Source organism: Cryptomeria japonica, chromosome 10, assembly GCF_030272615.1.
Source record: "Cryptomeria japonica chromosome 10, Sugi_1.0, whole genome shotgun sequence".
NCBI lineage: Eukaryota > Viridiplantae > Streptophyta > Pinopsida > Cupressales > Cupressaceae > Cryptomeria > Cryptomeria japonica.
Window position 1 is genome coordinate 128976206 of NC_081414.1, and position 72089 is coordinate 129048294.

The window sequence follows — 72089 nt, forward strand, 5'->3', positions numbered from 1 at the left end:
GTCTGGTAGTTGATCTCACGTGCTTGCATCATTATGGGCCAACCGGTTTGATAATTGACATGATAGTGATGTGGTTTGGCATTGTGGTCATATAAGATCATGTCATAAGTTGTGATGGATATCATGGAGCTGAAAAATCATATGTAGATCATGTATGCTAGTTCTACCGGTACAAGGTGTAGATAGGAGCCCTAGTTTAGAACCTTACAGGCAAGGAAGACCTGTGATCCATGGTTCAGGGGGAGTTCACAACTTTACATCCCTTGAGTTTTGAACCATATGTTGGTCAAAGAGGGAGAGAACATACATTTGGTATTAGATAAATACACAAGTGGAATTCACTTACACGCTTTTTAACAATTGGTATCAGACTGGTATATACAATTGGTGTCAGTTGGTGTCTAAGCCCTCTAACTCAAGTATTGTTGGATAAGAGGATGCAGTGTATAATGGTCAAAGGGGGAGAAGCAACCGGTAGACAATTCTGTCAGTACCCTTTGCCATTGTTGTCAAAGGGGGACAAAAATTATGTAGTATACCGTATACTACATGTGTTGACATCAATGCCAAAGGGGGAGATTGTCGACATTGTGTTGTCATTGATGTCAACTGGTATAGCATGTTAAGAGATATAAGGAAGGTGGTTGAAGACACACACTGAATGAACAAAGTGAAGAATAGTGATTCCTTAGGTGTGTGGAACCAGAGATGTGCACCAGACCAACATGAGTAAACAAGATGTGCTACCGAGACAAAAGAGGAAGAGTAAGTTGTGATGAGTTTGTAACTTTGACAAACCGGTTGAGATGATGTCTGGGCTAATGAAGAAGAAGGAAAGGTTCGACATTGCAGACATAGAGTGCAACCAGAATGCAGATGGAGATTGGTGTTGCCACAGATAGATACAATTGAAGATTGATGGCATGGTATCATCAAGGATGTTACCTGTTATGGGACTTTTTCCCGTGAAAGAATTCTTAATAAAAGAATATATAAATCAAAGCAATTAAAAAATATTATTATAATGAAAGGGTGTGATTTTTGTTAAACAACCTTGTGAAATTATATAAACATATGAATTAATAGAGAAGGTACATATGGGAGAAGAAGAGAAGAGAAGGAAAAATTAAAGGAAGCACAAGAGAGGGGATAGTTAAGGTCTGGTGGGTGGGCTGTGGGCATTGGAGAAGGGGCATACAATGTGTGTCCAACCCGGAGTACAACGTACATCCGGGAGTGTCCTGGCCAGGGCTGTGTTTATTTAATGTCGTGAAGGCATGTGGGGTTCTGTGTAAGAACCGTGTTTATTTCATGTTGTGAAGGCATGTGGGGTTCTGTGTAAGAACCGTGTCCTCCTGGAGTGCTCCCTTGCCTGGAAACTCTATACCTATAAATAATCCTCTGCGTGCAGGAAAGCGGCCTCTTCGTGATTTATAGATATGTATTAATCAATTTCATATTGTCATTGCCCTAATATTTCATTGCTGCAAATTATTATCTCAATGTTTTATTATTGATTATTGATGTATATACCTTTCTTTTAAATTATTTATCTTAAGTAAACTTAATATTTGATTTATTTAATCCGCTGCAAATACTAAATTAATCATAGGGGAAAAGTACCATTACATTACCGGTATGCAGACAAGAGTAATGTTAATCAGTAAACATATCTACCGGTATGCTAGAAGGTTTGCATTGGAGATTATTGAAGTATAGTCAACCGGTAAGGATGTTAACCGACAAGAGACCAAAGAGGGCAAAGGTGGAAAGCTCTCATCAGATGGAGATGTGCATGATGACTCACTCTGGATGTATGCTGAGGATTGGTATGCTTGGTGACCGGGAAGATATGTTCCCACTGACAGAACAAGAGACTGCACTTCATGAAGGTGAACTGGTCTGTGTATACCCGTAAGGTAAGATAGGCCGATAGTATAGAGGGAACACTAGTTGTGTGTTCATTCGATGACTAAGCTTGAACCGACATGATCAGATGAGTTGGATATCGACTGAGATGCCACATGGTCTCCGAGTGGCAAATGAACAATGCATCATCGAAGTTGTCGATGAGGTAGTTGTTGATTTGTCGACATTAATGTCGATTGCATAAATCACTGGTCGAGAGTAGAAGGATGCGGCTTGAGGCAGATCAAAATGTTGACGTTTGTGTTGCAACGATCAATGCAGGATGTCCTGGTGTAGATCATATTTGGAGTGGCAACTGAGAGATCATTTAATGTGACTGATAGAAGCAGGTCGATGATCGGTTTGCCATGTTTGCTAAATATAGGAAACGTGTATTGGAAGCAACAAGATTGGTGGTGATGGGTGATCTATTGCAGGTTGTCAATCTCGAACAAGGGATCCGATAAGATTTGATACAGATTGAGTCGGCGAAGAAAATCCTAGGGTGTGAAGTTTGAGTTTCCGTTTTGGCGGGAAAACCCGAGTATAAATATACAGGTTTAAGATCTAAGTGGTTGTTGTTGTGAAGGCCGATGAAGGAGGTTGGATGCTAGATGTCAGATGTAAGTGAAAAGTGCAGACAAAACAGTTTGAGTGTTTAAGCGCTAAACCTTGAAGCAACTGAGAGTGTTGAAGGGAGAAACCGATAAGAGGGTTTAACAAAGGGTTAAACTGGTGTGGCCAAAGTAATCGATAAGCTACTAAAGATTGTATCAGACAAGTGAATTGGTAGTGTTAAGATTGTAATAAGAAAACAAAGAGTGAAGCAGTGCAGAGTAAGTGTCTGAGGAGATCCGACAAGGTAGAGCAGAGGCAAAGTAGTAGAAAGAGATTCAACCGGTAAGGGTTGAGATAACTGGTGAAGCAGTTACAGTGTCTATCAGTTCACTTAACTAACAGTGTATGAACCGGTAAGGTTGGAGCAAAGAGGAAAGAAGAGCAAAGAACCAGTAGAGCAGAGGCAGAGGGAGGAAAATAGGTTCATTTGATAAAGCAAAGAACATAGCTGAGTTAAACCGAAAGATATAATTAAAGTGCAAAGGTTATAAAACTTATTTGTAACTGGGATATTACTTTTGTATTGTTTTCAGTCATTGTAATCTCTGAGTTGGAGCTCGATGTAGGGGTTGGTGATCCTTGGTTTGGTGCCCTAAACTTTGTATTCAGTGTTTATTGTGAGGTTGGATTGGAGAAGTAGACTCCAACAATATTTCTCACCGAGGTTTTTTCCACATTGTGTTTTTCTCGTACATTTGATGTTATGTGATGTGTATTTGTGTGTACTTGCATCTTGATGTCTTCTCCTATCTCATCGGTTTTTTACTTTGTGTTTGAATTGCTAACCATTACACACATTTAGGATTAAAAAGGGTTAAGTTTGGAAACCACTGATTCACCCCCCCTCTCAATGGCATCTTGTGTTCTACACTTTGATTGCCTGGAGATTGCCTAAAGGTGTCAGTAAGTATGATGGAAAGTTGCCTTTGAAATGTTTCTCTTGTAACAAGATAGGATATTTTTCTTCTAGATGCCCAAAGAGAATGGCTAAGTTTGATAAGAATGATAGGAATGATAGATATGACAAACATGATAAGTATGCCAAGTCTTACAGGCCTAACCGAAAGATTAGAAATCATAAGAACTGTTATTATGTTGTTGATGAAGGTATTACAAATGAAGAATCTAAAGGAGATGAAGTTGTATTCCTTTCCATTAAGGAAGATGGACCCGTACCTGTTGATTCCACTAGTTGTACTATTGAGGAGAAAGATTTAGCTACTAAGGTTGAAGAGAAATATGAATGGGTAATTGACAGTGGTTGTTCGCATCATATGATCGGTGATAAAAGAAAATTTGTGAGTATGGAAAGACATGATGGTGAAATAGTTAGATTTGGAGATGACAAAGCTTGTGTAATATGTGGGAGAGGTTCTATTTCTTTTGATGGTAAGCATAACACTGATGATACCTTGTATGTTGAAGGCTTGAAGCATAATCTTCTGAGTGTTGGACAAATGGTTGATAAGGGCTATGATCTACAATTCAAGGATGGTAAATGCAAGATCTTGAATGCCTCTGGTATAGAGATTGCACGTAGAACTAAGACTGAAGGTAACATTTTTCATTTCAACGAAGGTGAGAAAAGTTTTTTGATTTCGCAGATTGAAGAGTGTTGGTTGTGGCATAAGAGAATGTATCATGTATATTTTGATTCAATGATTAAGATCTGTTCTACACATGTTGTTAGAGATCTGCCTAAGATTGTTAGGCCCGTTAATCCGGTATGTAAGGAATGTTAGTTATTTAAGCAAACAATAATTTCTTTCAAAAGTAAACAATATACATATGATGGATTGCTAGATCTTGTGCATACTGACCTATGTGGACCTACAAATGTTAGAAGTGTGCAGGGTGATATATATATTTTATGCTGCTAATTGATGATTATTCTAGGATGATGTGGGTTGTCTTTTTGAAGGAGAAATCAAAAGCATTTGATAAATTCAAGATATTAAAAGCTAAGGTTGAGACTTAGTCTGGATTGAAGGTGAAGTGTCTGAGATCTGATAGAGGTGGAGAATTATGTTCTGGTGAGTTCAATTCATTTTGTGAGAAGCATGGGATTAGAAGACAATTATTCGCTCCTAGAACTCCTTAGCATAATGGAGTCGTTGAGAGAAAGAACATAACTGTTTTGGATGTTGCAAGGACTATGCTGATTGAAGGAAATGTTTCAAAGATTTACTGGAGAGAATCCATTAGCACTGTTGTTTATACATTCAATAGAGTTCACATCAAAGGTGATACCGGTATATGAGCTTTAGTTTGGTCATGTTCCTACTGTGAGATATTTCAGAATATTTGGTAGCAAATTTTATATCAAGAGAGATGAAGACATAGGAAAGTTTGATTCTAAAAGTGATGAAGGTATTCTCTTGGGATATTCAACAAAGATCAAGGCCTACCGGTGCTACAATAAAAGACTGAGAAAGATTGTAGAGAGTGCAAATGTGAAGGTGGATGAGAACCTTGGTAAAGAGACCAGAGCATGTAGTTATGATGATGGTCAACATATTGTTTTAACGCCTATTCAGCCTGTAGAGACTAAGAAGAATTATCTGGTAGAGACAGTTAATCTGAATGCTGATGGTGAAGAAGTGTAGGAACCTGATAATTAGAATAATCAAAAGATGTATGTAAGATTGAATCATTCTGAAAATCAGATTATTGGTGACACGAATAAGGGTGTGATGACTAGAAGAAGGTTAGTTGTTGAAGAAGTATGTTTAATTTCTAAAGTGAACCTAAAGATGTTGCCGAACCTTGTAAAGATGAAAATTAGATGAGAACTATGGAAGAACAACTAGATCAAATTGAAAAGAATAATACATGGGAACTTGTGCCTAGACCTAAGGATAAGAATGTTATTGGTACTAAATGGGTATTCAAAAACAAATTGAATGAAGCCGGTGAAGTTTTCAGAAATAAAGCTAGACTGGTCTGCAAAGGGTATTCAAAACAATAATGAATTGATTATGAGGAGAATTTCGCCCTGGATGCCAGACTTGAAGTTGTTAAACTGTTGCTTGCTTATGCTGCTTATAAAGATTTTAATGTATATCATATGGATGTCAAATCTACCTTTTTGAATGGTGACCTTGAGGAAGAAGTATACATTGAACAGTCTGATTGATTTTCTTTGTCGGATGATGGAGATATGGTATGTAAATTAAAGAAAGCTCTTCATGGATTGAAATAATCCCCCGGAGCCTGGTATGCTAGACTAGATAAATACTTGATGAAATTGGGATTTAGTAAAGGTATTGCTGACAATAATCTGTACTTTAAGATAGAAAATGATAACATCCTAATTATAGAAGTTTTTGTTGATGATATAATCTTTGGTGGTGATGATAACTTGAGCATGAAGTTTGCCGATGATATGCAGAAAAAAATTTGAGATGTCTATGATTGGTGAAATGAAATTTTTCTTAGGTTTGCATATTTCACAGACCGGAAAAGGTATATTCATATCTCAAACTAAGTATGTGAAGGAATTACTGAAGGAATTTGGGTTAGATGACTCCAAACCAGTTGGAACTCCTGTGGTGACTGGTTGTAAATTGTCTAAAAATGATGAATCTCCAAAAGCTAATCAAAGGTTATATAGATCTATGGTAGGTGGACTGCTATATCTTACACACAACAAACCAGATATTATGCATGTTGTGTGCATGGCTGCTAGATATAAAGCTGATCCAAAATAGAGTCATGTTACTGATGTGAAAAGGATATTCAGATATATGAAGGGAATTGTGGACTATGGATTATGGTATCCTAGGAATGATGATTTCATGCTTTGTGCCCATACTGATGCTGATTGGGTTGGTGATGTTGATGACCATAAGAGAACTATCGGTGAAGCATTCTTTTTGGGTAAGAAGTTGGTTTCATGGGCTAGAAAGAAACAATATTCAATGTCCTTATCTACCGCTAAAGCTTAGGACATTACTACTGCTAGTAATTGCACTTAGGTAGTTTGGATGAAGCAAATGTTGAAGGATATCAGGGTTATTTATAATGAGCCTACTGTTGTATACTGTGATAATTCTAGTGTTATTAACATGTCAAAGAATCTGGTACAACATTCAAATACTAAACACGTGTCAATCAAATATCATTACTTGAGAGAGAAAGTCAGTGAAGAGAAGGTGAAGTGGAGTATGTATCTACAAAGGAATAAATTGCTGATATTTTCACTAAACCTTTGTTTGCAGATACATTTGTCTACTTGAGAGACAAGTTAGGGGTATCCACCCCTCATGATGAGAACTAAATGCATTGAGTTGCATCAATCCGATGGATTTTAGAGCTTTATATTTCTATCCAGATTGGTGTGTCGGTGTTGTTCCTTTGCTAGAGTAGTCTGTTTTGGGGAGAGAGATTCATGTTTCTGTTTTGGAGAGTTTGGTTTTCTGTTTTGCAAGCTTTGGCATTGTTGTCAAAGGGGGAGAGAGATCATGTGAAAGGGAGAGATTGTTGGATATTGTTATTTTTGTTGCTAGGGTATGTTGTTGTCATTGATGTCAACATATTCCTATGTATTGTTCTGGTGATTGCTGATTGGGAGGATCTTATCATCCAGTTTGTAGTGTTGGTTTGCTGATCACTATTTTGCAGAGTTCAGTATATCCTCCAGTATATTTTGGTGTGACAGATCTGGTGCTATGATTTGGGGATATTGTTTGGGATGGTCTTGTGTATTTTTATTTTAGATGGTTCATGATTTGGTGCTCCGCAAGTTACCTTTCTTTGTGACAGTTGTTGATTAGTTGTGTTCTTGAGCTTTCAGATGTTGATCGATGAAGATTTGGTAAGTGGTGTTGGTGTTGTTGTTCCTGATGATTTTAACATGCTTGTCGGTGTTTCCTAATCATGTCCTATTTGTATTGGCAATCCACATTGATGGTTGTGTGAGTTTTTGGTGGTCTCTATCAACTAGTGATGGTTTGCATGTTATGCAGTATTTTTGGTGGTGTAGCGTGTTGCGGTTGATCTTGGCATGATTTCCGATGGATGTGATAGTTTGGGAATTTGATTTAGGACCATGCTATGCTATGTAAATCATTATATTGGTCAGGTGGTCGATCTTTGTATCGTGTGATGTAATTTTATAATTGAGGGTTGAGGGTTTAGCCGACCTTGTTATCAAGGTTGATGAATTGTATATATAGGTGATATAGTCATATGGTTTGGGTATCGATATATTGTGTTTGCATTATCAGAGAGGGTTTACGTGTGAACAAGTGATTTATCCTTTGGTGTTGGGTTTGAGGTGATATTGGTGTTGTAGGGCAGACATATGTGCTTAACCGAAACTGTAATCAGGCATTTGGAGATGCTATTTCTTCAGTTCACTTCTTCCGGATTGTAGTCCGAATCTTATTGTAAGTTAGTGAGAATTCCCTGAGGGTTGTAGCCTTTCGGGAAAATATTATTTGAGCAGTGAGTTCTAGGCAGTGTGCCTGAATACATGTGCATTCCCCATTGTAATAATTTCACATACTATTGTAGAGTATCATCTTACTGTGGGTAGGTTCCCACCGTGTTTTTTCCCTTAACCTGGGTTTCCGTGTCAAAATCTTGGTGTTGTGTGTTGTGGTTTAAATTTGCCTATCTGTCTTATTGTTGCTCTTTATTAGATCTATTTTTGGTGGTTAAGTTTGTTCTTCCGGTGAAGACTGATTCACCCCCCCTCTTAGTCTTCCCTCTTGGTTGCTACTAACAATGAACACCCTGTTGGAAAAATGGTCAGCGCTCCCTTCGATATTCATGACAAGGGACTAACCGCCTCTCGTACAATCCATATCTCTACAGTTTGTATTGGGCGTTGACAGATTGGTCTTTTGATGCAACGACAAATTGGGCCAACAAATGGTATCAGAGCATTGGGTCACGGGTTCGAATCCCCTCGAGTAACACTGAGTGGGAGATTGTTGGAAAAATGGTCAGCGCTCCCCTTGGGATTCGTGACAAGAGATTAACCACCTCTTGTGCGATTCATATCTCTACAGTTTGTATTGGGCGTTGACAGATCGATCTTTTGACGCAACGACAAACTGGGCCAACACACCCATTGATGGATTCCTTGATGAAGTATCCCTTTCTCCCGAAGCTTATGTTGATCCCTTTTGGAGAAGGACCATGACGCCTAGCCATGGTTCCACTCAATGGGACCTAAATTTGAATTGGGGTAGGGGTTATATCTCTATTGTGGGGATTTATCTCCATGGCTCCACATGACCATTGGAGGTTGGCCTAATCGATAATTTACCTAGACACCCCTATATAAAGACATTTTATCAACCTAATTTCACCTATTTATCTATCTATCTATCTATCTATCTATCTATCTATCTATCCAATCTAAGCACTCTTGCATCCGTGAAGCATTCATTATCGAGCATTTTCAGAGATTTTCAAGGCTACATATTCCTCATTCAATCACCATGAAGCAAAATTACAACATTCATATGCAAGCATGTATGTGTGATTAGGGTTCTGTCATGTTCATGCCATTTCATACAACACATGTGATTACATTCAAAGAACAAAGCACCATCATCAACAATTGTAGATCTGAGGTATATACATCTTTTTAGTCTTTATTTCAGTATTTGCATTTATTCATTCAAGGTTAATTCCTAAACTAGGGTTTGACTTAGGTAAACCCCTATTCCCAACCATTTTCCCCCTTTCACTATGTGCAGGAATAGGTACAAAGTTGTGTTTAAAAGGAATAACATGATTCACAAAGACAAACAGGTTCCCCTTTGGATGACGAAAAGTTAGGAGGATCAATGCAACCACCACTACAGTCTCGACAATTCATGCTAAATTTCGAGGAGCAGATCTGAATCATATTCCCTAGAGTAGATCTAGGTTTGTGGCTTCGTACGATGACCATAGCTCACAGTGTATGCCCGATCTCTTCAATATTCACCCATTTACCCTAATTTCATCATTTTCACAATTCAATTTAGAAAGAGGGAATAAAACCTTAACCCCAAGTGGAACCTAATCAGTATTTCAGAGCTCTCTTCTTAAGAGGGATTAAGCTTAGATTGATTAGGTCCCTCCCTCTCAATGTAATAGTTAATTAAGCAGGATTAGTGGTTTTATTACATCATATGGCAAAACCCTAATTTTCATAGGTATCACACTTATACATACACTAGGGGAAAGAAGAGGAAACATATGAACAAAAACTGAAACTAGAGGAGATGTGAAAAATAAAAAATATGCATTTTGGTCCATAACTCAAATTATTAAAAAAATGGGACATGGCAATGACACCTTGCACATGTAGTATTATTGTGCGGTTTGCTTTTTGCCACTTTTGTATCACAAAAAAGTTCAATATCTTTTATTTGTTAATGTCTTGAATGGAAACTTGGGACATTACTACGATAAAATATTGACAAATGACACACTTTTGTGCTAATTTTGGATTATTGCTCAATCCTTGTCTATATCACTTCTATCCCTATCTACGTACTTATCCCTATACTTTCATTAAATTTACTTGTCATTTATTCATCCTCATTCCCACATACTTCCATACACTTACCTCATATCTTGAGATTGCCAATTTCCACCCATGATTCATTTCAAAGTAGTGTGGGAATAAATTCAAAATTCAAATTCCAATTTTCTTGCTCCATTCTACCAGTTTTTATAAGTTGACATAACACATGCTTGTGTGACATGTTGTCATACCATGATATTAAAGACATTCAACATGCAATTAATTTCATATGGAGGAATATGTTAGATATAAGAATAAAAATAAAATCTAGAACACACTTCAAATTTCTAAAGGACAACTATATCTACATATAAGTCATTTACATGTTGTTGAATGATTTCTTTAATATTCTTCATTGTTGTTGATTTGGACCACTAAGGGTGTTGGCCTAGGAGAACATGGTCACCTAGTGAATCAACAATCTTGCCAATGGTGTCCCTAAATGCCACCTTGATATAATCAACAATTAGGAAAGCAAAGGTGAGTAGGTTTTTTGAAGGACTATATTTCACACCACATCCACATAATACAACTCAAATTTGCATGTCAAAATGAGTCTACATTTATCGAGATTGACCTCACATTATTTAGGATTGAACCACCCAAAATTTTGACGATTTCATAGACCATAACACATCCATTAGACCAAAGACTTTAATTTTCTACACAATTGTGGATAGATTCAACATTAACAATATTTCATCATCACTTCTAGAACTAAGTACCTAACTCTTGCATTTAACTCTAAATATTTATTGCACTTGTTGAATGTTTAGTGACCGTGTTTGTTTAATTAGCTTAAAATTATTTTCATTGTAGATATATTACATTTTTATGAAATTTGCTAGAGCTTCTAATTGGTGAATCAACATAGTATAATAAGGTAGTAAATTACCATTCAAACTCCGATACTATAGGAGTACAACCAACATTAATAATTATTTGATTAACTTTTCAATTAACTAGCTAATAAACATTCTTGATATATCAATAGTCTGTATAATTGATTCAACTTTTATTGTGCAACATAAAACCAACAACAAGATTAATCTCTTTAAACTTCTTAAAGATGCCTTCTTAATTCCTTTCAAAGACCTTCAATTACATAAATTTATATTAATATAAAATATATTTTACAAAACATAAATAAAATTCTTAGCTTGCTTTTCTAGATTTAATTGTGTAGATTTTTGATGCCCAAGATTTTGTATCAAATTCTATGATCCATCATCATGAAAAGAAAGCACGAGAAAAAGAAGTCACCATCTAAAGCATGGAGTTAAAATAGAATACTAATAGATTAATATTGATTTTTTTTCTTTTTTGATTGAAAAAAACATTATTTAGATATACTTAATAATTAACTTTTGGAACAATTTTTTTTTTAAAACATTAAAATCCATGGGATATGATCAAATATATTTGCATGTTTAAAAATCTAATATTTGATATTTGTTTTGTTGTTTATTAGAATGGGGACTGAGAGTTCAACAAATAAAAACTATTAAAAATAAAAAAATAAAAAAATAAAAAAAAAAATTGAAAAAATACTATTCAAACAGACTATTAACTATATATGTATATATAGAGTAACTTTCAGAAAGCAAACGATGATTTGGTTGCACCACCATTGCCCGTTTCCATTGACCTTTACCGACACGTGTAGGTAACCCTTCGCTTTGACAGCACCATTTCTCCGCTGCATTGTTGTTCTTCTTTTCTCGGTAAAGAGTGAGCTAGGAGGGGCTTAAGGAAGGATTTAAAATCCCTCCTATTATGTGGATCGGAGCTGTGGCTAACGAGTTTCGAACTCTCCTCCTCCTAATTGTTTTCTCACCTAAATGGTAGAACAAAATTTGCCGATTTGCATAGAATCATCCGGCGGTTTTGCCCGTCGAATTGATCGAAATCTCGACAATTTGACAGGAAATCTTGCAATACTGGACATCGGGAGATCCGAGTAAAGATAATTCATGGATGGCAATAAGGATGATGCGCTCAAGTGCCTGAAAATCGGCAAAGAGGCGCTGGCCGCTGGAGATTCACAGCGCGCTCGCAAGTTTCTGTCGAAAGCCTGTCGCCTTGATCCGTCTCTGGATGTCGACGAGCTTCTGTCAGCCTGCGACGGAGAAAATGGTAAGGAATCCTCTAACACAGAAACCCCAGTTTCTAACAATGAAAATATTCCACCAAGGCGTGAGAATTCTGGCGGAAACTCTAGCGGTGGAGGGTCTAGAGGGTATAACGAGGAGCAATTGGACATTGTTCGCCAAATTAAGAGGAATAGGGATTATTACGCCATTTTAGGGTTAGAAAAGGGTTGTTCTGTCGAGGAAGTCAGGAAGGCGTACAGAAAACTTTCGCTTAAGGTGCACCCAGACAAAAACAAGGCCCCTGGTTCCGAGGAGGCCTTCAAAGCCGTCTCCAAGGCGTTTCAGTGCTTAAGTGATGAAGAAATGCGCCGGAAATATGATGTGTCGGGCCCCGAGGAGGACTTCGAAATTGCGCATCAACATCAACACTTTGCCCGGAGACGCAGAACTCATCAGGGTTTTTATGACGAAGGGTTTGATCCTGATGAAATTTTCCGGCAATTCTTTTTTGGTGGGGCGAGTCCTCAGGCAGATTTTTTCACCCGCGCCCACGTTGCTAGAACGCGGGCGGCTGCCGCCGGTGGCCGGACGCAAGAGGGGGGTTTCAACTTGTTCACCCTCTTGCAGGTTTTGCCGATTTTGTTCCTGTTTTTGATCACTTATTTGCCGCATTCCGAGCCTCAGTATTCTCTGGAGAAGTCGTATCCTTATCAGATTCGGAAAATTACAAAAGAATTCGGTGTGCAGTACTTTGTTAAGTCTCCTGATTTCGAAAAGGAGTTTCCGCCTGATAGCACGGAACGGGCGAATCTTGAGTTTCAGGTTCTCAGGGACTATAAGGGGCTTCTTATCAGGTATTGTCAAGTGGAATTACAGAGGCGCCAATGGACGGGACAAAAGGAAACCCCATTCTGCGACAAGCTAAGGCAATTCGAAAGAGTTAGATGAATCTCTTCTCTGGTACATCAGCAATCTCAGATTTTGTTTTCACTTAATTTAGATTGATAATTTTTACATCATGTTATCGTCGGTAGGGATATGACATTTTTTAACTATGTATCTTCTTTGCCTTTGTAGGATGTTTGTGCTTTTATCTCGGTTATTTACTTATCATGTTTAGATGAATAATTGGAAGGGAAATCTAATCCCTTTCTGTATGGATATGAAATGGTCGTTTTGGCTGCACAAGTAGAGAAGCACTTGTCTATCTCTACTTTAGAAGTTGGGTTCTAAACTTTGCAATATAGATTTTTTATTGAAAAATTTATATTCTTTGCCTTTATAGAATGTTTCTGCTTTATCTTGGTTATTTACTTATACCATGTTTAGATGAATAACTGGAAGGGAAATCTAACCCTCTTCTGTATAGATATGAGATGGTCATTTTGGCTGCATATCTCTACTTTGAAAGTTGGGTTCTAAACTTTGCATTATAGATTTTTTATTGAAATGTATATATATATATTTCCTGCCAAGGTTGGCAAGGAGAATGATTGGAAATGAGATTTATGGTAATCAGTAGACGTTGGCTGCTGCTATCTGGTGAACATTTGTAAGTTATAACTAAAAGACAAACAAATACACGAGTTACAACAGAATGTTATTAGATTGTGGAAAACACGTCTATCTAAAGAATGAATTCTACAGGTTTTCATTCAAAATTTTAAATGAATTCTTTTTAAGTGGATTTTCCATTGTTGCTGCTATCATTAGTTCCTTTTGGTGGATAGTCTCATTCATGTGAGGCAATCTGAGAGCGATTTGAAAAGTTTCTTTCAACCAGGCATGTTATTTGGTTATAGATGTCTGATGCATGAGGGTTTGGCATCATTATTCCTTGGCAATGGTGTAGTTTTATTATTGAATCTTCATATATCTCTCTTGATCTGTATATTCTAAAAGCCTAGTCTTTAAATGATGAAATCCTTTGAGCTGAGTAGGTCATCTGGAAAGTTAATTAATAATCCACAATTGAGGAAGACTTAATAAAATATCTCAATATCGACATCTCCCTTTACTATTTTGTTGTTCCCCTTTTCTCTTTCGTTATCTGGTAGTGCAATCTTTTTTTCTTGTCAAAGTGTTAAGACCAACTAAGGGCCGTGCCACTGCAAATGGCTGAAGAACCTGGGATGTGCCTTTATCATTTTTCTGGAGATATCAAAATCCATGAACCTATTATGAGGCTTTGGTCACTCATCAGGTTTCTGTGCTTGGTTGCCAATGAATTTCAATTAACTATTGACTTGTTTTATCAACACATAGGAACAACTAACAAGGATGTTGGGAGGTGTTATAACATCACATCGTGCAAAATTGCTTGGGTGTTTTTGAGAGGTTTTTTTACATGATAAGTAGTTTACTGAAAACATTATCTTTCACTGACCCTGATATTCTTAACCTTCTCGCTGCTTTGAAATGTGGGATTTTAGTAGCCTCTTTAAGATTGGCTTAAAAATAAACTGTACCTGAAGAAGTTTATGAATCTTTGGGCTTGACAAATCTCTTTGGTATTTTCAAAATGTTCAGCTTGCATGATTTTGTTTGGTAACTTTGAAATAAATCATAGAGCAACTGATTAGCCATCTCATCCCATTTTGTAGTCAGTTTGCACATGGTCCTCTTGCCACTGTTTGCAGCAGGTGATGGTTAATTATTGGTAATAATCTTGCAGGATTTTTTGATGTTATCATTTTGAAGACTAGAAACAAATTCATAACAGAGAATCAAATATGCTCTTTCATAAATAATATGGAAACATGAGTATATACTTAATAGAAATAAAGATGTACCTATATTCCTCAAAAGTTTGAGTAGGTTGACAGTAAATAGCAGGTCTAATTGTTCTCTGTAAACCTATCAATATATGTAATTGCTTTTACATAAAAATCAAAATGGCTTAATATTACCTTGACAATAATAATGTACTTTTTCTTTTGAATTTCTGTCTGCAAAATAGCAAATCAGGCTTGGCAGAGATATGTTGTCTCTCCTGGGGTACAGCATAGCTTCGTTCCACATATGCTTTGTTCTTTTATCATGTAAAAAGCTGTTTGCTTCACCAGTTTCTTCTATTATAGCGACCTTTATTAATCTTCTTTATCTAAATTGTCAACTTTATAAATTTTTTAGTGTCAATATTGAAATTCTTCATATTATATATCTTTATCTTTTTCTTTAACTTCCATTTTTTCTTGGTGTTGCCAACTGATTTTTTATCTTGTGTGTCTCTACCTTTAATGGTGCAGTGAAGATATTCAAAGCCCTAAAAAGAAATCATTGTCCTCTTTTCTCCTGCTAACTAAGCACTCAATTTTTTCTTTCCCCTTAATTTTGAATTGTCTCTGTTTGTTTTGGTGCTATTTATTTTCTTTTCAATCTATGCTCTGTTCCAATTTGTTCTGGTATTTTAATTAGTTTCCAGGATTTGGGGGTTTGATTTTAGTGATGCCCAAATTTGCAATTTTTTTGTACATTGGGATTTGGATATTGAAATTTTTTAAACAAACTAAAGCAGGAGAAATTCTAAAGTGTAAATACATTGTGCTGGATTTTCAATGATTATCCTCCCCTTTTAGCTTTTCAGGGATTTTTAGCATTATTTTTTCTATTATTACACCAAATGGAGTAGGCTGTCCATTCCTGAAAAAATGGTATGTGTACTCCAAGTCCCCAATTCCTGGGGGCATTACTTGGACCCTTTGGATGCATCCCTTTGGAATGCTGATTCCTTCATCATTTTTATGGATTTTGGGAACCAATTGTTTGTCTTTTTGTTTGACATTATGATTAAACTTATTAGTTGAATTGAAATTCTACTTTGGCTTATACATCAATTCTTTTTTTTTTTTCAATTGGTGAATTTGGCTTTGGGGAGCCATACCCTTGTATACTAATTAGAGTAGCCGGATGCTCCTTTGACCTTCCCTGGGCATGTGTATCCCCAAATCCGAAACGGATATATATCCAATACAACCCTTATACATGTTGGATACTGTACCCACATGTGCTCAAAAAACTTTGATTTTCCAACTGTGCCAAATACTATTTGATTTGATTTTATTTAAATTTGACGCAAATCTTCCTAAATTTAATTGAAAAAAACTTCATTCATGCAATTAATTTTTTTTTTTTGGTATAAACAAAACCTTAGCCAAATGAGAAAGACAAATGAAATGTTTTTCTATTTGAGCGATCCATTTTTTTGGGTTATCTTTTAATGCAACTCTACTATTTTTGCATATTGTAAATTGTTAAATCAACTTATTATTTTTTATGTTGCAATTATGTGTCTATATTGCTTTTGAAGTAATGAAAATCTTGTCTAATAACTTAGAAAATTGTGTTAAATATATGTGGGTTTTTAACTTTTTTATGAATGTTGTATCTAGCCGTATCCATATTGGGGTCTTAAATAATGCATTTATCCATATCCAATACTGTATCTATATTTGTGTCCATGCAACTTTGATATTAATATCAAAATTCAAAAACCATTGTTTAGGCAGCTCCAAAGGAGGACCAATATATTAACATAGATGTTTATACCAATTGTAGAGCTTATAACAACAAACTTGTATTATAACATAGTATTTATTTGTCCTTTCTTAACTTTGTATGTGAGATGTAGTAGCTCCACCTTTCGCATCTTTGCCACCTTTGGAATTTGAGCTATTAGACATTAGAGCAAAGGATTAGTTGGCCACTTACAAAGAGGAAACACCTTATATCACCTTTAGAAATACGATGCTCATCATTTGGCTATGTGATAGCGAGCATTTTCATCTTCTTCCATTGTCTTGATGATGATGGGAGACACCCACGGGCCGAAAAAGGAGGTTTGATCAAAGGCTGTTTCTTGTTGTTAGGGTGAAAATCTAGCCCAAGCATAACAGCATCCACATAACTTTTAAAACTGCAATGCAACTAAGGTTTGATGATCAAATCGGCTACCACTTGATTGATCTCTTAGGATTCCCCAACATCTTGGAGAGCGACCAAAAACATGGAAGAAATATCTATGTCTACTTGATAATGATGGGACGTAGAGAGAAAGGTAGCCGCTAGCACCATCTTCATTGCATGTAGCACTGCCACTATTTTTGTTTTATAAACTTTTTTCAACATGAAATTTGACACCTTGCTCCTGAAGGCAATTTGATGCTTTTTTGCATTGATTGTCTTATTGATCCTGCTTGAAATGACTTAAGTTAATTTAGAATTTGTTTGACATTAATTCTTCCATTTGGTGGCCAAGGGTACATAATCATTATTGATCCATCCACCTTACACAAGCTCTAGCATATCATTTGCAATGAGGATCGAACCAAGTCTTGTAGCTCACCATATTATAATTGAATTCATTTAAGTTTGTTGAGAGAGGTAGGATGGAAGATTGTGGGCGATATCCATTCGCTTCTTGAAACACATGGCCAACTCTAATTTATTGTATCCATTGCCTCCCAACATTGAAATAAAAATTTGTGAAGTTTCCAATTAGGCATTTAATGTTTATGAAGAGCATTGATGGTGATTAATGAGTCCTGAGCAAGATAGCTTGAAATTACTCTTCATTGTTTGTTATATTTGTCAATTCTTTTGTCACCGCACCTACTAAAGTTCCTTCATGATTTCTTATAATGCTTTTAGCCCTTGATGGCCTTGAATTTCCTTTAGTTTATGTCATCCCTCATCCAGAGGGATCCACTATGCCCCTGCCCTTGTGTTAGAAGAAAGATGAACCTTGATCACCCCATAAACAGGGGGAACTATCGGTCCACTCCAATATTTGCTTGATTCACCATCCTTGTTTGTGAAAGAATTTTCCTTGAGAGATTGATTTTTGGCTGTGTCATTAACCACCTCCTCTATGGCATTCTCCATTTAAAAAAAAGGTGCCTTCCTTTTGTGATGTCCTCCTTTTCTGGCTGGGTCGTCAGCTCCAAAAATCAAATTAATAAATAAAATTTTAATAAATGTTATTAAATATTTTAAAATAAAGTTTTGGGCCAACTTTTCCAGCTTGTGGCGGTTGTGTCTTGGGCCGACAAGCATTTTATAAACATTAAAATATTTTGTTTTACCCTGGAGGCCGACTTGGATGGAATATTATTAGGCTAATTTTCTAAACATTGTTCAATTGTTGCATAGTTAGCAAGTGTTGCATAAAGTGGCCTGTTCCTTACTTGAGTTGACTTATTACACAGGAGCAGCACAACATTGGAGCTTATAAGAGGAGAAGAAGCACTAAACCGGATGACATTCTAAGGAGACATTGCACCAATCAGCGATCATAAGATCTGCGTGGAATTAGGGATAAATACCTAATATGGGTTAAGGAAACACATACTTCCTGTAGCAGCAGGATTGACCTTTCCTTTGCTATTGTCTCTTGATACAGCAAAGCAGAAGTATTGGGTGAATAAGGGAGACAATCATTGCTTAGTGTAAGATTGACCTCAACCTATGGAATCCAACCAGCTTGTGCGTGAGAATATCCAGTATTGTCTGAGATCATATATGCCAGTCCCAAAGTGCTCCAATTGACATTCAAAACAAGCCTGATCTAGTGTGAAGCGGCCATACCTTAGGGAGCAAATATGTAGGTTCCTTTAATGCTTATGAGTTTAAAATCTAAAGCATTCTCATTTTAGCTATTGTGTTTATTTGTATGGGATTCAATATTGTCCTTTTTGAGAAAAGATTGTAATATGAATATTATTCTATTGGAGATATGGAATGGCCTACATCTGAGTTGCTGTAATGAATTTGCTATTAACATTTTGAAAGACCTTGATTTGAGATATTTCAGTTTTAATTAAGGTGCAATTTGAGTTGGTATCTTTCAGTGGTATCAGAGCCACCTTCCTGCCAGCCTGTGGTTTGGTGATGCAAATCCATGAAAATAAGAAGTTATGAATCCAGTGACATTACTTTCAGCATTCCAAGCCAAATTGCTCGAAAGATGGGATACAAAATGTCTAAAGGAAGAACGATGATCTGCAGAACCTGGTAAGGAAGTTGCCATATGTCATGCAAAATATGAGTTTTAGGTCAGCTGTATGTCAAGATCTGTTCTTTGCTGACTATTTTGAGCTTAAAACGTAGGGACCAAGGAGTAGTAGTTTTGGAAAGCAACCCCCGCAAGGAAAGTTTCTGATTGGAACAAAGGGATTAGAAAAGGTACACATTTGAAGCCATCGAAATCTTTGAAGAATATTTAGGGCTGCCTGATCAAATTAGATCTGTATTCCTTTTTGATGATTATTTGAGATATCTAGATTGGATAAATCGAAGGGGAAGGGACCTTTATGATAGCATAAGACGAATAAGAAAAGAAGAGGAATATTCAACAACAACAAGGGTGGAACCTCAGGTGGTGAGGAGTTTAGAGGATAGGGAACAGGCCAGGCAAGAAGAGGTGATAGTAGAACAAAAAGAAGGATCAGAGGCTGACGATGACAAACTGGAGGATTCAATGACCGAGGTTGGTAATGCTTATGGAACATCAGTCCAAATTCTAGGTTGGTATATGAGAATGATTGGTCCATGCAATACAATGCAAAATATTAGCTGTGATGTTGTGATGATTGCTTTGTTTAAGATTGAGGCTTATAAAGAAGAGCTACAAATTTATCTAGAAAGTTCCATGATTATGCACTACATGGAGGTGGGCCAAAAAACTTTACATTCCCTTGTTCCAGGATTGATAAGTACAATGATGGAGTGTGGAAGAGAGATGTTTATCTCAGAGTAGCGTAGTTGAGTGGTGGAGTAGCGGTTCTGAGGTTGGTATGGGCCTGTCCCCATTTTCTAGCTGGGTCGGCCAGCTCCAAAAATCAAATTATTAATAAATAAAATTTTAATAAATGAAATTATTAAATATTTAAAATAAAGTTCTGGGCCAAAGACTTTTCAAGCTTGTGGCTGTTATGTCTTAGGCCAATTAGCAATTTATAAACATTATTAAATATTTTGTTTTATCCTAGAGGTTGACTTGGATGGAATGCTATGTTACCCCGAGTTTCCCGGACGGGGATGGGGGTACATGTTTCCAGGTCTGATTTTTTTTGCCAATTTTGGGGATGGCTACATAAAAAGAGGGAAAATTAAAATATACAGGGAAATTTAAAATATTCATATGAAAACATGGATAAAACATGCACATATACATTATAGAACCTTAACATATAAGAACTAACAGAGTTCTTATGGCAAATTTGTGTTAAATTGAGAGTCAAAGTCAAATTGCTTATAGAATTCATTATCAAAATTCACTGTCTATATGCTGAATTTATGGGGAGGTCCCCTAGGATTCCCGTCCCCAGGATGCCTGAAAAAAAAACTGGGGACATGTCCCCAGGTAACGTAGATGGAATGTTATTAGGTCGGTTGGCCGACATTGAAAGATTCATGAATTTAAAGGGATCATGGATGGAGTGAAAGGTATGGATGAATTTCAGTTATTCCTGCATTGAATGAATGCAAGAGAGCACAGACTCAACCCTGAGTTTCTCATCCCTTGTGGGACGTAGCCCCTGCCAGCATTATCATCAAGCCTTTCCTGTTCAATCATTGCATAGTTAGCAATTGTTGCATAAAGTGGTTTGACCCTTACTTGAGTCGACGAATTACACAGGAGCAGCACAACATCGGAGTTTATAAGAGGAGGAGGAGCACTAAACTGGGTGGCAGACTAAGGAGACATTGTGCCAATCAGTGATCATTAGATCTGTGTGGAATTGGGGATAAATATCTGATATGGGTTATGGAAACACATACTTCCTGTAGCAGCAGGATTGACCTTTCCTTTGCTATTGTCTCTGGGCACAGCAAAGCAGAAGTATTGGGTGGATAAGGGAGACAATCATTGCTCAGTGTAAAATTGACCTCAACCTGTGGAATCTGACCAGACTTTGCGTGGGAATAACCAGTATTGTCTGAGATCATATACGCCTGTCCAAAAGTGCTTTAATTGACATTCAAAACAAGCCTGATCCAGGGTGAAGCTGCAATACCCTAGGGAGCAAATACATAGGTTCCTTTACTGCTTTTAAGATTAAAATCTAAAGCATTCTCAGTTTAGTTATTGTGTTCATTTGTATGTGATTCAATACTGTCCTTATTTGAGAAAAGATTGTAATCTGAATGTTATTCTATTGGAGATATGGAATGGGCTACATCTGAGTTGCTGTAATGAATTTGCTGTCAACATCTTTGAAAGACCTTGATTTTAGACATTTCAGTATTAATTAAGTTGCAATTTGAGTTGGTATCTGTCATCCATCCCCTTATAACCCCTTCTATTTCTTAATTTCCACAGTTACCAAATGATAAGCAAAGGGCAAATGATCCAAATACCAGAGAAGACAACCTTTTTATGTTTATAGGTTAGGCATTGAATTGTGATAGAATATCCTAGGGTAGGGGATTTACTAACTTAGTCTTTTCAAAACCTTTTTTCAGCAACATTCTGCAAAACTTCTTCTTGAGTAGGTGGTGATCCATTGTCTCCTCAACATCTTTACATAGAGAACATCTTAATGGGCCATTAAAACCCAACTTCCGTAATCTGTCACTGGTTAGAATCTTATCTTGCAAGGTAGCACAAGCAAATGTTACCTCTGGTAAATAGTGTTTGTGCCAGCATAAATGAATGAGCCAATCTTCCTTTTTGACTGCTGCTTCCTCAATATGATACCCTAATTTGATGTTGTATTTTCTAGATTTAGAGCCAGTCCATCTAATGGTGTCATTTTCCTTCTTTATGAAGACTTGTCTAGGGCCAAAATCATCTCTAGAAAGGCTTTTTTTGATCTTCTGGTACGTTCAGACCTTGAAAGGATTTCCATCTCCACTTTTTAATTACCTCTACCTCAATTTGAGTGATGTAGTCTCACACTCCTGCTTCCTCAATATGATACCCTAATTTGATGTTGTATTTTCTAGATTTAGAGCCAGTCCATCTAATGGTGTCATATTTTCCTTCTATATGAAGACTTGTCTAGGGGCCAAAATCATCTCTAGAAAGGTTTTTTTTGATCTTCTGGTATGTTCAGACCTTGAAAGGATTTCCATCTCCACTTTTTAATTACCTCTACCTCAATTTGAGTAATGTAGTCTCACACTCTAGAACCTGAACTATTAATCAAAATCTCATTTGCCTCCATCAAATTTGGAAAATCAATTAAAGCTGGGAAATTGTTCCAAGAGTCTTCCTAGAATAAGGCCTTTTTTGCATTTAAAAGCTCCTGTGTGATGTGCTCATTTATCAAGTCTCTACTGGACATCATAAAATTTCATATTTCTAAACTGCTAGGAGGATTTGCTGTGCTAGGAATTCTGCTTGAGTGCTCAGAATCAAGATATTTGTTTCGAAGTATTCTTGCTCACCTTAAGTGGGAATTGTAGTATTGACTCCAAATCAGTGGGCCTCCATAGCTGTATTAAGGATAGGCCATTGATGCAGTCCCACCCCATTTGCTTCTTTAGACAACAAATCTTATCCCAAGCTATAAGCAGAAATTTCTTCTTCTTTGAGGTGCCTTTCCAAAAGAAGTTTCTCATTTTCTGATCAATAATGTCACTTATCTTCATTGGCATTTGATGCAAGACATAGTGTATACGGGGATTGTAGAGATTACTAATTTTAACATTAGGAATTCTGCCCGCAGAGGACAGCCATTTTCCTTTCGAAGAATTTAATTTTGAATTACATTTTGAAACAAAAGACTCCCACAAAGTTGACTTACTAGCCCCAACAAATGGAGGGATGCCAAGATACTTACTGGAAAGCTGACTGACTTTGAAAGCAAGGATGTGAGTGATCTCTTCCTGTTTTCATGAATCAGTGTTGAGAAATATTTCCAATTTTCTCCATTTGATATATTGACTTGAATGAAGCGAGAAACTATCCAGTGCTGTCTTTATAACCTTTGCTTCCCTATTACTTGCTACTCTAAAAAGGAGTGTGTCATTTGTGAATTGCTGATGTGTAATTACATCAATGTTTGGAACTACTTGACACCTTTCCATCTGCCCATCTATCTCATCTTTTTGAATAAATCTTCCCAAATCTTAAATAATGATTCTGAATAAGGAAGGAGATAGAGGGTCGCCTTTCTTGATAGTCTTGGATGAAGAAAAGAAACCTTGAGGATTGCCATTAGCCAAAATTGAGAATCTAGGAAAAGAAATGCAGTTCCAAATCCATGCTATCCATTTGTGACAAATCCCAAATCTCTATTATACTTCCAAATGGAATTGCTTTTTAACTTGATCATATGCTTTCTTGTTACGCTCTTTGTGATTGACCTTCCCAATGTGAAACCATTTTGTTCTTTCGAGATGATTTTTGGTAGCAAACCCTTTAGTCGATTAGCTATCGCTTTGGGCACAATCTTATATATTGCATTATAAAGTAATATAGGACAAAAATCATCCATTGATTTCACCGAGAACTTTTTTAGAATCAGCACAGTGATTATTCATATCATTCAACATGGTGTCTTGCCTTATTAATTTTTCCACGACAAAGATTGGGTCTTCTCCAATGGTATTCCAAAATTTGTAGAAGAATCTTGCGATGAAACCATTAAGCCCAAGAGCCTTATTCGGGGCTAGTTGAAAGGTAACTTCCTTTACTTCCTTCTTTGTGAAAGGTCTCTTCAGAAACTCGTTTTGAGGGGTCCAACCAAGTGTGGAATTTTGCTCAAGACTTCTTATTTGATTTGATCATCAATGGGTGTTGAATTGCTTAACAAATCTTCGAAATTTATTTTTGCGACCTCAGAAATTTCACTTTGCTCTTCTACCACACCACCCTCGTTGTTGTTTATCGTTGTGATTCTGTTAATACTTTGCTTGATCTTTGTAGTATTGTGAGAGAACTTAGTTTTTCTATCTTCGTTTCAATTCTTTCTCTTTTGCATAGGAATCTTGGTCCATTCCAACTTGAATAGCCACCTCATTGAGTGCAACCAATCCCTTAACTACTTTTTTGTAAGGAAGTTAATGTAGTGGAACAATTTCTTACTAAATCTTGAGTGGAGGGTAATGCAAATTTTTTTCATATCTTCACAATAGTTACAAAAATGAAACATAAATAACACAAATATTTGTGAAATCAGAGATGATTCATTGGTAAAAACTTATTGTTACATTAACTAAGGAAAAAGTTACAATATATGGAGCTTACAAAAATACTGTAGACATTAATTATAACACATTCATCTATCTACCCAATACTGTAGACACATTAATTACAATATTAACCATTAACACTAATAATATAAAATATTATTCTAACACCCTCCCTTAATGGTCAATCTGTCAAAAACACCAAGTTGCCCCTTGAATTTTACAAACTTATCCGGGCTCAGAGACTTCATGAGAATATCCACAGTCTGATCTACTGTTGGAACATATTGCAATTGAACTGATCTGTCTTCTACCAGCTTGCAGATGTAGTGACAATGAAGCTCGACATGCTTGGTACGTTCATGGAAGACTGTATTTTTGGCCAGTTTGAGCACCCCTTGATTATCAGTATACAAGGGAGAAGGACATGTCTGTGGCATTTGCATGTCAGAGAGCATCCTTCGGAGCCAAACTGCCTTACATGTGGCCTTGACTGTTCCCCAATATTCAGCTTCGGTCGAGGAAAGAGCCACGGCCTGTTGCTTCTTGCTGCTCCAAGTGACGACACCAGTACCCAAATTGAATACGTACCTAGAAGTGGTTTTTCTGTCATCCACTGATCCTGCCCAATCTGAGTCAATATAACCAATCAGCTTTGGATCGTTGCATCTGCTATACAAAATGCCATAGTCAGAAGTGTTGTTCACATAGCGCAGTACTCGCTTCAGTGCAATCCAATGATCAGCTTTTGGGACCATCATGAAGCGAGAGATGTAGCTGACAGCGAAACTGATGTCAGGTCTAGTGGTAGTGAGATAGATGAGGCTGCCCACTAGTTGCCTGAATTCGGTTTCATCTATTGTAGGTGATTCAGACTTGGCTGATAACTTTAGCCCTTTCTCCATAGGTGTGGAAGCAGGTTTACAATCCTGCATTCGAAACTTGTCAAGCAAACTGCAAGCATACTTGGAGTGTGAAATAAAGATACTGTCATCAGTCTACCGCACTTCGACACCTAAGCAATAATGGAGAAGCCTCAAATCTGTCATGTCAAAAGCTTGGCACACGTAATGTTTGATGGCTGTAATCAAATGTGCTGAACTGCCAGTAATGATCAAGTCATCCACGTAGACAACAAGAAAGAGGATATCATCACTGGAGAGTTTGACATACAGATTAGTGTTAGAGGGACTCTGCTGAAAACCATGTTCAACCAAATAGTGATCAATCTTGAAGTACCAAGCCCGAGGGGCTTGCTTCAGGCCATATAGGGCTTTTACCAATCTGCAAACCTGATGTTCCTTACTAGGAACCTTGAAGCCAAGAGGTTGAGTCATATAAACTTCTTCCTGCAAGTCACCATTGAGGAATGCACTCTTAACATCCATCTGATGAAGTTTCCATCCAAACTGATTCTACTCATCTTGGCAGTAGGAGCAAAATTCTCCTCGTAGTCAATGCCCTCCAGCTGTTTAAAACCCCGAGCAACCAATCTGGCCTTGTACTTATCCAAAGTACCATCTGCATGATACCCGACTCTGTAAACCCATTTACAGCTGATAGGTTTCTTCCCAGGAGGCAAATCAGAAAGAACCCAAGTGTTATTCTTCACAAGACTATGGTATTCTGTCTCCATAGCCTTTTCCCACTCGGGAATGCCTTTGGCCTCGGAATACGTTTGGGGTCAGAGATATTGTGGATGTTGGCCATAAGTGCAAGGTTTATTGTATTTTGCTGCTTTCTCTTGCGGCGAACTGATCTATCCTCAAGAATCTCTCATCACGAAGATCTCCTATAGTTTTGGCCCACTATTTAGGCCGAAGGGTAGAAGTACCAACATCTGGCATTGGAGGAACAACATCCCCTGGAGTTTCCGGAACAAAGTCATCTAGATGCAAATCCTGTGACAAATCAGGTGGTGTTTGATTCGGTAGATTCCTCATCTTCAGAGTAAGAATGCTCTAAAGCCCTCCCATCATGGGAACCAAGAGGAAGACGGACACCAATAGTCAGAGTCGTAGGACTAGGAGTAGTAGAAGGCATAAATGGACTGGTAGTCCTTGTGGTTGTCGCTGTTACCAGTAAACATAAGTGTTTGGCTCTTTGAATCTAGCTTAGCACGTTTGGCGTCTGGAATCCATACATGAGCGGTAGAACCGAAGACTTTCAAATGGCCCACTTTAGGCTTGCGTCCTGACCAGGCTTCTTCAGGAGTCATCTTCTTAACGACATGTGTAGGTGACCGATTCAGGAGATAGACTGCAGTGTAAACTGCTTCAGCCCAATATTTCTTAGGAACATTGCGATGCTCTATCATAGAACGAGCCATTTTAGTAATGGTGCGATTTCTACGTTCAACGACACCATTTTGCTGAGGGGTGTATGGTGTGGTGAGTTGGCGCTTAATGCCATGTGTAGCACAAAATGTAGAGAAGTCATTGGAACAAAACTCCCCCCCATTATTTGACCTTAGAGTGACAATCTGAGAACCGAATTCTTTCTCAACTAAGGACTTAAACTGCTGAAATGTACTGAACACCTGATTTATTTTTCAGAAAATACACCCACATTTTACGACTGAAATCGTCAACAAATAACAAGAAGTACCTGCAACTAGTGACAGATGGAGTGTTCATTGGCCCACATACATTGGCGTGAACCAATTGAAGGACCTTGGAGGTTCACCTAGAATCACCATCCGAGAATGGTGTCCGATGCTACTCCTAGCTTGATAGGCTGCACGAACTCCATGATTTTGAGGTTGAATCTTGAGTAGACCAGCAACCAAACCCTCCCGATATAACTGAGAGAGACAGTGTACGTTTAAGTGCCCATAAGGTTGATGCCAAAGTGTTCTTATGGATGTACTCCGAGCAACCAAAGCGTGCTCTTGAGAATCGCCAGAATTAGCAAGTCTATACAAACCATGATCCTCAAGTCCCATAGCGATGGTAGTACAAGTCTCCCTATCAACAATGCTGCAGATGGACGAACTGAATACAACATCTAATTAAGGAGAATGCCTCATGTTCTGATTGACAGAGAGGAGATTATGTTCCATGCTCGGAACATAGTAGACATCAAGAAAAATTAAATTTCTACCTCCTGAGTGAATCTGGACAGTGCCCTTACTAGCAACTGTGTACTCTTCTCCTCCTTCGAAGATTACTGAATCTGAGAATGGTTCAAATTTTGTGAACCAATCCCGACGATGAGTAAAGTGCCGCGAAGCCCTTGAATCGATATACCAGGCAGAAGAGTGGACTGGATCTTCTGTTCTCTTGGCCATAAAAGCATAGAAAGCTTATTCTTTCTGCTCAGAGTGCTTTGTGACATTTGCCTTTTGTTGAGGCTCTCCTTGCTTCTTTTGTTAAAAAGCAAACGAATTCGACACTCAACCTTCATGTGACCAAACTTATGACAATAATTGCACTGAACGTTCTTCTTCTTCTTGCTGTCCTGAGAAGAACCAGAGCCTTTCTGCTGAGAAGATTGAGCCTTCCCTTTTTCTTAGCAGATGATTTGGCAGATAACGCTTGCTTGGTGGAGGTGGAACTGGTACTGCTTCCAAACTACTTGCGCCATCGATCTTGCTGTAATAGCTTGTTACAAAGATTGGAAAACTTCAAATTGACGTTAGTGGAAGTGATATTTAGCGTTTCGATGAAATGCTCACAAGATTTGGGCAAACTTTTTAGTGATGACGACCATGTCCTCTTCGTCCATTGTGCGACCAATCGCCTCAAGTTGGTCACGGATGTCCTTGATCTTGGTTAAGTGATCCTGCAGAGGTGTCCTCTTGTCCATCATAATCGAAAAAAGCATATTCTTTAGAAAGAATGCTCTGCTCTTGTCAGAGGTTTCATGGAGACTCTTCAAATGATCCCATATCTCCTCCGCAGTTTTGCCGGATGGTACCTGAGGTAGCTGCTCATCGGTGACAAAGAGTTTAATGAGCATGACAACTTCATAGTTGCGCTCATACCATTTGTCCTGATCTTTTCTGACAGTGTCTGGACGTTGAGATGTGCCTAAAACAACTGCATCAAGACATCGGTACTCAAAAATCGTCAACATACACTGCTTCCAGGTATTGTAATTGCGGCCATTGAACTTCTGGTTGCTTTCGAGCATAATGTTCGTCAGCGATGCCATCACATAGCCCAAGGTCGAACTGGTGAAGGCACGAATGCACGAAAACCAATAGATGAAAACAAAGGGTTTTTAGAAACAAATTCTGCAAGTTGGAGTGAAGTAGAAATCGAAAGACCTTGATAATTTTGAAAGCAACCTAGTTGAGGTTTCAAAAAACCCACCAAGAATCTGCAATTAGAATAAAATTTCGTCTTGGAACAGAGGGTCAAAACCCTAGGCTAATGTGCAGAAACCCTAGCCGTGAAAAAAATTACAGACCTAGAAAATTATTTTTTTTTGGTTACTTTTAGTGCCGAAAATAGTCTGAGGTTTTTTTAAAAAAACCCTAGTCGGTGAAATCACAAAGCACCCAGATTGCACAATGGAAATAGAAAATCCCATCAGCAAAAAAATGACGAATTTTTTTAGGAAGTCGTTGCAAAATAGAAGGAAAAACGCGAAAAATAAATTGCGTCACGAATTTGCAGAGGTTGGAAGAATATGAAGCAGCCGTTGCGAAATAAAACAGGTGAGAATCGCAAAAAAATCAACAAAATTGCGCGACAAAGTAAGAGAAATTCGTCTCGGGCGGAGAAACCATTTTCATGAATGGCACGCACAACGATGTAAAAAATACAGATCGCGGCGCTCAAAAATGCCGTGCAAAATAAATTTAAGAGGCACTGTCGCGCAATAGGTGTTCTGTTTGCAGGAGGCAAAAACACATCAAAAAACAATGTGAAAGACAGGCGCGAAAACGAAATCGCGTGAATCATGAAATCATGACCAGAGAAGAAAATCTTCAGAAAATCGCATCCACAGAGAAGGGTTTCGATTTTTAATGAGAAAGACACAAAAATTGGAAACAAAAACCTTCAATATTTCCTTAAGAAAAAAACGTGATTTTAGGGTTAGACAGACGCAAAAACCCTAGGCCACGAATTTCGCAAACACAGAAAACAGACGCGGGTAGGATAAAATCCCAAAACACACCCACGAAAAGGCAGATAGAGCCCATAAACCCTAGACGACTTTGATACCATGTGAAAATCAGAGATGATTCACTGGTAAAAATTTCTTGTTACATTAACTGAGGAAAAAGGTACAATATATGGAGGTTACAAAAATATTGTAGACCGTAATTATAACACCTACATCTATCTACCTAATACTGTAGACACATTAATTACAATATTGACCATTAACACTAATAATATAAAATATTATTCTAACAATATCATGCATACCACCCCACAATGATTTACGTGAGGAAAACCCTTTTGGGAGAAAAACCCTACACTCCAAAAGTTGTCCAATTTAATATTTAGAAATCAACAAGAATACAATATACTTGTAGAGCAAGCTTCTCATTGGAGTATCATAAAACTAGAGATTAGGAGGTAATTCAATAGATATAAGATTCATACACTCAATCTCCATTTCATGGACCTAATATATAAGATATACAATACATGAAACAATCAAACGGTATTACAAAACCATGAGCTAAAACCACCCAAAATGTGACAAGAATACAATATACTTGTAGAGCAAGCTTCTCATTGGAGTATCATAAAACTAGAGATTAGGAGGTAATTCAATAGATATAAGATTCATACACTCAATCTCCATTTCATGGACCTAATATATAAGATATACAATACATGAAACAATCAAACGGTATTACGAAACCATGAGCTAAAACCACCCAAAATGTGACACCCAACTTATCTCCAATTCAAGATGCCCTATGATGTGTCAAAACACACACCTACATGTGCAACTCCCCTTTACATCTCATTTATGTGTCCAACACATTTTTTATATTTCCCATTTTAAGAGAGTTTGATTGACGAGCTGTTTGAAGTGTTGGAAAGCTTGTGAAGTGTTCTATCAAGTTGTAAACTATTACACTAGTTGCAACCACTGTTGAGTCCCAAATTGCCTCTAAAGCCTTTTATTAGGATTTTGAAACTTTCATAAATTGAAAACTTTAATATCTTCAAATCCAGACATGATCTTGTAATGAAAAAAATTTATATGCATGCTTATTTAGTCAATCCGTAGCTTTAAGGAAAATTTATCTGCACATTCTACCAAAAAAAAACCCTTGGGCAAAGATCTTACCTTAATTGAACCACTGAATTGACTAGATCAACATTCTAAATGGCAAAGGAAATGCACTTCATTGGGGGTTTGTAATGTTATGGAATTGAGTTTGCACCTATATGGTTGGCAAAAACCTTTTTGGAATCCAAGTCCTCTCCTCTTTTCTCTACAGTAATTGACTTTGAGCATTATGATTGATCCAAAGGTTATACCCAAGTCTTTCGGGATTTTTTGAACTAGATGCAAAGGATGGGTCACTAGAATGATTTTTGTTTTGGAAGTTATTTTGGCGATTCCATTGCCCATTGTATTGTCGACTAAGCCACTCTTTGTTATATTATAGAAACTCCTGAAGGGGTGCATTTTCCTTGCTTGCACCTCTTTGCTCAATGCTTGGAGCTCCTCTGTTTTGTCTTTTTTGTTCTACTTGCCTTCCATCCCTTGTGATCTTCCTTAACTCCCTAAGTGGGTTTTGGTTGCAAGCCTATACATCGATTCTAAATTCTATGAAAATTGATTGCATTGTTAGGATCATTTGAAAGTTGGCACATGGATCGATATGCTTAATGAACTTATGGTCTTCAAAAGTTAGGGAATGCAATACATGTTTGAGAACATGATTTCTTCACTATGTGAGTTTTTAAATTTTTTGATTAACATTTTTCTTGACTTATCTTGGCTTTCTACATACTGAAATCCTCTTGGATGCTTCCTCTTAATGGAGTGCTTAAGGTTGTTGAGTTTTATTAATTCAAGAAATTCATCTTATGTTAATGATTGTTTATTTAAATCATATTAGCAAAAATCTTTTGGGGAAAAGGTTGACAAGCCAAAAGTATATTGAGAAAAAATCAAGAAAAAATCGGATTTATAAATAAACATAAAAAATTGTAGAAAAAGAGTCAAAAACTACCTTTGTAAAAATATAAGGGCATTTCCATAGCATAGGGATATTTAGAGCAAATAAAATAGAGAGTTCAACCCATACATTGTAGAAAATAGATTTTTGTCTCTGATATTGGTTTTGGCATTTGCTAGGATCTCAAAATCATTAGGCTCAAGAAAATCATCATCACCAACAACTTGCCTAGACTTTGAGTCAATCTAGTCAATGTCAATTGGCTTGTTTTCCTCAATGGTTCTTGTTTTTGTCCATGTAGAACTTAATCTCTGCCTTACAAGTGAAAAACATAATGAATACAATTTCAACTGACTGCAAGTATATTAATAGTCTTACCTGGAACTTTCTTTATCTTAAAGCGGAGGTTGTGAATGAACTCCAAGTCATTCATCCGTTGTTGTGTTAGGTGGTGGTGTTTTTTGGAATGAATTTGTTAAGAAACACTCCAATTATGTTCACAAGTCAATGAGCTGCATGGCTGGCCTAAAATTTGTGTTGAAAAACACATTATACGGAGATGATATCATGCAAGAATACCTTAAAATTTAACACATTTAATGATCATGTTGACAAAATTAAGTGATTGCCAAAAGTTTATAGAATTTACCTGGTTGGAAGGTCTTTCTGCCTTTCATGACAGCCCTAGAAGAGAGAAAACCCCTTGCCTGCCTATACATTTGCAACTCTGACATAGCTTCATGTAATTGTTTTGGGGTTGGAATCATTTTCTACTTGCATATGAACAAGCCTTGTGTGATCTTAGCATCAAGATTTTTGAATGAAGAGTTGTAGAATAATGTTGGATTGAGAATGCATCTTCCAACATGGACAACATAGTGCATTTGTTGATTCCATCTCCTATCAATTATTTCCCATAATGGCATATACCTATCTTTGTTATTTTCCATCCTACCCCTCATCACCTCCTTGGCTCTATCAACGGCCTCATACGAAAATTACTAGAGGCTATGAAAATTTTACAACTTGTTCAACCGCATCCCAAACTAGTAGAATACATGCACTTTGCCAATGCCTGATTTGTGAAGCTAAACTCCATCCCACTTGTTTGAAACTAACATTCGTTTTAAATTCATGTTTTGTTGACAAAGAGTATGTAGTACAAAGAAGTGTGTTACAAATCTTGTCATCCTTGGTTGAACTAGCTCGTTGCCTTCTCTGAAGGAGTGCATCATACAGAAAACCCTCGTGTGCTTATAAATAAATTTGCTAACGGTGCAAGCCTTTCGCAATACCTCCTTAACCCATTCAATTTTTCCAATGTCCTCTAGGGCTAGATCAAGGCAATGTGTTGCACATGGGGTAAAAAACATAGGGGGGTATTTGTCAGTTAGGAGTCTCCCAACAGCAACACAAGCAACATCATTGTCTGTAATAAATTGAACCATTTTCCGACCCTACATTCATGACCACTAGGTCATACATCTATATAATGTAGTTGCATATTTGAATGTATCTGATGCATTCACATATTTCAAAAATAGTGCCAGTATCAAAAGAGGCAAGGAAGTTGATGAGGGTTCAGTTCCTTATATATGTCCATCCATTTGACATAATGATGTGACCACTATTAGCCCACTCTAATTGATGCTTTTAACAACATCTTTAACATCATATATTGCATCATTGAGTATACCAACCCTCGATGTCTCGTAAGATGGGGCTTGAAACCTTGGATCAACAACTGTAATAGCATTGACCATACCTTGCCAATATGGAGATTTGGCAACATGGAATGGCAAGCTAGAGGAGTACCAAAAATTTGCAATTGCCTTTTTTGTTTGTTCATGGACATTTTTTCTACTTCTTGTACTCTCCAAAGTATTTTGTGATCCTAGTGTAGTGCAAGGTGTTAAGAAAGCATTAATGTTTCCTCGCCTTATGTTTGGGCCACATGCTATAGAACGTGTTGACCTAGATTCCCAATAAATCCCCTATGCACCATCTTCCTGATCCAAGAGATTCCTTTTGACATTTGTAAAATTAAAACCTATTTCAACTCTGGTTCTTGCCTTTTCTGCCTGATATGAGTCATCTGCAAGGCATCTTTGCAAATGGTGGTCTTATTTCCTGCTTGTTTTGCCTAATGCCATTTGAGCCAATGAATTCCACCACTAATTTCACCCCAACACCAGTTGCATTTAAGCTTTGTTCTACCAACACTTAGTGTGCAAAGTCTTTCCGATGTGGCATTGTGATCAAGAATCAAATCTGCAGAAGCATCTTAATTTAGTCTTTCATGTGCTGGAGCTACCTCATTCAAAAGATTCTACAGCATTTTCTAGACTGAGATCAAATATTAGCAATGCGAAAAAAAATTAACTGTACAACCAAGCAGTCTTGACTCAAATTTTCAAGGCTTAAATATGCTGCTTTAACACCTAGCAATGTGCTGTTGGATGCCAACATGAAAGCCCTTGTGATTGATTTTGGTATATGGGGGAGGGTGGCTTCTCAAGCTTCGAACACCATACAAACTAAGTGTAAATGGAACTCCAATTTAATCATGAAGAATTGTTTGAAAAGTTGTTGAGGCTTTTGGAGTACTTGTTTTCAATTTTCAGTTTAGTGTTCTCTTTGATTTGTTTCAAAATATCAGAATTAAAAAATCATAAACTTCCAAGCATTCTAGTTAAGGGACATTACAATTCTACATTTCATTCTTCTCAGAATAGTATGTTGATCACAACAGAATGGAAGCAGTGGCTGTATATTCTCTACATTATGTGAAGATAATTTTTTGGAAGTTCATTCATGTGTCAGCTGAGATAGAAATTCAATCTGGTCAAGTATATTATTGTAGCTTTGTTGATAACTCTGTTGACAACATTAGGAGAATTAAAGACAGTTGTGTTCTTTTCCATTTCTGAACGTGAGTCTATGTCTATTAGTGCAAGAATAATTTAGAAACATTGAAGATACAAATAGAAAATGGTGTGTTGCTAAATAGCTATTGTCTTCTTGAGTAAATGAAAACACTACATGTAGCCATAATAATCGCTATTCTTCTGTTTTGGTGTTACTTGTACATGGTTTGTTTGCTAAGACTTCCCTATGAAAAAATTATCTGTTGTGTTCTTCATGAGAGGTTTTGTTTTCTTGTGTATTACAGACAAGATAAGTCTCATGTCATAGTTTATCACATAGTTTTAGGAGTTGGACTAGTTTTAGAGATCCCAATAACTAGTGGGGGTGTGGGTTTGGAGACCCTAATTGGTTTGGGGGGTAGCATTGATAGGTTGCACGAGGTGTTATATGTGAGGAAAACCCAACGATAGATGGGGTGTGGGAGACGTTTTCTTTTTTGGATGATTGAAAAGATGAAGCAGAAATGAAAAAAAAGGCATTTATACAAAAAAATGCAAGATAAATAAAAAAAAAAATCTTAAAAAAAGAGAACTGGGACATTTTTTTAAAATCAGATAGCTGCAAATGATTCATGTGCATAGTTGTAAATCACAACAGAAATTGTGAGTGCAACTGGCTATTGCATCCAAGCATAGAATGATTTGACAGAAGAAGAGCATGCAAAGATCAACCGTTATGGATATGATGAAATTGGTTAAGAAATCTACCTACCTTTTCACCTGACTGTACAGAAATTGTGAGTGCAATTGGTGTCTTCTGAAACTTGCGTTGTCTTCTCTGCCTTCTCTTCACAACTTTGTCACTGCTGGCAAGTGTTATTTCTCTGAAACAGTCGTGTGATTCCATAATCAGGCAATTCACGGGTTTCTTTTAAGGTTTCGTGGGGATTTTAGGGTGCAAAAACTTTTAGAATATACTTGCTGATTTAAACCCTTTTTAAGTACAATTTAATCTAAAAAAAATGCTAAAAAATTGCCAAAAAATCACTGATGTACGATTAATTCGTGAGTTGGGATTTTCTCAGTCAAAAGATCTCTGCCCATGCTAACTTGCGAGTTAGTTATCGGGTATACTCCTGATTTTTTCCAGTTTTTTGCTTCTTTTATTTAAATCATCATTGATATTCTATTATAAATCCCAATGTAATTTCAGACCATAATTTTCTTCATATATATTTTTAAATATCATTTACTAAATAGAATAGAAGTTGTAACAGGCTCATTCCTAGAGATGAGAGGGTGAATCAAGAGGGGACACTTTTCACCACATTCCTAGAGATAGAGAGTGAATCAAGAGGGGACACTTTTCGCCACTTGAGCATTGAAGAATGCGTAACCCCTTATAATGGCATCAGTGCATAAGACCTCCAAAGTGGTGGCACTAAAGGCTGTTCATCAGCAGTTTGTCCCATCAATCATGATTAGGCCCCTATAGACAGTGGGGGGATATTTATTCCATATTAAGGATGCTGGAACGAGGAATTCATTCATCTATTTCACCGCTCTCACCCCTACTATATTGTTTCCTACTCCCACGTGACTTGGTTTATCCGCTGGTTTTTGTTCTTTGGCCTATCCATAGCTATTATAGCAGGGGGGTTTGGGGTGGGTCCCTGGGAATGGACTTTGGTAGTTTAGTTAGAGCATGGTGCTCAGTAGCAAGCTGTTTGAATGCAGCTCAATATATAGATGGATTGTGAGTAAACATTCCGGTTATGTTTTAAGTATTCTTGCACATAGAGGTTTACTCCTTCATGTCTGTGATGTGATTTCTATGTTTTGCCTCAAAAAGTGTAAAAATACATTTCCTCCATTGTGCGAGAGTCATATTTATCAGGTTCACCTCTAAATTTACAGTACATTTGAAGAGGGTATGCTTTTTTGGAAAGTGCAAAATATAATCAACAAAAGGTTAAAGCGAACAAGGAAAGTCATATTGGTAGATCATTCTGTCTGATCTTTTTGAGCAACTCACCGTTTTGTGCCATTTTTCTAAAATATTCACTACCAAACTCACAACTGAAACTAGCACTGGAGTGTGCATTCTTTTAGTTATATTCATCTACCACATGCATTTATGCATTGTGGATGCTTTTTCTATTGAAAATTACATGCAGAGTGAAAACAAAGTTTCTTTGATGTTACTGTATGTGACAAAAGACATTACTGAATGAAATAACTCAAATTTCTAGTATTCCATTTAGAGGCTGCAAAAGTATCCTGCATGGTGTGTTCAAGACATCCTTGTAGCTTCAGAAGAGAGTGCATACTTGCCTCTACTGGTTGGTTCCAAAACATAAGAAAACACTCCTTTGTGGTTGTTTGTATGCCTGTCTTGAGGATGATTAATGAGAAAAATGAACTTCAAGGTGTTCTAAATCAATTTATGAGCTGCTTACAATTTGGCGTAAATCTGATTCACTGGTATTTTAGTAAGCTTTTTCTGCTATTATGAAAGTGGTCTCTCACTGTAGGTGCATACTCTGTTGTTGTGAATAGGCATCATCTCTTGATATATATTATTTTCCTGGAAGCTTGTCACAGATGTCAAATAGGTCTACGGTTTAGACAACATACTCTAGGGAGAAACCGCAAACTGAAATTGAAATTCCTAGGTTAGGTATTTCATTATTTGTCTTTCAAACTGGATGAGAGATATGGATAAGGATGTAATGTTTCTATGGGTGTTATTGCCAATTTCTCATAGCTGCTATTGTTGCAAGCAGCGTAAAGTACAGATCTGTTGACCTAGAGTTTAATGTGCAAAAGTTGCTCTTTTTTGATCGAGCATGGATGCTTTTTCTGGAAGGTACTTGACCGTATCCAGCCAGCTTATCTGGTCACTGTCTTTAATTTTTCTTCTGTGATGTGACTGTGAGAATGATCCATTTGTTGATCCTTGTAATGGAACTTTTCATCTTCTTTGCTGCAAATCAATTACTTTTGTACGTTGCTAGTTGTCGATGTCTCTCTGGATGTATTTGACGTGGCTGGCTTTATGCTTCAGAATCTTTGCATATGTTTCTGAACTGTCTTCAGACTGTCATAGTTGTGGTAGGGAATTTTGTTTAGCACATGGACCTCCACCAGAAATCATCATTTTGAGAGAACTTTATTGTAGAAAGGGATGTATCTATTCCTGTAAACCTCTGCTCAACTTGAATGTGAGGAGCATATATTTTTGAACTATTTTCCCAGACTTTTGACAGTTTTTTATGATTTTATGATTTCGGCTTCGAGATATCTATTGTGGTAAGACTGTCAAAGTATAACTCTGAAATCACTTGCTTGCAAAAATTGGTTCTTCTTTTTACCTTTTATTGGCACTTGAACACCCACAAAACTCAGCTTTTAGAGAAAACTTCAAAGTAGCAAGGCACATTTGCCTCTAAAGTTATGCACAACAGATTAATAACTAAATTGTACAGCCACTTTTCTAATTCCTTGGCATCAATTTTATCTGAGAACGATGAAATATCTAAATTGGTTTGAACTTTAAGAGGTTTATCACTGGTCTGCTTGGAGATGTGCGTTTCAAATTAATAGATGGTTTCAGGTGCTATATTATCTGTGTGAACTTGTCATACATTTCTTCACGGTGGTTTTTGTAGGGATGCTTATATTAAAGCTCAAACACCATAAAAAAGGTCCACTGCAGTGTTAGGGCACACCCTTGCATTTGGTAGTTTTTAATGGTGGGTCTACAGTTGAAAATTAATTGTTTTTGCTAACTCATTTCCAGATGGTAACGCATTAGAAGGAACTCTTCAAAGTTCTGTACTTTTATTCCGAACAGATCTATGGTTGCTATTGCTTGGATGACAAAACCCTTTCTTGTATTAGGTTCAGGATTATTGGAATGCATTGACTTCCTCTGTGAGTTGAAGCCAAATATGTGATTATCCTGGAAGGTGTAAGCTACAGCTATAGCTGGAGGCTCAGGTGGTGGTGTTTTGTAATGTTGGTGAGTGGTTCAGAGAGATGGCGAACCTTAAATTATTTTAACCAAAGTTTTCATATATTCTCAAGGCTCAACTTTAATATAATAGCCTTGTAAAGGTCAAAACATAGAAGCTAATATCTTTGTCGGGAATATCTTGGCAAACCAAAATATAAAGCTATTTTCATTTTCTTGAGATATTATAAAAAACAGGGAAGATATTGGGAAAATGCAGAAAAAAAGAGAAACAATTGATATTTTTTTACATTTAAAGCTACTGTAATTGCAAAGAAAGGGAGTGAAAGTAAATGAGATTGTACACCATGAGTATTAAATATGGATTCCCCTCATTAATTTTGAGATCAGTGATTACAGTGCACACTGCATAGTGCAATACAAAGTAAACTAAATATCAAGCTACAAAGTAACACAAAGCAGATGGAGCCAACGAGGCTAGCTGCTATGAAGTTTTGGCTTTTTTGCAATGGGTTGTACTTAATGAAGTTATGCTAGATCTTGAAGCTTTCTTAAATGAACAAGGTGAAGAGTTTAGACTTTAGATTGCCTTACACTGGCTGGATGTGATCATACGCAATATTAATCGGATTGTTTACAATCACTTCGTTCAGTCATGCACTGAGTTGGTACCACCATTTGTTGCTAAAATGATACAATACTAGCTGGATGTGATCATATGCAGTATCAACTGGACTGCTTACATCACTTAGTTAACGTATGCACTGAGTTATAACTGTTCATTGCTAAATAATATGGTAAAAGAGCCTTCATCCTCAATCCCCAAGCTATGGTTCAAAGTTATGTATTGAGTCCTGCTACTATTTCTTGCTAAATAATACAATGTCCTTGATCCTCCCAATCTGATGCAATACCAGTGCAAATGGATTTGTTTATGTATACTCAATCCTAATGCTATGTTGGTTCATTGTTGTAATTTGTTAGATAGGAGAAATAGCAAGGCACCTTGGTCTTTGTGAAGAACAAAAATTGACACCATCTCCATATCCGGAACCATTGCCTACACAGAGCTCTGGTTTTTGTTGTGCTTAGAACATTACATATTACTCTCATCATAACACCTTTCACAAGGGATATGCATAGGTACTGACATAGCACACACATTCTTACTTCCCACCTAAGTCACAAGGTTCGAATTCGAATTTGAATTCGACAGCCATGAAAATCGGATGAAATTCGACAAGGGAAAAATTCAAAAAAAAATTCGGATAAAATTCGCCTTCTATAATTTTGTTTATTTTTAAATATATGCATACTTCTAATAAATTATCAGAATAGCGACCCTTGTTGGAGAAAATCCGAGGGCGACCCAGCAGTTGCAGACACCCATGCCCCAATAGATACAAAGCATATACAAAGAATACCCACGACCAGCTGAGTTGTGTTTAGAGACGGATAGTAGTGCTTTATAGAGGAAATTTGATTAAATTCGATTTTTTTTATAGAAGTTTGAAATTCGATTAAATTCGAACCTCATCCATGAAAATCGCCGTATCCTGTGACTTAGCTTCCCACCATGTACCGAGTTGAATGGAAATGTACTCAACAATCACTTGCACAACAACTGCAGCTTGCATACCAACTACTTGAATATCAATATGCAATGATGATGACTTGCATGGCAATAAGTGTGTTGCTATGCAAGTAGTTAAAGAATCCACTTTTTTTGTGTAAGGGGCTTTGGTGCAAGTACAACAAATCACCAATCATAGATCTATATTGAGTTTGATCAACCTTTGGAGGTTGGTCATTCTTACTCAAGTACCAACTAATAGTCATGGGAGTACTTATTGGTTTAGCATTCTCCATTAAAAAATTAACATTCTCCATTCCAAACTTCTTTACCATCTCTTTAACATTATTTTGCTTGAGAAATGAAGATTTCGTTATCTAATTGAGTAGTTTAAAGGCCAAGAAAGAAGGATAACTCACCAATCATTGATATCTCAAATTCTTTTTGCATTTCTTTTGCTAATTTTTTACATTTTTATCTTGTCTTTCAAAGATGATATTATCAACATATACAACTACTATCAACAAAATTTCATTCTGAATCGTGAAATAAAGATTGCTATCAACTGTACCTTTCTTATATTTGCCGAACTTAGCATACTGAGTTTCAGGGGCTTTCTTGAGACCATATAGTGCCTTTTTCAATTTGCATATCATGCTTGGATATCTTGCCAACTGAAATCCATAAAGTTCTATGTAGACTTTTTTTAGTTTTCCATTGAAATTTTTTGAGTAGACATCCATTTGATATGCGTTGAAGTTTTTGTGAGCAGCAAAAGCTAAGAATATTTTGATTGCTTCCATTCCAGCCACCAGAGCAAAAGTTTTCTCAAAATCAATGCCTTCAACTTGAGAATGCCCCTTATACACCAATCTAGCCTTGATCCTTGCCACTTTCCCTTCCTCATTCAATTTGTTTCGGGACATCCACTTGGTTCCAATGACATTCTTATCAATAGGTTTGGGAACAAGTTCCTATGTTAGATTCTTTTCAATTTGATCTATTTCTTTCATAGGTCTCATCCATCCTTCCTCACACTCACACTCATGTGAAAAAGCTTTAGGCTCAACTTTTGATAGAAGACAAATATTTACTTGTTCACTTGGCTCGACAAGTCTCCTCTAGGTCTGTACACCTTCATTTTTGTCACCAATGATCTAATATTCAAAGTGATTCTTTTTAACATATCTTGTCGGAGTCTTTTTTGATTCCTTTTCCTCTGTTCGATTTTCTTTTTCTTCCTCTTTAGTGCAAGGAACAACACTAGGTCCGCAATCCTTAGGCATTGGTGTAATTTGATCCCAATTTTCATCTACTTTGACATTTGCACTTTAAACTATCTTTCAATGTCTTTTGTTGAAACATTTGTAAGCCTTGTTTCTTGATTAAACAAGAAAGATTCCTTCATCAACTCTTCAATTAAATTTTCCAAGAAATCTTGATATAACATGTGCTTCCAAAGATTTTGAAATACTTGACAGTATCGGGTCTTTTATGCCAAAGCTCATAAAGGGTCTTTGAATTACTAAGTCTCACATTCACTCTATTAAGAATATACACTGTAGTATGCACAACTTCCTTCCAATAAACATCTAGTAGATTAACATCTTTTCACATTGTTCTAGCCATCTTTTGAATAGTTTTATTTTTCCTTTCAACAATCCCATACCGTTGTGGTGTGTCTAGGAGTAGGCGAATGTTTCCTAATTCCATGCTCTTCACAAAATCTCACAAAATCTTTCAAATGCATTTGATGTAAATTCATGTCTATACAAAATCTTTCAAATGCATTTGATGTAAATTCATGTCTATCAAGCATTTGATCTTTAGTATACATTTCATTCTCTATCATAGATTCGAAAATCTTAAATCTATCTAAAGTTTTTGATTTCTTCATTAAAAAAGTGACCGTTGTCATTCTAGAATAATCATCAAGAAGTATCATAAACTACCTTTCAGCATTAAGTGCCCTTGTCTTGGCAAGCCCACATAGATCAGTATGTATCAACTACAAAGGTTTTGTTTCTTTTGTAATCAGTCTCTCAAAGTCACCTTTTTTGATCTTACAACCCCCATTAAATTTATGTCTATATCATTTATTGCATATTTGACTAATACTGTGAAGATTGTGCCTCAAACACGACATATAGAACATACTCCGTCTTGATCTTTCTATCAATGGACGTTGTTCCCTTTGCCATAAACCTGAGCAACTTCTACACCACCAAACTTGACTGATCCACTATTGTCTTTTCAAAATTGATAAATTTTCTTCTATCACCTGTCATGTGGTTAGAGCAACCAGTGCCAATCACCCATGCATTAGGCTCCTCTTTTGCATGTAGGGTTGACCACACAATTAATGATTTTTTCATTGTTCTCATCAGATTGCTAAAAAATGGTTTTCTCATCAACAACTTTTATAGCCATTAATAGGGTTTCCTTACTAGTATCATCACAGTCGTCATCTTCAAATGAATGGCTTGTCTCTTTGGATATGTTAGTTTTGTGGTTTGAAAATATCTTTGTGTTTTGCAGATGTTGTAGCATGTTTCATTGCCAGTTGTGATGTTCTTCGTTAATTTTACTTCTTTGGTTAGGATATATTTTGTGGAAGGTAATTTTATGTGAATTTGTATTGGAGGATATGTTTTTGGCCCGTTAATTGTTTTGGTATTTGAAGATCAATGGATTGAACTTAGGAACATGTATTTTGGTCCCCTCTTTCCCCTGGAGTGGATCAACGTGCGTGTTTTTGGTCTGGAAGGTGTTTATTTGTTTTAGGCCAGCTTGGTTCAAGTTTTGATGATCTATCTGGTATATAAAAGAATATATGTGATTGAGTTGTAGATGAGCGTAGTAGAGAATGGGATGTGGATATAAAGAGTAAAATTTAATGAAGATTAGAGAAGAGTTGTTTGAATGATATGCAAGCTGTTTGAGACTGTGACAGAAGTATGAGACAGTGTGTTGACATATGAGCTTGAGTTGTGCGTGTTGTTGTTGGCAACTTCATGATTAGGAGATACTTCTTTTTAAATCAATTTGTTGTATCTTGCCCTGTTGTAGTTAGCATCAGGTTTACAAGTCATTTTTCGTATCTTTCTCCAAGTGCATTTAGCTTTGGTCTACAAGTGTGGAGTAGTGAACTCTTTCATTATAATTTGATATACAAAGTGAATATATATTCTGTGGGTAGGTTCTCAATGTGGATATATCTTTCCACGAGAAAAATTGTGTTGATGTGTTGATTATGTGCCGCACTAACTTTGGTTTAGACTGATTCACCCCCGCCTCTGTCTTGCCTTGGGTTCAATAGGGGACATGATCCTAATGTGGAATGCAAGGAATCATGATAAGGGTAAGCATGGCAAATTTGAGTCCTTGTGGCTTGGTCCTTTACATAGTTACAAAGAAGAATGGAGAGGATTCTTATTTCTTTCAAAATACTAATGGTGAGGCCATGGAGCTGCCAGTGCATGAACAGTTCCTCAAGAGCTTCTTTGCTTGATATTTTTATCCATGCATAATATTTTAGTGTGCATTTGTAGATACATTTGTGTTTTTTGCTTGTCACTTTTTGTTACTAGTTTGCCTCCCAAAGAGTTCTGAGCCCTCATGTTCGTTTGCAACAAACCACCCCCAACTATGGTCGCTATTAGGTTTGCGTTAATAATCCTTTTTGGGTTATTATTTTGTAATTTGCCTTGGTCTATATGTTTGAATCTTGTTTTGGCGGGTCCTTTTTCTTTTGCTTGGTGACTTGTTCAGTTGGTAAATCCTTTTAGTCAATTGTCATTGAGGGTTTCATATCGTGAGTCAATTGCCTTGACACGAAAATCTATTTGTAACCTATTGGTATTTGTTAAATTTTGAGTGTGTTGTATTTTGGTGTTTTTCCTAATTCCCCTTTGGTGATCTTTTCATGCAGTGGTCCCTTTTAATCACTCAAGTCATTTACCTTAGTGCTCGTGCTTTATTTTATTCATGTCTTCACCTTGAGTCCCTGCAACATTTTGGTAGTCGCGTCAAAATAGCTATGGGTGTGCGGGGGTTTCATGTTGCACCACATATATGTTACCTGTAGCCTCGCATTGTTGCAGGCATGTAGAGTATTGTCTTTTTTGGTGTTACCATCATCCCACATCCCTGCAAAGGATATAATGAAGCACTTGGAATAGTTGTGGGTGTGCAGGGAGACAACATGTAATGGGAATGCTTTCCCTGACGTTTGCGCATGGTGAATGGCATGGACTTAGTATTGATCGTGGGCGTGCATGGATGAAGCTAGTTGACTCGAGGTGGCCCCCACATGATGAATTGACATGTATGTGAGCTAAGTGGATTCCAAGGTGGACTTTATGATAGATCAACAATGTCCATTTGAATCAAAGGCTATATCAATGGTTTATATTCAAAAGGTTATACGACTATATATTGATTAAGAGCAAACACATGCAAATTTAATGCAGAAAAGATATGAGTTTTAAAGTTGAACCGTGTCTATAAATGCTTAGAGCAAGCAAAAATGTTGGGAAAATGGTGTCTCAACCTTTCATTTACACGAGGTTACTATTTATAGTAAGTTTTCATTTAGGCACAAAATGGTGCAAAATTCTCCGTGAAGCTTTTGGTTAGCTAGATACGCATTCCGATAAATTTATGTCGCAAGATCACAACTAGTTTTGAAGACATTAAAGTTTCAATTTTGGAGGGGTACAATGATAGGTTTAAATTTAATTTTGAGGACTTTAGAGGGCCCCAAAATGCCTTGAAAAGTGGGGGTGTAAACGACGTAGCGGTTTACGAGGCAATAGAGCACTTCACGAGCTTTCCGGTGCTTCAAACGATTCATCAATAGAACACTATTCTCAAGTTATGGCCTCCGGAAGTTTGTACTCTTGAAATAGGAAATACAAAATACATCAGAAACATAAATGAGCTGTAAAATGGACACATGTTGATGTGTGGTTTAACATGTCATAAGGCATCTAGATTGGAGATAAGGTCGGCTATACCTTATTGGGTGGTTTTAGCCCATGGTTTTGTAATACCGTTTGATGGTTTCTTGTATTATATATCCTATATATGAGGTGCTTGAGATAGAGGTTGTGTGTAAGAGTCTTATGCTATTGAGTTACCTCTGAGTCTCTGATTAGTGGTATTATTGCAAAGAGCTTGCTCTGCAAGTATATTGTAATCTGTTATTGATTGCTGAATAATATATTGAGCCGTTTTTGGAGTGGGGTTTTTCTCTCGAAAGGGTTTTCCCCACGTAAATCACTGTGTTATGGTATGCATGTGATGTATCTATTTTTGTTAAGTTCCCGTAATTGCTGTAACGATCTGTAAAAGTTTTTGCATTGCCCTCCTCTCAAGGTTAGTGTTGGAAGTTGTTCCGTTACTTAACTTCTTTACAAGTGGTATCAGAGCCTGATCACCTTTGGTTTCAGTTGTGGGTTGTTGGGTTTTTTGAACTAATCCAGATTTCAGTGGGGGGTTGTGTAGAAGACACTTTTTGATTTTGTTGCTGAAATTTTTAGATGACAAGTTCATCGAGGAGAATAGAGGTGGATAAATTTAATGGAAGTAATTTTGAGATGTGGATGCTATTGATGCAAATGTCTCAAGACCTGCAGATCCTACTGCAGCTGCTCAGTATGATGTCATGGACCGAAAAGCCAAGGGTCTAATCAGATTGTGCTTGGCAGATTCTGTTCTAATCAATGTCCACGAAGAGAATAGAGGTGGATAAATTTAATGGAAGTAATTTTGAGATGTGGATGCTATTGATGCAAATGTCTCAAGACCTGCAGATCCTACTGCAGCTGCTCAGTATGATGTCATGGACCGAAAAGCCAAGGGTCTAATCAGATTGTGCTTGGCAGATTCTGTTCTAATCAATGTCCACGAAGAGAATAGAGGTGGATAAATTTAATGGAAGTAATTTTGAGATGGGATGCTATTGATGCAAATGTCTTGAGACCTGCAGATCCTACTGCGGCTGCTTAGTATGATGTCATGGACCGAAAAGCCAAGGGTCTAATCAGATTGTGCTTGGCAGATTCTGTTCTAATCAATGTCCACGAAGAGAATAGAGGTGGATAAATTTAATGGAAGTACTTTTGAGATGGGATGCTATTGATGCAAATGTCTCAAGACCTGCAAATCCTACTGCGGCTGCTCAGTATGATGTCATGGACCGAAAAGCCAAGGGTTTAATCAGATTGTGCTTGGCAGATTTTGTTCTAATCAATGTCCACGAGGAGAACACTGCAAAGAAGTTATGGACTAAGCTTGGTGAAATGTATCAAGCGAAATCCTTATTGAATCAAATTTTCTTGAGGAAGAAATTGTATTCCTTGAAGATGGAAGAGAGTGGATGAATTGCAGACCACCTAGAAGCATTTAATATGTTGGTGGCTCAATTAGTATCTGTTGGTGTTAAGATGGACAAAGAGGAGAAATGCCAAATCTTGCTTGTTCTTTGCCTGATTCGTGGGATTCTCTTGTTATGGCCATTGGTAGTACTTCTGTTGTTTTGAAGTTTGAAGATGTGGTGGGTGCTCTACTTGGTGAAGAGATGCGATGGAAGGTATCCATTAGTTCGAAAGAACCCCTAACTTTTCGAGGAAGACCTAAGGAAAAAGGCAAGAAGAATGAGAAACACAATAATTCCAAATCCAAAGGGAGATCAAAATCTCTTGGGAAGTCCAAAGTCATGCTAGAATTGCAGTATACTAGGTCACATTCGTAAGGACTGCAAAGAAGAAAAGAAGAAGAAAAGGAAGTTCGATTATGATTCTGAGTTCGAGAAGGAGGATGGTGATGCATTCATTGCAGCTTTGGCTACTCATGTAGGTAATGATGCATGGTTAATTGACTCAAGTGCATCTTTTCATATGACTTCCAATAAAGATTGGTTTTCTGAATATGAAGAAATTAATCAAGGTAAGGTGTACTTGGGTGATGATTCACATGTAGACATTGTTGGTCGAGGTAAAGTTAGGATTAGGTTTTTTGATTTGCATATCCCTGGTTTAAAACAAAATTTATTATCTGTGAGCAAACTGATAGATGCGGGTGTGCATGTAGTCTTTTCTAATGCAAGAGGTGAGATGATTAAGGGTGCTATGGTGATTGCTAGAGGTGTCAGGTTCACACTTTGTATAAGCTTGAGGCATACATTGTTGAGTGTAATAGCACTTTTGTAAAAAACAAATTTGTAGATACTTCGTCAGAAGACTTGAGGGTTTCACCTTCAGTGGATGAACATGGCTTTTGGGTGCCTAAGGGTGCTCTTTTTTTGAAGCAAAATTACTTGCAAAGAAGACTATGTTATGGCACTTGAGACTTGGTCACGTTGGAGAAAAGATTCTGAGGACCTTAAAAAATAAGAACCTTGTTGAAGGTTTGAATGATTGTAATCTTGACTTTGATTTATGTGAGTATTGCATTTATGGAAAACAAAACCACGTTCAGTTTTACTCGAGTTCTCATAAATCTTGTGGTGTTTTCGATCTTATTCATTTTGATGTATTTTGGTGTTGTAGACGTTCCTTCGATTGGAAAATCCACATATCATATATCATTTATTGATGATTTTAGTAGGAGGACATGAGTATACTTTCTAAAGAGTAAATATGAAGTTTTCAGTCATTTTAAAGAATTTAAAGCAATGGTTGAGTTGCAGTCTGGAAAGAAAATTAAATGTTTGAGGACTAATAATAGCCGTGAATTTTGCAATAAAGATTTTGATAGATTCTGTAAAGACTGTGGCATTAACAGACAGAAGACAACTTCGTATTCTCCACAACAGAATGGAGTTGCGGAAAGAATGACCTTGACACTGATGGAGAAGGCTAGGAGTATGCTGAGTGGTGCTTGTCTAGAACAAAAGTTTTGGGTTGAAGCTGTTGCCACTGCTTTCTACTTGCTTAACAAGTCTCCTACATCAACTCTTGTTGATAAAATGCCTATAGAAGCATGGTCAGGTCACAAGCCTTCATTGAGACATCTTGAGTTTTTGGTTGCAAAGCATATGCACGTGCCAAAGGAGAAGCGAACAAAGTTGGAGAACAAGGCTGTGAAATGTATCTTCATCAGTTATAGTTGTTGTGTGAAAGGATACAAGCTTTGAGACCCTGTTGCACAAAAGGTAATTCGTAGTAGAAGTCTTATTTTTAGAGAAATTAAGTCTCCTTCTGTTACATTGCAATCGAAACAGACTAAACATAAAGATGTGATACAATTTCCTTCTACACCTGTATGAGTTGAATCGAGACCATTTGATAGGCAAAAAGTTGAGGAGAGCTCATATAGCTCAGAATCTTTAGAAGAGGAGGAAGAACCTCCAACTCAGCTTGTTCGAAGGTCTACAAGACATACAACCACCTGAAAAGTATTCACCTGATGATTGGAGATGTATTTATGCTTTGTATACTAATGTGGATGAACCTAGATCTGTAGAAAAGTCATTAGGCATGAATGATGCATAATCCTGGAAGATTGGGATGGAAGAAGAAATCGCAGCTTTGGAAAAGAATGATACATGAGATCTTTTACCATTGCCTGAAGGACGAAAGCTAGTTGGTTGTAAATGGGTGTTCAAGAAAAAGATTGGTTCGAATGGAAGCATTGAGAAGTATAAAACAAGGTTGGTTGTAAAAGGCTACTCTTCGTTTGAGGGTGTTGATTGTGGTAAGATATTTTCTCCTGTTGCAAAAATGATATCCATTAGATTTTTGCTTTTTATTGCTGGTGCTTATGATTTAGAGGTTAAGCAAATGGATGTGAAAACTATTTTCCTTTATGGTGATTTGGAGGAGGATATTTATATGAGGTAGTACATGGTGAAAGGTAAAAGTGATTTGGTTTGTAAATTGAAGAAATCTTTGTATGACCTCAAACAGAGTCCTAGGATGTGGTACCATAAATTTGATACATATGTATTGAGTTTGAGATTTGAGTGTTATAAATCCAATCACTTGTGTATTACAAATCTAATGGGGATCATTTCCTGTACATTACATTATATGTTGATGACATGTTATTCACTGGTAAAGGGAAATGTATGATTTTAGAACTAAAGTCTCAGTTTGCTGCTTGCTACTAAATTTGAAATGAAAGGTCTTGGTGCAGCGAAACACATTCTTGGGATGAAAATTAGAAGAGATAGAGGGAGCAGAAAACTATGGCTAGGCTAGAGTGAGTATGTGAATTCAGTATTACAGAGTTTCAACATCTAGGATTGTAGACCATTATGTCATCCCTTCATAGTTGAAATGAAATTATTTGTTTCAGAGATGGAAGACATGAGTAGAGTGCCTTACCAAAGTGCAGTTGGAAGTTTGATGTATGCTATGGTCTGTACTAGACTAGGCAGATGATATTGATAGCAGAAGATCGACCAGTGCTTATGTGTTTACTTTCTTTGGTGGTGCAATTAGTTGGATGAGTAAGCGACAGGGTGTGGTTGCTTTGTCCACTATAAAAGCAAAGTATATGACAACTATTCGTGCTTATAAAGAAGCCATTTGGCTTAAGAGATCGTGTTTAGATAGTGGAATAAAACAAGGTACAATCAGAGTGCGATCTGCCTACTCAAGTGTTGGCATTGTGTTGTCATTGATGTCAACCGATATAGGATGTTACCGATATCACTGACATTGATGTCAACTAGTGATCAAGAGGCTGTTGGCATTAGAGTTTGATGTCAATCGAAATGAAAGATGGACCGACATGGGAGAAGATATGATTTGATGTCATCGATGACAACCCAATTACCATCTTCATGCAGAAGGAAGAACCGACATGCTATAGGTGTAGTAAAGTGACCACTCCATTCAGTAAAAGGGTTGTTGATATGGTGGTGCATACAATCGGAATGAAAAGACTACATGATATCAACACCAGAGGTGAAGTTTGTGCAGGCCACCAGATTGCTAGTGTAAGGATAACTAGTAGGATTCCCATCGGATGAAGAAGCTTTCACAGGCTAGGTGATAGGTTGACAAAGTATGTTGCCTCTGTGTGTAGGATGACATATGGAAAACCACCGGGACATGTCATGTTGAAGATGTTTCCTCCCCTCGATAAAGTCACACTTGTATCGACAGAGTGATTCCCTAAGATGGGTATGTGATTGAATGCAGAGACCAGATGTACAAGTGGAAGATAAGGAAGCCCCTGGAGCATGATATCAGAAATGCACATCGAATAAGCAAGTGAAAACAAGGTGTGCTACTGGGATAGTGAAGGAACAATGAGGAGTTGAGATGGTGTGTTTGGCATCTTGACAAACTAGTTGAGAGGAGAACCAGTTTGATGAAGAAGGACGCTAGTGAGTCTGCAAGAATATACAGGGTGATACCGGGATGCTGATGAAGGTTGATGCAGAACAGTTGGAGTGTGATGAGTTGGTGTCATCAATGTGTCTCATCGGCAAGAAGGAAAGTATGTTGTCTACCAGCAGACACATCTACTGGAATTTGCATTGGTGATAATTGACATGTTATGTCAACCGGTGAAACATCAGAGAAGAGACAAGGAAGATAAGGTTCTCACCTGATAAAGAGGAGTGCAACAAACTGAAGGATAATGAGAGTTGTCGGTAGTTGCTATGGTGCCGGCAAGTGAAAATATTCACCGAGGTATTTCACCAACAGAACGGTGAAGTGCAGACATAAGGGTTACATCGACAGGATAGAAAAGGTGATGACAGGAAGGATAACCGACAAGGTGATTTGTGTTGGTAGGGTCACTGAACCGATATGTGTGTATCAGTTATGTGTGTGGTCGGTGACTAAGCTGAACTGACAGAGCAGTGTGTCAAGGTGGATACCGATAATAAAGCCACGTGGAGATGAAGTGGCGAACTTACACAGGTCAGTGTAGAGTGACGATGAGGTAGTTGGCAGTTGGTCCAGCATTAATGGTGACTGTGAAGGTCGAGGGATGTTTGCAAAGGGGTTGCGGCTCGAGGCAGGGCAAATCTGACCAAATCCATGGCGTGCACTGATCGATGCAGATTGTTTGGATGAAGATCGAAGTTGTTGAAGCAAACCATTGAGCCATTAATGGTGATTGACCAAGGGGTGTGCTGAAATAGGAAGGCGTGTTCTGGAAGACACGAAAATGGCGGATGTGCAGGCAGTCATCTTTGAGTTGTGGTCTGATCAGATTTGATTGGATTCGATGTGCCTCGTGATCAGTGGAGAAACCCTAACCGCCTGTGATTTGAATTGGCTTTTGGCGGGAAGACCATGCTATAAATATGCAAGCTAAAGAGATGGTTAAGTGTTGTTGAACAGAAGAAGATAGTGTTGTTGCATGCAGATCGGTCAAGTGCTCATCAAGGAGATAGAGAAGAGACTGAGCATGAGGGAGAACGAGGTAGAAGTGCAGGATTGGTAGTGTCCATACCGGCAGAGAAGAAGAAAAGGTAACTGCAAAGAGGCAGGCATAGAACCGGTTGAGTGTTGTATCGGTGGAGAGCAACTGAAAGAAGTGAGAACCGACAGAGAGAGGTGAATCGGTAAAGCAACAACAACGAAGAGAGAGGTGTACCGGTGTAGCAGAGAAGGTGTCTCACTAGCAGAGTAAGGTATATGAAATGGTTACAAGATTCATTGTAACAGAATGATTACTTTTGTATTTGATGCTATCATTGTGATCACTGAGTTGTAGCTCAGTTTAGGGGTTGTAGCTCCTTTGGGTTGGTGCCCATAAACTAGCAAGGGTTGTAGCTCCTTTGGGTTGTAGCCCATAAATCAGGTAGGGGTTTGTGCTCCTTGGGTTGGTGCCCTAAATCAGGGGTTGTAGCTCCTTGGGTTCGTGGCCTAAACTTTTAACAAATTTGATTGTGAGGCTAGATTGGAGCAGTAGACTCCAACAACATTGCTCACCGAGGTTTTTCCCATCTTGGGTTTTCCTCGTACATGATAGTGTTATGTGATGTCCCTTTATGTGTGATTGCACTTGTGATTAGTCTCCCCACTAACCGGTATGTCTGTATTGTGCTAGATTCCATAACCGGTATACACACATAAGTTAGTTAAAGAGAAGAAGTTGAGAACCACTGATTCACCCCCCTCGTAGTGGTACATTGTGTCTAACACTAAGAACCCAACATTTCATGCCCGGATCAAACACATTGATGTTCAGTATCATTTTGTCAGAGATATGGTCGTAGATGGCAAGGTGAAGCTGGTTAAGGTAGAGACCTTGATGAATTTTGCAGATGCTTTAACCAAGGCTGTGAGCACAAAGAAGATTAGATGGTGTACGGAGTTTATGGGCCTCATGGCCCCTAGCGATTGATTTATTGTGTAGTTACTCCCTTTGCTCTTGCAAGGTGTTCAACAAGTGAGAATGTTTAGAAAATGGTGTCTCAACCTTGCATTTACATGAGGTTACTATTTATAGTAAGTTTTCGTTTGGGCACGAAATGGTACAAAATTTCTCGTTGAAGTTTCTAGTTGGTTAGATAAGCATTTCGGTAAAGTTACGTTGCAAGATCACAACTAGTTTTAAAGATATTAAAGTTTTCGTTTTGGAGGGGTGTAATGAAAGGTTTAAGTTTAATTTTGAGGACTTTAGAGGCCGCGAAACACCTTGAAAATTGGGCATAAACGACGTAGCAGATTACGATGCAATAGAGCACTTCATGAGCTTTCCGGTGCTTCAAACGATTCCTCAATAGGACACATGGTTCTCAAGTTAAGGCCCTCAGAAGTTTGTACTCCTAAAATAGGAAATATAAAATGCATCAGACACATAAATGTGCTGTAAAAGGGAGGGACACGTGTTGATGTGTTTTTTAACACGTCATAAGGCATCTAGATTGGAGATAAGATTAGCTATACCTTATTGGGTGGTTTTAGCCCATTGTTTTGTAATATCGTGTGATAGTTTTTTGTATTGTATCTCTTATATATAAGGCGTGTGAGATAGATGTGTGTAAGAGTCTTATGGCTATTGAGTTACCTCTGAGTCTCTGATTAGTGGTACTCCTGGGAAGAACTTGCTCTGCAAGTATATTGTATTCTGTTATTGATTGCTGAATAATATATTGAGCCACTTTTGGAGTGTGATATTTTTCTCCCGAAAGGGTTTTCCCCACTTAAATTACTATGTTATGGTATGCATTTTATTGTGTCTATTTCTGTTAAGTTTCTGTAACTGCTGTAACGATATGTAAATTTTTTTGCATTACTTTTCTCTCAAGGTTAGTGTTGGAAGTTGTTCCGCTACTTAACTTACAAAAAATATTTCATTTTTGCATCCCAAGGCCAAGATAAGTAAGGATTTGTGCAATTCAAGAAGAGCTACTATGCATAGTTCGAGCTAAGTTTTCCCTTTGAAATTCCCTAATATGTTGCCAGGTAGTTGTAATATCTTGGTAGAAGATTCCTTTAGTTAAAGTAAGTAGCGAGTGTAAACTTTAGGATTCAAAGCTAAGTGGCTACCATGCCAAAGAAAGGGGAATCTTCTGCTAGAAAGAAAAAAGGAATTTGAGGAAAGTATCCCAGTGGGGATGATGATGATGGGAATGAGGTGATATCATAAGTATGTCAATCTTGAGAATGACTTTGTCTCATATATCAGCTAAAAAATTAATGAAAGGATGCTTAAGATAAAAGAAAGTGGAAGATGCATCAATTTCAAGTATTTCTATTTGTTGTGCCATATGATCTTGTTCCAACATAAGTATGAATGGAGCTAAGACATGCGCCTGAAACTTATTGATCATGAACGAAGGATGCAACCTATTCAGAGATGGTGTTATCTGTAGGACAACACCTATTAGGAGGCAAATTATATCACATTTCATCAATATTTTATATTGAAATTTGTATGGTGGCGTGATTACAAAATCAATAGATTACCACCAAGGATGATGCAATTATTGAGGCTTAAATATCAGGGGATTAAGGGCCAGGCTCTGCCATCTCATGAAGAGGTTCCTACCTTGGAAAACCAACAAAACCTAAGGCTCTTTGCAAGAGGAAAGAACCAACAAATGATCCTAGAAGACCTTTTGCATCAAGGTTGAGAGCTTCAAAGAAAGGGAAACAATCAACCCCCACATATATTGTTCTTGTTATCAATGTGGAAGATGAAGCTAATGCGGTTTTAAGGAAGAGGGTGACAATGAAGGAGTAAATAAGTGACTTACATGGGATATAATGGGAGTGCTCCCCGAATTAGGTAGAAGTGCGAAGGACAAAGGAGAGCTTTGGGATAGCTGTGCTCAATGTGGTGATGCTATCATTCCTACAAGGGGTTGGAAATTATTTTCGTACTTCTATGAAAATTAAAACTGTGCTATACCCCTCTCCAACCCTTGGTCATTACATTGAGCTAAGTTGAATGCACCTAATGTGTTCTTGGAGGTGGATTTGTCAAGGTTTATGTTAGGAAACTATGATCTTATGTCCAAGACTAGCAAGAATGCAGATGGTTCTATAATAGTGGACCTCAGTGAAATGGCAATTGTGGAATGTTTTTGGTTTAACTGGTCAAGGTTTGGTGCAGATAGATTTGATGGTGACTATAAGAGGAGGATTCATACTCTCAGGGACAAGGAGGTGGCACTATTCATGACGAAGGATATGAATCATGGTGTTGTGCCTATCCTGATGTATGAAAAGGAGCCCTTTTCAATTCCAAAGTTTGAAGATTATTTTGTGAATACATACCATGCCCTATGATAGGTTTTAGGAATGGATGCTGAGGAAAGTATCCCAGTGGGGATGATGATGATGGGAATGGCGTGATATCACAAGTATGTCAATCTTGAGTATGGCTTTGCCTCATATATCAGCTAAAAAATTAATGAAGGGATGCTTAGGATAAAAGAAAGTGGAAGATGCATCAATTTCAAGTATTTCTATTTGTTGTGCCATATGATCTTGTTCCAACATAAGTATGAATGGAGCTAAGACGTGTGCCTGAAACTCATTGATCATGAAGGAAGGATGCAACCTGTTCAGAGACGGTGTTATCTATGTGACAACACCTATTAGGAGGCAGATTATATCACATTTCTTCAGTATTTTATATTGAAATTTGTTTGGTGGCGTGATTAAAAAATTGATAGATTTCCACCAAGGATGATGCAATTATTGAGGCTTAAATCTCAGGGGATTAATGAAGAAGGAAGATTTAAATTTGATGACTGGTTTTTCTTTGTTAAATATATAATAATCTGAGTATTTGGCTATCCACAAGCCCCGCACCAATTGACAATTAATGTGTCTCCTCGGATTTGTTTTCTAGGGTTTGTGTGGCAATTTATGTGGATGGAAAAGATGTATATGACTGTTTAGAAGAAGGGCAACTTTCCGCTTAGAGTTACCAAATACTATGACTTGTCCATTGGTTTTGAAGCTTTAGAAAAGGTTCATAATTTCTTGGTTGAGAAGTTTGTATTCAAGTCTAGAATAAGGAGAAGTTATGATCCAGGAGGGTTCATGCAATGGTTGAAAGATGAGCATTTAGATAGGGGAGACTATCACCATGAGTTGAACCTAGATGAAGATGTAATTAGAAGTGTCCCTAATGAAGAAACTGTTATTTAGTGAAGAAAGAAATGAGCAAATATTGTCAAAGATAGAAATGGAGATGAGAGAGAATGACCCTGCATTTAAAGGCTTGTACCCAGAAGAAGCAAGTATTTTTAGAAGGGTTGAATTGATGATTGATATTTTTGAGGAACTTTACTCCCATATTGTTCAAGCTAGAAAGAAGAGGCTTAGAATTGGAAAAAAAGGTACACAAGAAGTTGCACAAGGGACTCCACCAGCTGATAAGGAAGTAGCTGAAAATGTTATTCGTGCTGATGCACCTGTCCAAGAGTCACCCCTCGTTCCCTATGAGGTCACAAAACTAATAGTAGGCAATGAGAGTGTTGCACATATTTTGAAGAATATGGCTAAGGGAGAGGAGACAAAGCAACCATTGAAGACCCCTCCAAGGGATGTGGTACCAAATAAGGAGCCAAAAACTAGAGTGAAAATTGACGAGGACATCCCTTTTGAGGAGATTGATAACGATGAGAGGGCTCTTGTTGCATGAAATTTCATGTTCGATGATCAATTCACAAGGAGCCCAATATTTAAAGGATTATAGTTAAGAATGAGGGGGGAGATAGAGGGAATTGATTTGAAAAGTTTGAATGCTTTGGATGATTTGAATCTTGATCATGTTACCCTTGATGAGGCTAGGAGAATTGTAAGAGAAAGTGGGATGTTATTGCTTTTGGCTTGGAATTTAGAAGACATTTTTATTCTTGATCAAATAAGGCAACAACAAGATCGAATGTTTGTTGTAGAATTTGACAAAGGGAGGAATTGCAGGAATTGGTTACCACCCAAGCCTAAAGGATCTAGCACAATGGGTGTCAACATTTAGAACTAGCAATCCTAAGTTGCTTATTGGTGTTGAAGAGCAAGGAAGGGATGGTTCAATCATTAGGACTCTCAAGGACACAACTAGTGTTGAGGTACTATGCATACTGCCATGCTTGAAAAGGATGTTATAGAGCTACTACAAATGAGATTGGATAAATATATTGAAGAAAGAGTGGGGATGCATGCTGCTTACAACCAAGTGTTGGTAGCAAATGCTTATCTCAAGAAGAGAATAGTTCATTTGACACTTTGTCCATCAACTTTGGGTGAGAAGAAGGTGAAGCCACTTCCTCATAAACAAGCATAGAGAGGTTGAAAAGACTGTTGAAGGAAGTAGAGCAATAGGTAAAAGAGAAGGATAGTCAATTGTCTCAAGCCAAAATTATTGCCAAGAATAGGGCCTTGGAGGTAATGAAAAATACAATTATGCATTTAATGAAAGGAATTTTGAATAAACTAGATGAAATATATCATTCTTTTCAGACTCTTCTTCGAGGAGCTAATTATTGTGAAGATTTATTGAGAGAATTAAAGCCATTGCAGGACTCTTGGCAACCATTAAGTGGTCATTTGAGGGACTTGGGTATTGTTATTCATAATTTGTCAAAGGCCCCTGTAGCCATCATGGCTACATGTAAAATACATAATGCATTGACTAAGGAAGTCATATATCTTGAAGGAAGGGAGCATGCAATCAAGGACAAAATACAAACCTTTCAAGAATTTAAGCACTGGAATGTTCCAGTATTGGTTGATAATGGGGGAATGGTTAACAGTCTAGAAGATTGGAGAAACGAGTATGATGAAGTCATGCATAAAATTGGTAATGAAGATCATGTGCAAGAGGCTACTTATTTTAAAGATATTGATAAAATTGGTGAGACAGACATTGGCAGAATATTTGAACTTATTTATAACTTTGCATCCCAAAACAGTGTACCGACAAATAAGAATTAATGCAGTAAACAGAAATAATAGAGACAACATAGAAACATACCATAACACAAGATATTTAACGAGGAAACCCGATGTGAGAAAAACTTCGGTGGGATTTGTGACCCACAATATTTACTCACTGGCCAATGAATAAATACTACTTACAATGAGGGGGCCTGCACATGCAGGGAGGCCAACAACCTAAAGCTCACTGCTCAATAAAGAGTCACACTGACTACAAAAGTGGATTATCAAATCCAATACAATGTATTGTTCAAAACAACATCTCTAATACCAGGTTCAACACCGGTTTAAGTTCAGTCAATAACCAAAACCTTCGCTGCCAACTATATCACCTTATACAATAAACTTGTCTTCTCACACACATATCATACAACTACAATCGCCTCTCATATCAAAATGACTTATAAGATCTCATACATATATGAGTCTTTTACAATATACCATGTCTTCTTACAAAAGATAATTACATTTACAAAACAATTCATATAAACAAAACTTTATCCCATGTCGGTTGGAGTGCTGGTATGCTTGTTGCCGATGTAATCTGAATGCCGGTGAAGTGCCTGACGGTGCTGGTGTCTGCCAGTGTATGAAGTTTGTGATGTCGAACATGTAGAAATCAATTGCTGGTGACTTGCCAGTTGGTTGCCATCAATGACAACATCAACTATTCTCATAAGAGTGTAGAATACCAACAGTCTCCCCCTTTGGCATTGATGGCAACACTCATGAGAAAAATCAAAACTGTTATCCAAAAACTAAAATCCAAAAAGATGTGTTCCCCCTGAGCAAGTGATCTCCTATGTACATGCATTTTTCTCACCACTACTCCCCCTTTGACATCAATGACAAAGGATGTCATAAATAATCAAAAGAGTACAAAAATGCTACCTCAAGGTTTGTAACCGGTTGGTTACAATCTGAAAGATGTCTGCCAAAATCATATTCAGACTGCACATAAATTTGTTGTTGTCATCTAAAGTTGCCTCAGTCTGCTGGATCATACTGGTGAGATAGTGCATTTGCTGCTTTGGTGATCGCTCTCCTTGTACTGTTGCCTTAGATAATTCAGCTCTGAGTAATAAGATTATCCAGCCTCAGACAAAGTTTTTCCTTTAATTTCTGGGCATTAGACCTTATTCTTTCCTTCTCTTTCTCAAGTTTTTCTAACTTCTCAAAAACTGCCACTTCCTACTCAAAAACTGATATAAGTCCGGATGAACCTATAATATTGTCCGCAATGTCATCAATTTCTTTCTGTGTCTTCTTGATCTCCTCATCAATGTCCTCAGTTAAACAGTGAGGTTTACATGCTTCCCTATATAGCTCCTTATACTCCAAAATTGTAGAATCAAGTACCGGTAAAAGTGTGTCCACATGATCCGTACATTTCTTTATGGTGTTTTCAAAGAATGTGTTTTTCTCTTTTTCAACTCTCTCCTTTATGATATCCTCATTCACTTTGTCTATAGTTATAACATTATTGGAAATGAATTTGGACAATTTGTCCAATTTTCCTAAAGAATCTTTAATGTGATCTATCTGACATGTAGGTGCAATCATTTTTAGAATATGTAAGGTGTTATCAATTGCCTTAAAAGCCAATGTATTGCAACCAGTTATCCTCTTAATGAAATCCAAAAGTACCTCTGTTATGTTAGTGGGTCTGAATTCACTGTAGATTTCATTTCAACAGATGTCTGACCAATCACCTTCACTATATCCTCTTTGCTTCCATCAGATGTATCCATTTTACTTACATTTTCTTCTGGTGGATCTGTCTGTGTTTGCACCTCTACCTTTACTGGTTTCTCAGATTGTTTCAGTGTCTCTGTAACTGCCGGTTTCTCAGACTCAACATGAACCGCTGCCTCTGTTTGTTTCTTTGAAAGTTCTACTACCGGTTGCCCTGTTTGAGTTGGTATCTCAGTTTCCTGAGAGTCAACTGTTTGTGCCGGTTTCTCTAAAATCTTGCTATTATCAACATTATCTGTCTTAACCTCTGTAGTTTCCTTATCCACAACAATGTTTACCTCCTGAGTATCCACATTCATTGTAAATAGTATCTCAGACTCTGGATTAGTATTGTCAAGAGTTATACCTTCGGTATCAATAACCAGTGGATCTTCTGTGTCTATCAGTGGTGTATCCAAAGGTGGCGGTGGAAGATTATCTGTAACCTTTATGTTTGGAGTACCACCAACTTTGCCTTTACCTTTGTCCTTGTCTTTCAGATATACTTTGAATGTCTTCTTAGGTCTGCTCCTTTCCTCTTGCTTTTCCTTTTCTACAAAGAATATATCCCATTTGTCTGCAGTCTCATCTGCAATTTCTTTAACTCTTCCAGCCATCAGGCTCACTAGCCAATGTCCACTAACAAATACTGATCAATTAGCTTCAGAAATAAGTTCATCTATTTCTTCTTTAGAGTTTACCGGATGTGCAGCTAAGAGTGCTTCAACTTTCAACTTTTTATCCAATTCCGTCACAGATAGCCTTTTAGCTTCTAGTCTCGTGTAGAGATAATTTGGAATCTCATCAATCACTTCTATCAACACTTTCTTATAAATGTCTAAGTGCAAAATAATACTTTCTTCAATTGTGCTTTTGTTAGAATCATTGGAAGAAATATACCATTTATTTACATTAGATACATTACCTTTGTATTCTCATTCAATAGATCATTCAGTGTGGGGGTAACCGATGTCTGTTAATTCTTCGGTTTCCTAACTGCCTACTGCTTCTTTCTTAGTGTCCTGGTTTTCTTAGGTGAAGGAGAGGGTACTGGTGAGGGTTTTCTCTTCCTTTCTACTCTTTTAAACTCAACAACCTTACCATTGTCAATATCAGAGGATGTTACAACCGGTGAAACATGTGCTTTTGGTTGTAGTCCTTCAAGCTCACTGGCTGATATACCACTGATGTTCATGACATTTTCTTTGATTTCCTTTACCTTCTTGGAGGCATCTCTAATAAATTTTTCTCTTCTCTTTGTCCTTTTCTGCATAGATATATTGCTCTTTATGGTTTCTACATTTCCAAAGAATTTCTCAGAAGGCTCTCTTGGTGCACCAAGTAGAGCTTTAGCATAAGTTTCCAAAACAGATAGGTCTACCTCATAACCCATCTCAGTAACCCAAATAGTTCTAGGGCATACCACTTCCATCCAAGTTTCATCTCTCTTAATCACAAAACATATTTCCTTGTCATATTTGTCAACTATGCTCTGTGGTAGTCTCTCTCTTGCTCTCATCTTAGATTGAAATGTCTTGAAAAAGTCTGTGATGTTCTTAATACTGTTAGTGCCCATACCGATGAAAGCATCCTGTATCTGTCTTCCTACGGGGATGTCATAACCAAATTCCTTGTGACCTATGTCGGGTATCTCCTTGGTAAAGTACAACATTAGGCATACTAGAAGGTTTCCAAAACGGCAAGTACCTTTCTTGTCTCCCCTAATCTTTTTCAAATTGTCGATTAATTCATCCTTAAGCCATTCACACACATCAATCTTAACATTATTGTTCACCATCTCATATGCACTGTGAATACATAGGCTAGAAACAAAATTTAATCTATTTGCATGAGCTGCTTTGTAACCTAGTACCATACTCACATATCTCACATTGATATCCTTAACATCATTCACTCTAAGTGACCTATTATCATGTGGCTTCGGTTAAATCCATAACTCTGTTAGGTATCTTCTTGGTTTTATCAAGCCTACTACTGGTTGAAGGTAAACCAGTAACTGCCTTAATTGCATCCTTGGTTATCTTGCAAACTGATTCCAACCACATGAACTCTCCATGGACTTTGCTTAATACAAGTCGGACAACTTCCTTTGGAAATTCGGGAATATTCAAAATTTCTACAAAACCTAAATCTTGCACAATCTTATGTTAGGGTTTGATCACACCATTTCCATCGGTAACAACCTCATTGAATATCTTCTTTAGATCCCCAGTCCCTAGGTTTTCTATGTTGCAATGCATGTAAATTCTAGGGTCTTCTGCAAATGCTTCACCTTTCAGTATTTTTGAAAAAGCTCCTATAGAGTCATCTTGTTTCACAATCTCGGGGATAATCTTGAATATGTCTAGGGTGTTTGACATTTTCCACAATGGTAGGGTTTGAAATAAACTCTGGAACAAAAGACGAGGAAGCCATTTCAAAGAAAAATACCTCTAAACTGAAATTCTGAATGCTTGAAAATCACTTCGCAGCTTCTCCTTAGAATGCCTTTGCTCAATTTCGCTCTCTCTGATCGTTTGAATGTTCGGTGAGTTCAAAATAAGGGTTTCTCGGTGCTTTATAGCCAAAAAGGTTCTTTAAAATTGCATTAAATGTTTGCCGGTTAAGTGAAAACTTAACACATCCGCTGGTAAAGAAGAATTTTATCTTCTCACCATCAACCGAGGGTAGAATGAATGAGCTTCAACTTGCTGCAATACCCCCTAAGGATTATTCCTTAGTTAGATGAAGAATCTCCTATCGGTGGAGGGTTACTTTGTTCTACCGGTGTAGAGATAGTTTCATCAGTTCTCTGATAACTCTTCTTAATCCATTGTTTTGAAAATTCTTGCTTTATTTCATCTACCTTTTCTTTGCCCTTCAAACTAGATCCTTTGTTGTTCGCTGGTGCATTCTTGCTTCTACAAAATTTTGCAATATGTCCAATCTTGTTACATGCATAACAAGTTACATTATTCTTTTGAATAACCTTTCCATATCCTTGACCGGTTTGTGATCTGCATTGATTAGATAAATGCCCAAATCTACCACAAACATAGCATTTTACATCCATTCTACAATTTTCTGAATTGTGACCAACTTTATTGCATTTGGAACATTGACCGGTGGGTGAGTTTGAATTCTGATTATTTCTAAATCTACATTGATTTGCTCTGTGACCATATTTGTTGCAATTAAAACATTTCCCATTAAATTTATAAGCATTAGGTTGTCTTACCGGTTTGTTCTGATCTTGATTATTTGCAGTACCAGAACTTTCTCCATGTTCAAATCCAAGTCCATTCGTATCTCCAATAGGTTTCTGTCTTTTAAGCATGTCATCAAGTTCTTCTGAACTTTTCTTGAGTTTGTCTTTGTGTTTATTTGCAATAACCAACTCATTTTCCAGAATTCCAACTTGTCTCACAAGCTCAACTTTATCATGTTGCATGTGAATCAGATCTTTCTTTAGCATATCATTTTCATGACCAAGTCTCAGATTTTCATTTCCAACATCATTAAGTCTCCTTGTCAAATCTTCTTCATTCTTCTTCCTGTCTTCAATATCCTTACATAACCTCATAGTCATATCTTGCATTTCATTCTTCATATTACTATTTTCTTGTCTTAACTTATTTGCAATGTCTCTAAGACTCTTTTTCATCATCATTTTGCATCTTCTCATGAAGTTCTTTTCTCTTATTTTGTGCTATACCAGATTTTCTTGAAGTCCTTTAATGAATTCCTTAGCAGTCCTCAGATCATATTCAAGTTTGATATTCTTCAATTTTTCTGAATCAAAATCTTCAAGAGCTCCTTCTAGCTTTCTGAAGTTCTCCATCTGTACCGGTTTCAGAATCTTCCTCAAGCTGTTAGGCTTTTGCAAATAGAGGACCAAACTCTGATACCAATTGTTTGATTCAATGACAGTTCCAAAGACACCGAGAGGGGGGGGGGAGGGGGTGAATCAGTGTCTAACTGGTTAGCAGAATATTTAAACTTATTTATAACTTTTCATCCCAAAATAGTGTACTGACAAATAAAAATTAATGCAGTAAGCATAAATAATAGAGACAACATAGAAACATACCATAACACAAGATATTTAACAAAGAAACCTGGTGTGGGAAAAACCTCGGTGGGATTTGTGACCCACAATATTTACTCACTGACCAATGAATAAATACTACATACAATGAGGGAACTGCACATGTAGGGAGGCCAACAACCTAGAGCTCATTGCTCAATAAAGAGTCACACTGACTACAAAAGTGGATTATCAAATCCAATACAATGTATTGCTCAAAACAACATCTCTAATGCTAGGTTCAGTACCGGTTTAAGCTCAGTCAATAACCAAAACCTTCACTGTTATACAATAAAATTGTCTTCTCACACGCATATCATACAATTCCTATCTCTCTCTCATATCAAAATGACCTATAAGATCTCATACATATATGAGTCTTTTACAATATACCATGTTGGCTTACAAAAGATAATTACATTTACAAAACAATTCATATAAACAAAACTTTATCCCATGTCGGTTGGAGTGCTGGTATGCTTGTTGCCGATGTAATCTGAATGCCGGTGAAGTGCCTGACGGTGCCGGTGTCTGCCAGTGTATGAAGTTTGTGATGTCGAACATGTAGAAATCAATTGCCGGTGACTTGCCAGTTGGTTGCCAGATGGTTGCCATCAATGACAACATCAACTATTCTCATAAGAGTGTAGAATGCCAACAAACTCACCCACACATCCATATTAATTTGATCTACTATATATACTAGCATCTTCATCACAATATATCAATTAGGTCTGCCATAATAGGGGACAAACATAAGTCTTGTCAAGTTCACCACCAAATATAATTGCGGTGAAAGCGGTCTAATCCAGGAGATAGAAAGGACCTAAAACATCATATTACAACTTTCTAAATAGTCCCAATCATCACACATGTTGGCGCACATCTTGTTGGTGTTTTCCAACTAAGTTCCTTAGAATACTCTAAAGATTAGCCTTTGCTTATAATTGTGTATGGTGAAAAGTGAATAATTGAAACAACAATATTGAAAGACTAACAAGGATCAACCACAAAACCCTAGTCTAACAATGAAACATTAACCAATACCAATAGAGATACCTAAGATTAAAAACCCTACAAAAAATAAATACGCGATTTATGCAACATAGATGTGATTTTAGGACAAAAACGTGATAAGAAGCTGCACATACCCGATTTAAGGGTGACAAATCTGCAAAACAACAGAAAATCAAAAACATAGAAATAACAGTTGCAGACGTCGAAACAAAACACAGACGAGATCAGATCTGTCGCAAACGCGGAAAAGCGCATAATCGTCACAATGTCGAACCCGCAACTTTGAAAAACACAAAAATCTGCAAACTAGATGTTAAAATAAAGGGAAAAGAGTCCCACCGGGCATGCCAAAATGTGTATTCGTAAAAGAATAATAAAAACAACAATACTGAAAGACTAACAAGGATCAACCACAAAACCCTATTCTAACAATGAAACATTCACCAATACCAATAGAAATACCTAAGATCATGCAAATAAACAACAACAAAACAAGATATACAATTCACATGTCAAGTAGGGTTTCAATCTCCATTGTCTCCTATCTCGATTGATATTTTTTGATATATTTGCTCTCATATTTTATGTGTGCACAAGAGCTCAACAAAGAACGGAAATGTGGTTGATAGCTTGGTTGCAAGAAGACTTGATCGTGTCATTAGTATGCTCATTAGGGTTGATAATGAAGAAAGCATCCTCTTATATAGAAGACACTATAAGAATGAAGGGATAAGATTAAGAGGGATTAATGAATTGATTAAATAAATAAGAATTTATTTAATTAATTGAAGAATTAGGCTTAAAATAATTAAATAAATAAAAATATTTATTTAATTAGATAGGTCAATTATAGATGTCTACAATAATCAAGGACTTCTAGGGTAGTAGCCATTGAACAAGGCTAGATCCTAGATAAACCCCAAGGCTTGAACCTTCTATAATTTTGGCTCTGCAAACCAAGGAGGGTAATCTTATAACAATATCTTCATGGTTCAAATTTTAAACACTTATATTGCACCTAATTGTAGGTACATTCTAATATATGAAATCTAAAGATTATATTATGTTCTTGAAGGCTAGGTTATCTTAGATTTGTTCCTTTATGATTAGAGAATAACAAACCCTAAGCTAAAAAAGCTAAATTCAAATTAACTAAAACCAAATAAGTATTTTTTTTGAACTTTTTAATTTAAAGACGCCTTAACCCCAACCTTTGAGATTACTTAGACTAGTACCTTATAAGGTGATGAGTTCAACCAAGACAATACCATTTGCAACCTTCACACATATGATTGTTGGATTTGTGTGAACATTGTCATTGTTGTCATTGATGTCAAACCCGGTCATCCAGATTGGTCTGGACGTGGTATATTGAGCAGATGAGGTTGGTATAGGTTATGATGTTGTGCAGTGATGAAGAACATGTATGTATGTGATGTGGAGATATAAGCATTGTGTAACTCTCTAGAGTCATTTGTGGAGGCGAATGAAAATCTTATATCTTGATCATGTTGAAGTTTTTGGTCATTGTTATATCACTTGTATTCTGTGCTACGAGTGCTATATTAAGGAATCAAGTCTATTCATATTATTGAGTCATTTTTTTGATGATGCTTGGGAGTTGTGCTTATGGATCCATTCCTATGGGTCCGATAGATGCTTGTTTGGTCCTAGTATGTGAAGCATGTAGAAGATCAGTGAAGACTGACTTGGTTATCATATTTTTGATTGCGACATTTTTGGTAACGTGTTGATCCGAGCAATTACATCATTGAATATCTCATTTGTGTTTGGCCGATATATCATCTTGGTGGTTGTGCTTACCAGTATGTGTGTGTGTGTGTGTGTGTAGATGAGATATATGAGCGTATGAGGTGGTGCATGTGTGTAAAGACGTAATGTATTCTAAACTCAATTATGAAACAAAATGCTCTTTATTCTTAAATAAACTCATAATTCCTTTAATAAGTATATTTTCTTACACTTTTCCTTCCTAAGCTCTAATTGATGATTCCAATGATATCATAATAAATACGAGATTTCTATAAATAGATAATGATTTTTCATTCAATAGGAAATTGTAGTAGTATGTTAATCCTATCTACATACAATACTCAGGCCTTTCTAATGCCTTAAGTTCAAATAATAAAACATAAAGAAAATGATGAGATGCGTTCTTTGATCTGTAATCCAAGCTATCTTCAATAGAATCTTTAGAATGAAGACGAGAACAAGATTCAAGTGCTTTTTCCACCCAACCTTGAAGCTTGCACTTCCCCAGAATTCTTGGTCAATCAAGAATACCCGACCCTGCATGAATTGCTTAGCAAAGAGAATTCGACAGACAAGATTGAATCTGGTGCGTGCCTAGAATGATACATGCATTTTCAATTTTCTAATTCAATAAAGAAACAAAACTGATCAATCAAGGATATGATAAACAACATAAATAAATCCATCTATTTCAATGGTCAATGAGCTACTCAACCGAGTATAATGCTATGCACAACAATAAAATGTAGTTTGGAAAAACAAACTATTTTCTCTAGATTTCACATTCGGCACCCATCTCGGAAGGTAACTTTCCCAACGAACACAAACATAACTAGCTTCCTAAGTTCACATGATATCAACGATAAATATAAAGAAGACAATCTTTCATTTACATATAAGAAAGCTGAAGAGAAAACAATCTTTCGTTTACAACTATTTATATCTGACAAGGAAGCAATCTTTCATAGCTAAACAATATATATCTGAAAAGAGAACAATCTTTCCCTCCTATTTTTATTTTCAAGTAAATTAAGACAAGAATTAAAATAAGGAGTAACCCATGAATGCCTAATTACATATAAACGAATAGAATATGAGTACACATTCTTTCTTCAAATAACATATTAAATTTGATACTAACATGTGTTTTCTATGACTTATGAATTCAATTATCTAAATTCAGTAAATTTTCTACGAGTATTAAATAAGACGATATTTCGTAATGCATATACCTATATGGCTTTTTCAAATTAAATATCAAAATAAAATCATCATGAGTTTCAATGCATGGAACTAAATCCAAGTTTAGCTATTTTCTTCAATATTGGTCTAAAGCAAACACATCTCACGATAATTCCATTCTTATTTTCTAAATTTATAGTAAACTATTGCTTGATTGAGAGCCTACATGTGAATTCTAGATTCAAATTCCAAATGATAGACGCCAAATCTCCTATGAAAATCTTCTTAGTGCGTTTCCTTTCTCCTTGATTGCTCTATATTGTTCTCCTATTCTGTATAATATTGTCGCCGTGTGTGTTTATATTCTCACTGTCTTTTTGTATTGTCCTCCTTCATTATGTGTGCTAGATCCTCCAAGTTATGCTAATTGCGGGCTATATTATCTCCTATGTTTTGGGCTCATCTAAACCATCATTGACTGTTTCTTGTGCCAACTACCCTACATGTCCAAGTTATGAAGGCATGTGACAAACCAAATGCACCACGTCTAACAGTCCATATTCAACCCAACGACTTTCCTTCTTAACTCACTATTAACAGTAGTCGATATCATTGTTTAATGCCTCCCCTCACATGGGCTTGGAATCCTCTAAACTTGCCACATAATACTTTGATTGCAGTTCGGTTATATTAGTCTAACAACTGCGCTTTGCATTCATCATTTGATGACAACGATGCATAGTTTTAAACATGCATCCTCTGTTTGAAATTAAGGCATGATCCACCACCTTAATATATCTTTAACAGTCCGCTGCACATGACAATTAACTTATCCATGCAGTTCGACACAAAGTTCATGTTTGACTCGAACTCTACTTATTGAGAAGGCCGTGTTCCTTCCAAACTTGAAGTGTCTGTTCTGTTGCAAGTCGATATTCTCATCATCTCCCATTTGCAAGATGTGTTAATATGTGGGATAGTCACCATGTTACTATTTAATCATGCCATATTAAATGGCAGTCGCTGCGCATGCGTAAGTGAAGATTGGGGTGGGTAGTCGGTAGTAATACTGACTCCTCCCTAACATTATGGGGGGTAGTCGATATTACTATCGACTATCCTCTATGCAATGCTTCTTTTAAAACATGCGAATTGAAGATAAGTCCACCAACCATATTGGTTAATATGCCATTAAATAAATCATTATTTATTATATATATATATATATAAAAAATTGAAATTTCATAAAGCTAAACTAATCAAATTTCATGAATAATCAAATATATACGTATATACATGTATATGATTGAGTTATTATTCGAACACACACACACACACACACACACACACACACACACACAGGGCTGCATAGCTGGGAGCTCTGTGATCTCTCGGGACCACCTCCTCATATAGACGCCTGTAGTACTTGGCCTCCTTGGCTGTGTATCGTATCTCCCTCAGTGTATCCCGCATCAGGGCACCACCTGTCACTCTCTCCAATCTCTCAGGAAGATTCTCTGCCTAACCTCGATGCTCTCTCTCCGTATCCCACTCTGCCATAATCTGCGTAATTTGGTGCTGCTGTGCTAGCACCTGTGCTTGTAGCTCCTGCATTGTGACCTGTAGGGCTCTAATCTGTGAATCTTGTCGATGGGTGGGTACCCTAATATGAACGGGTACCTATGTCGTGGTCCCACCCATACCTGTCCCAGTCCGAGGCGCTGGTGGAGGTAAAACATCAGATCTCCTCCTCTGGGTGGGTCGCTTGTCATCCTCTGTACCACCCACCGTCGCTAGCACTGCACCTACCCTAACAACCCCACCAGCACCAAGAATGAGCCCTCCTCCTCTCCCTCCATCCCCCCTTGTCCTCCTCCTCCTCCTCTATCACCTCCTCCTCCTCCTCTATCACCTCCTCTCCCTCTATCTCCTCCTCCATCTCCCCTCGTCCTCTATCGCCTCCTCTCCCTCTATCTCCTCCTCTTCCTCCTCCCCTCCTGCCTCCTCCATCACCTCCACCTCCATCTCCTACCTCCTCTCCCTCCTCATCTCTCTGTCTGATTCCCCCTCGCCTCTCTGGCTGCTCATCCTCATCATCATCAAAGGCAGGTAGCATCTCTGCTGGATCAGATATCCATGCCACTGCATGTGCCACGAAGTATGTTGCAAACTCCTCTGTCATCCTAGCATCCACAACCCCAAATCCATAATCCCAGATCTGACCTGCCAATATCATATACTCCTCTACCGCCGCTACACTATCTACAATGGGTCCCCACTTTGACACATCTTGCCTCCGATGAGCATATAAACAAGCTCCCTGTGACATCTCTTATTGTCTCCCATACTGCTGTTGAACACGACTGTGCAAAAATCGCTCAATGATAAAGGGCGTCCACCCGATCACATATCCTGACATATACACATAGGGCATCTCTAGCCTATCCTCAACCCACATCTCACAATCCATGTATCGTCTCCAAATGACTGTATTGATGTCATCCAGTACCCTCCGCTAATGCTCTAGTTTGCCTAGCTTCCGCTGGACAACTATACCTATATATCCATAAGCATACACTTGCCTAACTAGCCTATCCCTATCTACAAGTGGCCTCACTGCAGGAATGTCCTCCCATGCCCACACCTGTAGTAATGTCACCCTCGCTGATAAATTGCTGTATCCTAGATACGCCACCTGGTGAAGCTCTCTGTAAAGGTGGGCTAACATAGAAGACCCCCATGTGAACCTGCGTCCCTGCGTGACGATATACTCCAACACCAATCCCCATCCTATGACTAGTCCCTTTGACCTGCGGTCGGGACACATAAATCCACCAATGAAACCTTCTAGTACCGAGGGCAACAAAGCATAATCAAAATCCACAAACTCCCGCCAAGGGATCTCATATCCACAGATCTCATCATCCTGGAAGATGTGACAGAGAGCCTTTGTCCCACCCTCCCCAGTCTGCTCGTATGACAATAAGGCCTCGATGATAGGAATCCACAGAATGCGATAACCGTCCTCTGGTGTGACTGTTATCTCGTCCGTAGCTAAGTGGAAGGTGTTCGTGTCACCATGCCACCTCTCTGCCAAAAGTGTCAACAAACCCCAGTTAATGATATATCGAGGCATGTCTAGTAAGGACAATAAACCACATCTCTCAATCACATCTCTATCAGCCTGTGATAAGCAAGGCATCAATGACCACGGTATCAGAAATCGCTCTCGCTATTGAAGTACGCCAAGCTGTGCCTACAAAACAACAAATGTCCATCATCAGTTCCCACATCTATTCGATATATCCAATCAAAACAAAATCAATTTGAAATAACAAAGCATCGAATGAAAACCCATAACACAAGAATCAAATCAAGACCCATAACACAAGCAAGTCAAGAACCATATCAAAAATCAAGACCCATAACACAAGCAAGTCAAGAACCATATCAAAAATCAAGACCCATAACACAAGCGTTAAATCAGGACCCATATCGAAAATCAGGATCCATAACACAAGCAACTCAAGACCCATATCGAAAATCAAGAACCATAATGCAAGCAACTCAAGACCCACATTGACAATCAAAAATCTTATCGAACATCAAGACCCATATCGAAAGCAACATCAAAGACCCATAGCGCAGGCATCAAATCAGGAATCATATCAGAAATCAAGAATTGGAACTCATATCGGACATCAAATTCATATCGCAAGGCAAAAATCACAGATCCACATCAAAAGAAAATCAGGATCCTCATCAACACAATCAATCAGCTTAGCACTCCATATTGAACGCAATTTCAACAACAGACTCCAGATCATCATATAAGAAATTAGACATCATCACAACAGACAAAACATTGTCTCAAGACCCATCTCAACACACTCAGCAGGCACCTATCAACCCCTAAGCCATCTACCTAATTTATTCAACCCATGATGCCTTCTTCCAAGCCTTTTTCACCCATTTTGGACCCTATGTGCTAAGCTGCTACTTATGCACTATCCTTTTCCTCCAATGCGCTAAATTTTTTTCCCTACGCGCTAAATCCCCCGACACACTAACTGGTTCCGCCACTGCACCACCTTGCTAACCGTATGCGCTACTCTACCCTACGCGCTACTCTATCTACCCTATGTGCCTTCCTGTCTACTCTATATGCTAAAACAATCTACGCGCTAACCTAACCTATTGACGTGTTGCAAAAAGCTACTTGGACGCTAACCTACCTAGGTCTACCCTACGTGCTATCTTGTCTATCGTATGCGCTATGCAAAAACCCCTACGCGCTAAAATGACAAATTTTAAACAAAAAAAAAAAAAACTTTGCCCTACGCGCTAAATCCCCCGATGCGCTAACTGGTTCTGCCACTGCACTACCCTGCTAACCGTATGTGCTACTCTACCCTAAACGCTACTCTATCTACCCCATGCGCCTTCCTGTCTACCCTATGCACTAAAACAATCTACACACTAACCTAACCTATTGATGCGCTGCAGAAAGCTACTTGGACGCTAACCTACCTAGGTCTACCCTACACGCTATCTTGTCTATCGTATGTGCTATGCAAAAACCCCTACACGCTAAAATGACAAATTTTAAACAAAAAAAGAAAAAACGTGATCAAAACAGGCAAAATCAATAAAAAACGTGGCAAGTTTTGGATCACTTACAGGTGGGCCATACGCGGTGGGTCTCCGGTATCGACGAACGCGCTCAAATCGGTGTGAAGCATATGTAACCGACATCTTCGTTAGAGCTCAAGTGCCACAATCACAAGGAGACAAATATGCAAATGTGATGTAGAGTGTCGACAACAGTAGGGTGATAAACCCACCCACACACCTCTAGTCTTCTCTTTCCGGTTATGTTTCACACCTCAACAGTGAAATCAACTTCTCACCACTCACTGGGTTGACACACACTCTTATCCACTTCCTATGATTTATCAAGATCTTCTACAATGCTCATTTGAAACACAAGACAAGTATTGGTTTTTTGAGGACCAGACAAGCCCACCGGTATAGGTCTACTGGTACAAGTTTCATAGTTTTACCAATACCAGTTTCACAGACTTGCCGATACAGGTTCACCGGTTAGTAGCCCAA

At 37.5% G+C, this 72089-nt stretch overlaps 2 protein-coding genes across 7 annotated transcripts; one reads left to right on the forward strand and one right to left on the reverse strand.

The window, feature by feature from the left end:
* The first annotated feature begins 11675 nt into the window (after positions 1-11675).
* On the forward strand, positions 11676-38578 carry LOC131030882 (chaperone protein dnaJ 49). Of its 6 annotated transcripts, none has more exons than XM_057961829.2 (2): positions 11676-13110; positions 38161-38578. In XM_057961829.2, the coding sequence occupies exon 1, from the start codon at positions 12031-12033 to the stop codon at positions 13096-13098; it is 1068 nt and encodes a 355-aa protein (XP_057817812.2). In that variant the 5' UTR covers positions 11676-12030; the 3' UTR covers positions 13099-13110; positions 38161-38578. The 6 variants fall into 6 exon arrangements, with proteins under 6 accessions (XP_057817812.2, XP_057817813.2, XP_057817815.2 ...); XM_057961830.2 differs by having other exon boundaries at positions 38167-38578; XM_057961832.2 differs by lacking the exon at positions 38161-38578 and adding an exon at positions 37325-37341.
* Positions 20609-26617, reverse strand: LOC131858815 (uncharacterized). Its single transcript, XM_059212264.1, has 3 exons — positions 26432-26617; positions 20932-21105; positions 20609-20845 (listed from the first exon to the last, which is right to left on the reverse strand). The coding sequence occupies exons 1-3, from the start codon at positions 26615-26617 to the stop codon at positions 20609-20611; spliced, it is 597 nt and encodes a 198-aa protein (XP_059068247.1).
* Positions 38579-72089: the final 33511 nt, after the last annotated feature.

Coding starts and splice junctions, on each gene's coding strand:
- LOC131030882 (XM_057961829.2), top strand. CDS start 12,031: ATGGATGGCAATAAGGATGATGCGCTCAAGTGCCTGAAAATCGGCAAA.
- LOC131858815 (XM_059212264.1), bottom strand. CDS start 26,617: ATGGCTCGTTCTATGATAGAGCATCGCAATGTTCCTAAGAAATATTGG. Junction 21,106..26,431: donor TCTTCGGTTCTACCGCTCAT/GTATGGATTCCA, acceptor ACTTTTGGACAG/GCGTATATGATCTCAGACAA. Junction 20,846..20,931: donor CAATCCTGCTGCTACAGGAA/GTATGTGTTTCC, acceptor ATGTCTCCTTAG/TCTGCCACCCAGTTTAGTGC.